The sequence below is a fragment of the Rhododendron vialii genome, chromosome 8a (genome assembly GCF_030253575.1).
Source record: "Rhododendron vialii isolate Sample 1 chromosome 8a, ASM3025357v1".
NCBI classification, from domain to species: domain Eukaryota; kingdom Viridiplantae; phylum Streptophyta; class Magnoliopsida; order Ericales; family Ericaceae; genus Rhododendron; species Rhododendron vialii.
This window is the reverse complement of record NC_080564.1, coordinates 32,833,180-32,892,060: the sequence shown is the minus strand read 5'-3', so window position 1 is coordinate 32,892,060 and position 58,881 is coordinate 32,833,180. Positions and strand designations below refer to the sequence as shown.

The 58,881-nt window shown below is 39.0% G+C and overlaps 7 protein-coding genes, 1 long non-coding RNA gene and 1 other non-coding gene across 13 annotated transcripts in view; 8 read left to right on the top strand and 1 right to left on the bottom strand.

The window, feature by feature from the left end:
• Positions 1–4,482, top strand: part of LOC131335487 (coatomer subunit beta'-2) — a 12,572-nt gene extending 8,090 nt beyond the window's left edge. Inside the window, exons 20-26 of one of the 2 annotated variants that reach the window (XM_058370865.1) lie at positions 142–338; positions 437–530; positions 1,667–1,773; positions 2,198–2,327; positions 2,709–2,939; positions 3,364–3,431; positions 4,202–4,482. In XM_058370865.1, coding sequence (XP_058226848.1) covers positions 142–338; positions 437–530; positions 1,667–1,773; positions 2,198–2,327; positions 2,709–2,897 — 717 coding nt within the window. In that variant the 3' untranslated portion in view covers positions 2,898–2,939; positions 3,364–3,431; positions 4,202–4,482. Of the gene's footprint in view, positions 1–141; positions 339–436; positions 531–1,666; positions 1,774–2,197; positions 2,328–2,708; positions 2,940–3,363; positions 3,434–4,201 lie in introns of both variants that reach the window. The other variant, XM_058370866.1, reaches the window with a different exon arrangement.
• Positions 984–1,091, top strand: LOC131299344 (small nucleolar RNA snoR100). The gene has a single exon (XR_009190729.1). It is a non-coding gene; the product is annotated as a small nucleolar RNA snoR100 (small nucleolar RNA).
• A 1,330-nt stretch (positions 4,483–5,812) lies between the features above and the next one.
• LOC131335489 (nuclear pore complex protein NUP50A-like) lies at positions 5,813–9,253 on the top strand. The gene is made up of 2 exons (XM_058370868.1): positions 5,813–6,142; positions 7,681–9,253. Exon 2 carries the CDS (start codon positions 7,750–7,752, stop codon positions 8,953–8,955), a length of 1,206 nt encoding a protein of 401 aa, XP_058226851.1. The 5' UTR covers positions 5,813–6,142; positions 7,681–7,749; the 3' UTR covers positions 8,956–9,253.
• LOC131335492 (uncharacterized) lies at positions 7,178–7,674 on the bottom strand. The gene is made up of 2 exons (XR_009202533.1): positions 7,346–7,674; positions 7,178–7,311 (listed from the first exon to the last, which is right to left on the bottom strand). It is a non-coding gene; the product is annotated as an uncharacterized LOC131335492 (long non-coding RNA).
• A 7,784-nt stretch (positions 9,254–17,037) lies between the features above and the next one.
• LOC131335486 (protein MLN51 homolog) lies at positions 17,038–23,256 on the top strand. 2 transcript variants are annotated; one of them, XM_058370861.1, is made up of 12 exons: positions 17,038–17,770; positions 17,801–17,987; positions 18,610–18,715; positions 18,818–19,029; positions 19,125–19,918; positions 20,164–20,278; positions 20,487–20,609; positions 20,803–20,858; positions 20,973–21,018; positions 21,125–21,339; positions 22,556–22,640; positions 22,729–23,256. In XM_058370861.1, the coding sequence occupies exons 1-10, from the start codon at positions 17,446–17,448 to the stop codon at positions 21,150–21,152; spliced, it is 1,992 nt and encodes a 663-aa protein (XP_058226844.1). In that variant the 5' UTR covers positions 17,038–17,445; the 3' UTR covers positions 21,153–21,339; positions 22,556–22,640; positions 22,729–23,256. The 2 variants fall into 2 exon arrangements, with proteins under 2 accessions (XP_058226844.1, XP_058226845.1); XM_058370862.1 differs by having other exon boundaries at positions 22,726–23,256.
• Positions 23,257–24,873: 1,617 nt separating this feature from the next.
• On the top strand, positions 24,874–32,519 carry LOC131335485 (uncharacterized). Of its 2 annotated transcripts, none has more exons than XM_058370860.1 (6): positions 24,874–25,139; positions 26,667–27,672; positions 28,366–28,810; positions 28,948–29,179; positions 31,484–31,540; positions 32,052–32,519. In XM_058370860.1, exons 2-6 carry the CDS (start codon positions 26,670–26,672, stop codon positions 32,295–32,297), a joined length of 1,983 nt encoding a protein of 660 aa, XP_058226843.1. In that variant the 5' UTR covers positions 24,874–25,139; positions 26,667–26,669; the 3' UTR covers positions 32,298–32,519. The 2 variants fall into 2 exon arrangements, with proteins under 2 accessions (XP_058226843.1, XP_058226842.1); XM_058370859.1 differs by having other exon boundaries at positions 24,877–25,139; positions 31,986–32,519.
• Positions 32,520–35,689: 3,170 nt separating this feature from the next.
• On the top strand, positions 35,690–40,563 carry LOC131335483 (uncharacterized). 2 transcript variants are annotated; one of them, XM_058370857.1, is made up of 5 exons: positions 35,690–36,571; positions 37,098–37,548; positions 38,001–38,238; positions 38,501–38,557; positions 39,930–40,563. In XM_058370857.1, exons 1-5 carry the CDS (start codon positions 35,971–35,973, stop codon positions 40,173–40,175), a joined length of 1,593 nt encoding a protein of 530 aa, XP_058226840.1. In that variant the 5' UTR covers positions 35,690–35,970; the 3' UTR covers positions 40,176–40,563. The 2 variants fall into 2 exon arrangements, with proteins under 2 accessions (XP_058226840.1, XP_058226841.1); XM_058370858.1 differs by lacking the exon at positions 38,501–38,557.
• Positions 40,564–42,025: 1,462 nt separating this feature from the next.
• Positions 42,026–44,587, top strand: LOC131298786 (uncharacterized). The gene has a single exon (XM_058324256.1). The coding sequence runs from the start codon at positions 42,026–42,028 to the stop codon at positions 44,585–44,587; it is 2,562 nt and encodes an 853-aa protein (XP_058180239.1).
• Positions 44,588–52,600: 8,013 nt separating this feature from the next.
• On the top strand, positions 52,601–55,162 carry LOC131298785 (uncharacterized). The gene has a single exon (XM_058324255.1). The coding sequence runs from the start codon at positions 52,601–52,603 to the stop codon at positions 55,160–55,162; it is 2,562 nt and encodes an 853-aa protein (XP_058180238.1).
• The last annotated feature ends 3,719 nt before the right edge of the window (positions 55,163–58,881 follow it).

The following is a 58,881-nucleotide window of genomic DNA, read 5'->3' as shown; positions in this document are numbered from 1 at the left end:
TGTCAGTGTAAGGAGATGGATAGCTGAACTTGTTATGATTATTAGAGTGTAGCTCGTATTAACCATTGATATGCTTCAGCTGGCAGTTGTTCTCCCTGTTTCTTGTGTACATTTTTAACAGTGCAGTTGAATGTGTTGCAGTTAGAGCTGGCAGAGGCATGTCTAAAGAATGCAATGGACCTGAGTGGTTTGCTGCTGCTCTACTCTTCTTTAGGAGATGCAGAGGGGCTATTAGAGCTTGCATCTCTTGCTACAGAGAATGGGAAAAACAATGTTGCCTTCCTTTGTCTATTTATGTTGGGTAAATTGGAAGAGTGCATACAGTTGTTGATTGACAGGTGGTATTTTTCTTTTGTTCCTTTGTTTCATCACTCAATGAGTCCTGCAGTCATGGTTAGTTCTAATTTGGATGATTATGAATGCGATCTCCATGCAGCAATCGGATACCTGAGGCTGCTTTGATGGCACGATCTTATCTTCCAAGCAAGGTTTCAGAGATCGTTGCAATATGGAGAAAAGACCTGAATAAGGTTACTTTTATTATTCACCCATCTCTCTGGTGTTTATGGATTATTCAATCCCAAAGTTGGGTTACAGAATCATTGGGAAATGTAACAAAGTGGCCTTATTTGCCGAGCAAAAAAAAACAAAGTGGCCTTATTTATGCTAGAGATTTGTAGGATATTTTCTTTCAGTTTGGCCTTGGTTTGATGTTGCGAAGTATTGAAGAGCAAAGTCAGCTATTGGGCCATGGTCCATGAAAAATAGTTTACACGATGATGGAGTCTTAGGAGCAGTGCCATTTTACTCGTCGTTGAGTTCTTCCTCTGTGATACAAGTGGTTGTCCATATTGTATTCACCAGTCAACCTCGCACTCACTAGCGTCATATGTAATGTAATCAGCAAACTATTCCACTCTGATAATGAAGCCTAAGTGCCTAACCTTCATGGAAGGATTGTGCATACCGATGCTCTGGACTATCAATGAAGAAAGCATGGTAATGTGCACAGAAATTGAATTGGGTCTCTAGGCCTGCCCTCTCTCATGCTATTTGGCTTTGATTTGGGGGCATGGTTCCGCAACAAAACAGGTATAAGGGGGCCATTGTTTCAGTGGTATTCTAAGAGCAGTCACTTTATGCATATTGCCAAAGGTTAGGTCTGTCTCCAATCTTTTCCCGCCCATACCCCCAATGATTGGGGACTACATGGGTTCTGTTGTTGTTGTGTGTATGGTAATCAAGGAAGCATGGAAACCAATTAAGAAATATGTCCAGAAGGGCAAACCTTGGCAATTCCAAAGCTCGAGGAGCTAAAGAAAAACAAAAACTCTCCGAGGGAGATTTGAGTCATCAGGATATGAGAAATTAAGGGCAGTAAGGCTTGACATGCTTGACTTGCAAAACTTTTGATTCAGGAAAATTCCCACTTCCACCAATGAAACTGATAAAAAGATGAGGAAACTATTTTCGCTATAATTCATGCCATGGGCTTAATCCAGGAATGTGAATTTCCAAATGTTGATTAACGATATCCTTGGCTCTTCCCTACGTATTGGTTACTGTATTGCCTAAAGAATAACAGCAGTTTTATGTGTATTGTAAACTGCAGAGAAGGAGGTTTATGTCAGTGGTGGTTCTATGCTAATCCTTACACAATCTGCAGGTTAATCCGAAAGCTGCAGAGTCTTTGGCTGATCCCGAGGAGTATCCTAACTTGTTTGAGGACTGGCAAGTTGCTCTTGCTGTTGAATCAAAAGCTGCAGAGACAAGGTTCTGTAGCGTTGCTTTTTACTGCATTCACTTTTCCTTATTTAAAGTCAACTTAAAATTGGGATGTTTATCCTTGGAGTATTTGTATGTAACCCCTGCTTACCAAAGAAAGGAAAAGAAGTGCATGTTACTGCTCCAATCTTATTATAAGTTTTTTTTGGATCATCTTATTATAAGTTGCTAATACTTCTTTTAGATATCTCTCAATCTTCTAAACGTAAAGTTTTTTGTTGCCTGTGACTGGCCAACACAGCTAATGCTTGTGTATCTCTCAGGATTATTTGAAGCATTGTCACTCTGTGGACCAATATTTTTTCGAGTGCCTAAATATTTCAGTTGTGCATATAAGTAGAAAAAGTAATCTGCAAAATTGTATTACAGTGCATGGTGCTTATGTATCTGCCCTCTTATTATTCCTTTCCAGGGGTTTTTATCCTTCGGCAGCGGAGTATGTAAACTCTGTCGACCGATCACATATTACCCTCTTGGAGGCGTTTCAAAATTTGCAAACAGATGAAGATGCACCACTTGAGAATGGGGACCTGAATCATGAGGTAAATCCCCTTCCTCTTATTGTACAACTTTTGAGGTCCTTTAGGAGTTTTGCTGTCTTAAGTTGTTAATATTGTAGATTGGGATGCCTCCAAATATTTACTTGCCTTCGCTGGTCAAAAAGGAAACAAAAAAAAAAATGTTGCCTTTATTTGTATCTGTTTGCTTCCTAGTAAATCTCAACATTGAAGAGGGGAGAATGAGCAGACATCGGACGATTAATTAATATTTCTTGTTATCGTGGAATTTGTCATCAAGATGGATTGCCATATTTCACTTTTTAGATTATTTAAATATTGGTTTATTGATCATGTCGACTTTAGTTAACTTATGTCAACCAATATTGTAGTGTTTCTTTAGTAATATCCTTTTCCTTCTATCAGGCCGAGGAAGAAAATGGAGAAGAGGAGCAAGAAGAGGTGCACGAAGAAGGTCAAGAAGAGGAACAAGATGAAGGTCAAGAAGAGGCTGTTGAGGTGGATGCTGACTCGACCAATGGGGCAGTACTTGTTAACGGAAACGAGGCTGACGAACAGTGGGGTACGAATAATGAGGGACATCCATCAGCCTAGAGCAATTGGTTGGGGCAGTGTAGAAATCCTGATTTGTTACGGGTGATTAATTGATATTCTCTAAATTGTCATCTTTAACTCATATTTCACAATAGATATTCTTGCCCTTTTGCATTAGCTAATTTAGTATCTGCTTTTAGTTTTAGTACGTGTTGCCATGTTTTCACAAGCTCATAAATGGCAACACTATAAGAATTATTGTTCTAAGGTGAAGTAGTATAATAGGTCTGTTGTTAGAATATGCTGCTTGTTTTGTCTTTTTGGTTTCTGACTTCCTATTGTTGTAGCTTGAAATTGAATGCAACAACTTTTTCATCTGCTTTTTGTAAACTCTTTTTCTTCTTTATTTTTCAATTTATCCTTTCTGGTATTACTTTTCTTCATTTCGGACACTACGTAGTTTTATAACATTCTGAAGTTGATTTGTCTTGCATTTTTCTCAATATTTTTTTCTTCCTGAATGCAGTGCTTACACCACATCGCGAGGGCCAGTGAAAATAGTTGGTCCCAGCTGTATCAATCCCTTTTCTTACGGTAAGAACACTATTCTTGCATGAAAGGGATTCTGCTCTTTTAATACTTATTTCCTAGCTCCATCATTTACATGCATCCTTGAGACTTTCATCAGAGTTTCGGATCATTTACGATTCTTAATGTCTTTACTGTGATAAATAGTTTGCATGAACTGGTAGTCAACGGATCCTTCAGATCACGGTGTTTTGTGGGGTAAACCTTATTGTAGAACCTCACTAGTGGAAATTAATTTATGGATGTCAGTTTAGTTAATGAGATTATTTGGTTGCTGCCCAGAAAATAAGCAGCAAACTTGCAATGGTATAAAGCATCTTTTCGCACTTGGGAGTTAGAAGAGCAGGTCTCTATGGTTTTCCAAGTGTGCAATTTTAGCAAAGGTCTGTTTGTTTGACAAGACTAACTGGACTAGTAGTGCAAGGATACTATTAAGACATTATCGTATCGGATTAAAAATACCACAGCACCCCTAAATTGTAAATCACCCACTTTTGTGCTGCCAGCAATAATTAACCAAATGCTGGTTTGTGGTCACTTTGGATATATAGTCCAATTCAATGCTCATATCAAATCAAATAAACAGGCCTGAAGGATTTAGTGGACTATGCATTTTAGTTAGGTAAGTGAAAGCTGGAACGCTTAGCGTGAGAGTACTCATTTATATCTGAGTGCAATGAGATTTTCGAACTTGCCTATTGGATCTCTCTCTCTCTCTCTCTCTCTCAGAGATGGTGATGGTGATAATGAATACATTTATCTCTATTTTTGGCCAGGTTTTCTTTAGGTTTGCTTGAGAGAGATGAATGTGGGACCAATTGAGTCTGTGATGCAGTGGTGTGATTTTTGTAGCCATGGAATTTTGTGATGGGCACATATTGTAGACAGCTTTCTGTGTTTTAGTTAAATTCATTTAGGTGCTCCTAGTTATTTAGAGTACTCTTGATGTCAATTTTCTTCCAAGTATTTTACTTTCCATTTCGAATGTAGAATGTGTTATACGAGAGGTGTCGATGACATGACTACTTCATCTAAGAAGTTGATTGGCTTGCGCAAAGGTTATATTATCTTATTCTACTTTTCTTCCTTTACCACCGATGAAGTTCTTGCAATTTTCTTTAAAAGAAATAGACTTGTGAATGTCGACAAAATTTCTAAATTTAGGCTCTGTTTGTTTGGACGTAAAAAAATTTCCAATAAAATATTTTACCTATTCTCCAGTGTTTGGTTGTGTAAAAAATGAGGAAAACATTTTACATGTAAAACATTTTCTATCAATCGGATGGAAATGACTTACTCTTAAATCTTCAGTAAGTTATTTTTTGAAGTGAATTCACTGCCTTTAACTGCAATTTTTACCGTTCAGTTTTCTCGATGTTCAATCTTGACTCACGTTCAGTTTCAATAATCTTAGATTTCTCCACTGTTTAAGCTCCTCCCCCTCTCTCTGTACTATTTTGTTAATTTCTAATTCTAAAAATATTTTTTAAATGTCAACCAAATATAAAAAAAAAAAAGTTTAAAATTTGTTTTTTAAAAAAATATTTCACATGGAAAATATTTTACATCGAAACAAACGGAACCTAAGACTGATAGTCCTCCTTTCAAACATTGTTTTGTTTGGACTAGTTCTCAGAATGCCCGAATGCATGTTTTCACAAGTGCAAAACATTTTATTTCTGATTTGTAACTTGTCTCAACCAGCTCCACTAATTCTACGAAAAAGATGTTGATAATGATGATAATTATCATTCGATTATTGTGTGGAGACTGTTACATGGTCTGTATCTTTCGAAAAATACTCTGGTGTTAACACTTTCAGACTTGGCCAAGAGGCCCTTGCACAACGGCATCAGGGATGCACTTATGAGCTATGAGTAAAGAAATACTATAGAACAGTTCAACTCTTTTTTTTTTTTGTGTGTGGTAACCAATGAACAATCTTGCAGCCGAATCACTATTTGATTCGGCTGCGCAATTCAAACTTCGAGGGAGACTAGCATAGTAACCCACCGCTATGGTCCTTCACTTAAATTATGGTTTGTCTCCAGAGTTCAACTCTTCTGGGTGCTAATCTAACTATTGTAACAATGCTAACTTTCGCCAACTTTCGCCGGGGAAGGGAAGAAAGGGGCGGGAACCCAATCCGAGAGAAAGAAGTCACTCGGACGAAGAAGTGGTAAACGAAATGGGGGGCCGAGAAACGAATGGGAACTTATTCAAAACATAGAAAGGAAAAGGAGCATGGAGGGGCGGAGTTTTTTGTTTATAACTTTTTATTAAAAGTAACTTTTGGCTCATTCCACCAAGTATTCCGACAAATAATTGTCGGACGTCGGTGAAACGCAAATAAAATTTTTTGTTTGTACTTTTAATCCTTGCTCTCGGCAAATTCTTGTCCGTAGAATGTTTTCGAAACATACTCTCACGCGCCCTTCTTTTCTCGCACACACGCACAACAGAAAAGGGTTAAAGACCAATCTATCCCAGAAAGTCGTAGTATCAAATTCTGGTCCGATGGGTACCGAACCGAGCACCCTATATTCGCTTACATCATAAGCTTACGTACAATATTCGTACACAGATACATTATCTAAAGGTGTACTGGCGTACTAGGGTTGCAAAACACAGTTCAATCGCCACTGAAATTGTAAGCGAACCAGTTCTGATTGAGATTACTGTTCAATTCCTCGACGATCAATTTCCCCCTTTTCCAGGTTTTTTTATTTACTCATTGAAATACGTATTTCCCGATGTCATCTGTATTTATTCTCCTGCAATTTTGACATTTTTTTTTTTGTTGCGAAATCTTGATAGCTGTCACGAATCTTCTGTTTCCATTGTTATGTTCTTGATGAAATCCTTTTCTTTTATCAATTTGGGATATCGGAATTCCGGGTCTTTTTTTCTGATTAGTAGGGACAGCTTCTAAAGTTGGGGAAACTGAAGAAGAAAGTAGCAATTGAGGCTTTTTGTTTTTACTATTAATTGTTGGACTTAAGGGCTTAAGGAAAACGCAATCGATGTGGGTATTTAGTTTCTTCTTGTTGGTTTTGTTGTTTCTTTGTATCATTGTTTTGGGTTAGTGTGTCGTTGACAATGAGGATCTGATGGTTCAATTCTGTTTGATCCCATAGTTGCCCAATGATCTTTATCTTGATTTTTTTTCCAGAGATTTTGATTACTACGTGTACTTGGTTACACTAGATAAGTCACATACTCTGATTACAGTAGCTAAGTCACATACTCTGAGTAGCTAATGAATATCAGTGTTCTAAAAGTCGCTAGGCGCTAGTCGGGTGGAAAAGGGGTGCCTAGCGCCTAGGTTGAGACTAGTCGGCTGCCTAGTCAGGTACCTAGTCTAGGCGTTGGACCACCGCCTAGCGCCTAGGCGGGGACTAGTTGGCCTAGGCGGCCGACTTTTAGGACATTGATAACAATATCTCACAGTCAATCTGTTCAATCAAAGGGAAAAATTGTCAGTTCTTGACCAAATTAAACATTTCGGAGTCGGTGATATGAGATGCATTTAAGTTTGTAGGTTTTGTGGTGTTGTGGTATCATAACTGGTTCTTGTTTGATTGAATTTGTTCTGTAGCAATACGTTGTTGAGGATTTACATTCTTTGATATTTACTTCAGATATTTTCCTTTTTACTTTCTTATGAATTTTTTTAGAGCCACTGAATGTTTGATAAGTTGTTTGAACTATGCAGTGATCTTCCTTGACATATGATAATTAAATATAGAAAATTGAGGTCGCTGTAGTTTTACCAAGTCTTTTCTGGAACATGGATGTGGACTTTGGGGAATTTTTTTTGCAACTATTGGATGCTGGCTGAGGCAAGCCTACTGTTGGATAATTATCTAACTAATTTTGGGAGCACCTAATCTTCTTCTTTTTTTTGATCCGCTGAACACCTAATCTTCTGAAAAAGAGTTTTTGGTTCATATTGACTGCTGGGAATTTTATGAGGCCCCTATGGAGTTCAAATAATAAGTCCTCCATGTTTGATAAAGTGAGAGCGCTCATTTCTATTTTATACTAGGCTTTATCATTGTTTCAACTCATAGTTTTGGGCTGTTAGATTGCATGAAGTTCTCTATTTTCCATTGTACGTTTGTTGGAAATAGTTTTACGATAAAAGGTATTTTAGTAGCCGTGGAGGGCATAATAGTCATGTCTCCTGTGCTTCTTATTAGATAATGTTGGATATTTGTTGTTTCTGTGGTAATATTGATCTGATTTCCTGCAGAAATTTACCTTCGTCCCATCTCTTGGGAGGACGCTTCCAAGTGACATTGTTTCATTTTCCCTTTACCCAATGGGGGATGCAGAAGATATCCCCCCTCCTTCAAGGAAGAGGGCTGCTGGAAGGGAACTATCCAGAGAAAACCCAGGTCTTGATGATGAGGATGAGGCTTGTGACCTAGAGACTGGCACTTTCAAGAGTGCAAGTGCTGATGTGCTGGCAACTAGAAAAATTGTCAAAGTTCGTCGTCATCAAACATCATCAGCCCCTTCTTCAAATCCTTTTGCAGGAATCCGCTTGGTTCCTTCAGTGGGCTCCAGCTCTGCTGCATCCAAAGCTACTAATGAAGCAGACACAGAGATAATAGTTTCAGAAGATGTGAATAAGGAAACTGACAAGGCAGAAGATGATAATGGTGAGGAGAAATCTAATACAGTTAATGAGGGAAGCAAACCTGAATTATCAGATGACAAGGCAACAGAAGAGGATAAAACTGAGAATGAAGACAGCAAAGAAACCAATGGTGCCACTGCTGAGGATGACGCCAAGAAAGATAACGATAATGGAGACATAGAAAAAGGTGCAGAAGGTGGGTCCTTGAGCTCTTTCCATCAACTTTCAAGCAGTAAAAATGCCTTCACAGGACTTTCTGGAACTGGGTTTTCCAGTTCTACCTTCTCATTTGGGTTGATTCCGAAAGAAGGATCTCCGCTAGGTCCCGGTACCGGTTGTAGTTCTAGTTCCTTTTTTGGGCTTAAAACTGACCAACCTTCTAGTTTCAATCTTTCCAATAATGGAAATGCTTCCCTCTTTGGTACACCGGGGGCTTCTGTTAGTACTAAGAGCGAGGGAGGTGGACCTCTATCCATGCAGAAGGTTCATGTCGAGACAGGTGAAGAGAATGAGAAGTCTGTTTTTACAGCTGATTCTGTGCTGTTTGAATTTGCTGAAGGAGGTTGGAAGGAGAGAGGGAAGGGTGAACTCAAGGTCAACGTTTCCATAAATCGGACTGGGAAAGCAAGGCTTTTGATGAGAACTAGAGGAAACTACAGGTTGATTTTGAACGCGAGTCTTTACTCGGACATGAAGCTTGCCAATATGGATAAGAGAGGCATCACATTTGCGTGCATGAACAGTGCCAGTGAAGGGAAGGATACCCTTTCAACATTTGCGTTGAAGTTTAAAGATGCTTCCATAGTTGAAGACTTCCGTGAAGCGGTCACTGAATATAAAGGCAAAACTGCTGCTGTTTTGAAGACACCAGAAAATTCTCCTTAGGCATCAGATGATCGAAAGTAATAAGTAGTTTTGTGGTCAGAGACTCAGAGATCTATATTCCCTTTGTAATGTTACTTGTCTAGCTGTTTTCCTCCCAAGGAGAAGTGGGGGAAATGTACTGGAGAAGCTTGTTTGGAGGTTTGGAAATTTGTAAGGTCTGTTAAGCAGAGGTAATAGAATCCTGGGTTGGACAGCCTATTTTATAGCTCAAAAGACATGGAATGCTAAGATGTCAATTTTGAGTTTGAAAGTCAAATTGCAACGATGTTGATTGAATGTATGATTTGGCTTGCCTTCATCTGCAGAGTACCCTATTATCGTCGCTAAGATTTCGTGCTACATCGTCTTCTCTTTGAAATAATTAGGTTTCAGATTATGTGCAATTTGTGCTGGTTAGTTTTTACCTGTGGAGACTGGGTTTTTTTTTTTTTTTTTTTTTTAAATTTTGGTTGTCCATTTCCTTCTGAAGTTGTGCTGCTTCTGGGAAGTGGAAACTACAATTAGGCATTTTGTTTATAAAACTGAAGGATCACAAGTTTAAACACCAGATTGGTAGTACTATTCCCATTGACTTGGAACTGCTAGACAATTGATTTGTGGTTTTACAGGCATGGCACAATGAAGGTTTTGCAAGATTTTGATGTGGTCTCTCTCTCTCTTACTGTGCTCTGTAATTATGCCTTTGGAGGCGAGTTGTGCTACGTGCACAGCAAGTTGTGCACAGCGGCCTTTTTCTTCCGCCTTGGGTCGTGCAAAGATGATCGGAGCCACTCATTTTGTTCAAAATATGTCGTTTAAGGTCTCTGTAAAAAATGAGTTTCGTTCGATATCGTTAGAGGCATTAACAAAACATCCAAAATCACTTCAGAATTTAGCCTGCTCCGATCATCTTTGCGCGACCCGAGGCGGGAGAAAAAGGCCGCTGTGCACAGCTGCTGTGCACGAATCATTTCTGTTTGGAGGCCTTGACTTCCTCACATGATATCATTTTGTCTTGTACTAGGCTTCACATTCACGGGCTATGCTAAGACAATAATGCCATGTTAGTTTGCACTACCATTATGACTCGAAAAGGTACACAATGCCCTTGACAAAGCTTTAATGAGAGAGCAAGCTGATTGATTCACGTAGCTGACTCCAATTGATTGATGCTCAAGGCTCCATTTTGTTTGGTTTGGCTGAGAAAATGGGGAGAACTTTTTTCTTTCTTTCCTGATCTGTTGCTTTGTTACTTAGATCTATCAACATTGATCATTTCTATTACCCTGGCCAATTGTCCAAAATACCATCTCGTCAGGCCAATACAAGAACACATAGAATGTTTGAACCCATGTATAAACAAATAAAGACAACCCAAGTGAGATGGTATTCATAATGTATATTAAGAAATCCATAATCTCACTTAAAATTTTACGTTAAACAAGAACATTACACTGAAAACACTGAACTCCAACGTTGGCTAGAACAAGAAGAAATGATATCATGGAGATAAATAGGTCTTGGTGCACTGTCCTGAGCAGGAACCCACACAGCTTTCCACTTTCTCTCCACCTGCCAAACACAAACGCAGAAAATGTGTGAGAGAGAGAGAGAGAGAGAGAGAGAGAGAGAGAGAGAGAGAGAGAGAGAGAGAGAGAGAGAGAGAGAGACCAGGGTTTTGCTCTGTGCTGATATTGGAGCAGAGGGAAGCAGAACAACCAAGTTTGCAGAAGTTGAAGTTTTTATCAACATGGGTACCAGCAGCAGTAGGTTGAGGGATTTTAGGGATGAGGCAATCCTTTAGGCACTGAAAAGAACAATCAAAAGGAGAGTAGGGAGGCACTATCATGCACAAAACAAAACATCCCACATAGCATTCTTTGAAAGTGGTGGTGGGTTGTCCTTTCACTGTATAATATTCTGTACTAATCCCAATCCCACAAATTAGAACTAGCACTAGCGCTACTGCCCTTAGTATTCCTCTCTCCATCTCCTCTCTCTCTCTCTCTCTCTCTCTCTCTCTCTCTAGTAGAAAATAGAACAGCCACAACTCAGTTGCACCCTCCTTTACATGATTTATGTAAGGATAAGTCTCACTCATAATGAACTCTTCAAAAGGAGATAATGCCAATGCCCACATGTGGTCCAGCTGTCGGTCGATTTGACCACGTTTATATACCTCGCTTGTTGGGGTCGAGTTAACGATTCGCTTTGGTTTTGATTATCAAAAATAGTTTTGCCAAATGGTTATCCAAAAACTCGTTTTGTTACAGTTTTTTGAAAAAAAATTTGAGTAAGAACTTCAATAAGCGTGTCCCGCAACATACAAAAGTCGCGAACTCGTATCCTCTTTATTTCCCACCAAATCACATGAGAGTAAGCTCCTAATCAGCAGACCACCAGATTAAAATCTTTGTTTAGGCTGACATGTTGGGGATTAGAGAGCATCATGGGTGTTTTCCTGATTGTCGAGACAAAACACAGCAGCAAACCTCTAAATATCTTCGTGAACGGAATGTTATTAATTGCTCCTTGGAGCACCGTCACGTGGTGGTGCTCCACCAACAGGGGTGTGGCTCCCGACACAAATGTGCGATGGAGAAGGCTCGTGAAACACCACGTGATAGCACTCTTAATCACTCGATCTCCATAAACTCATTACAAAAGCTCCCTTGCAATTTGGTCTATTATTATTATCTGTGAATTTCTGTCAGATGTCCGAATCCAAAGACTTTTATTTGAGAGTTTTCTGTTGGAAGTGTTTTTTTGGGATCTAGCATGTACAGTGACAAGTGCGATGTTCACGGGTGGCCAATGACCCTAAAGAAAAAGAGGAAAAAGCCACTGGTGCTGCACAAGGCTAGCTACCCCACCTACACTAGTTTGATTTGAGAGACTACAGTTTTTTTGGCTTTGGGTCCGATTGATTAGGAAAATAAATTACGCTGAAAAGTTAAACTTAGTGAAGCGATAGAAAGGTTGATTAGAAAGAAAATTATGCTGAAAGTTAAACTGAGAGAGAGCGAAGCGATAGAAGGAGAGTGAAAGAGAATTTATTCTCTTTTGTGCATTTGATTAAAGAGAAAAGTTTTGTAAGAATTTTTGCAAGAAAATATGTACTGTTACTATGGTCATCTATGATCGATGATTACACAATTAATATAGCCATCTATGATCGATGATCATAGAAAATGAATGGATATTTTAATTCACGAAGTATACATGTGTCCAGATAGTCCAAAGTATCGATAATAAGCTCATTGAAATTAACAATCAATGTGTCTTTATTCCAACCACCGTGGAAGCGCCATACAAAGGATATGCTAGTTCACTTAAAGAAAATCTTTTCTCTATGATTGGATCCGAAGTATGAATCATGATGAGGAAAGATGACAACATTAAAGTTTAGTATTGGATTCACTTCAGAAGGTCGACAACTTTAGCAAATAACATTCGATAACACTCAAACCTTTTATTCACCCCTTATTATTATTGTTATTATTGATAGAAGAACACAACATTGTGTCTTCTTCTGGTACATCAACTGGACCATTACTTCCCAATTCATATTGGTTTATTTGGAACATATCTCAAAACACTCAGAACAACTTGGATTAGTAATATAATCACAATTCTTCAGGCACTCAACGCATTGATCCCTCCGGCTCCCAGCCAAAGTTGTTGCCGCCATGATCATTAACATGATCACCACCATCACAAGTCTCAAACTTGTTGTAGCCATGGCTGCCACTCTCTCTCTCTCTCTCTCTCTCTCTCTCTCTCTCTCTCTCTCTCTCTCTCTCTCTCTCTCTCTTTCTCTCAATTTTCTATTGTCATTAGACTTCTTCATTCATGGTAATTTATAGGCAAGAACCTTTTAGCCATGGAGAGCTTTCTCTCAACCATGAGTCAAAGTCAAGTAAATGTCATTTTAATGACCTACCAAAACAAGAGGATTCGATGGATTCCGAAAAAGATAAGAGCATAAGTGCCGTAAGTGGGACTAAAGGAAGGAACACGAGGAACAAATGTCATTGATTTTCAGCTTTCCAAATCTTCATTTACCAGCCAGGCAGAGCTGCAAATGAGCCGAGCCGAACCGAGCTTTGCTGTGTTCAAGTTTGTTTATTACAGTAAGTTTTTAACAAATCCAAGCTCGAGCTTAGTGAAAACTTGACGAACCGAGCAGAGTAGGCCTTGGCTTGACTCGAGCTTGAGCTTGTTCACGAGCCTTAACAGGCCAACAAAATATATATATATATATATATATACACACACACACACACACACACACAGAGTCCGGATCTCCTAAGGGATCCCACACGGGCTTACCGTGCGGGACTCCCCTTTTCCGATCGAATTGCGACGATCCGATCCGCTCAAAGTGATCAGAACGTGATTTTAAGGGTATTCGCGATAAATCAACAAAAAAAATGATTGGGAAGGGCTTGATCCGAACAGTTTTTTGTTGAACCGTTCAATAAAAAACTGTTTGGATCAAACCCTTCCCAATCATTTTTTTTGCCGATTTCTTGAGGGTACCCTTAAAATCACGTTCTGAACACATTGAGCGGCTCGGATCATTGCAATTCGATCGGAAAACGGGAGTCTCGCACAGTAAGCCCGTGTGGAATCGCTCATTAGATATATACTGTATATATACATATATATCCCCGCATAGGCCAACTACAACAAAAAATATTTTGATTATGAAGTATATATATTTCATTTTCCTATACTCTACAAGAATTTTAGAATAATAATAACATGTAATATGTTTTTGTAAGGATTCTGCATTAAGGTATCAAAATGCTAATGCTATTAATTGTGATATTAACGTAAAAAGTTTACTAAGTTTTGGCTTGCGAGCCAACTCGAGTCGAGCCTCTAATGGCTTGTGCTTGGCTTGATAATGAAACGAGCCTAAAATTTGAGCTTGAACTTGTTTATTTATGTCTCGAGTCGAGCGCGAATGAGCTTTTACCGAGCCGAGTCTTGAGCGACTTTGTTCGTTTGCAGCCCTAGGTCCAGTCCATTTGGAAAAATATACATGATTGATTTTACTTACTAGATTACATTATTAAGCATAAGTAAGCTCAACTAACCCAATTTAATTTGACCTACATGGGAAGGCAAATAAGTGTTTGTCCTCCATGAGACTGCATGTTCGAATCCTATAGAAGTCAAACATTTCAAATTTTGGGGCTAATGGATGGTTTGCCCGGTTGTAACTTTAATGCCCAGAATAGATTGCTCAAGGAACATAACGTCTAAAAAAAAAAAGTAAGTTCCACTCCATTAATAACCAATCATAATTGCACAGACAGAGATGGAAATTTCAGTGGTTACTTTTGCATAAAAATTTTGGTTATTTTCCTATGCATGGAGCTATGATATCAACAATTAATTTGGAGACCCAGTTTTTAGTAGGCCTACAACTTAAGGAAGCCATGGATGTTGATTCTCAGACTCCGAGATAGCTGTTACCATGATCAATGGGAGATTTTCTATCGTACCCTGATACCTTCCACATAAGACTTTGATTCAAGAGTGCAAAGCCCTTTTGGCTTGTATGGGGTGCACCCTGAAGCACACATTCTGGAAGAGAAACAAAGTGGCCGATCGACAACCTCACAAACATGGAAGTAGAGCAAGAAGACAAGATGATGTCGCACATTATCCCGTTGGATGTCATCATTCCGTTGCTTGAGACAGACATGAGAGGTTTGAGAAATTTGTTTATGTGTCTGGTGAATAAAGTGAGTGATTAATCCGTACATTGACTAAACTATTGGGGTAAATACTTACCAAAAAACAAAAAAAAAAACTATGGGGGTAAAAGTGAAGCTTGTCCTATTTTTCATTTTGGGGATGCTATCAGAACAGAATCACTTGGGAGTAGAAATTGTGTGAGGTATTGTGTCGTGCAGTATCGATTCGTGTTTTTTCGAGTTCGTGCCAAGATTCTCTTAATCATTATTCGGTTCATCCATTTTCGTGTTTACATTGTCATGTCATTTTCGGTCCGTGTCGTATTAACGTGTCATGACAAAAGATTTATATTCATGATAATCAAAAAATCAAATGAAGAGATTAAAGTTTCTCTCCCTCAAAGTTAAATTTCATGAAACAAAGGCTTTTTGTAGTTTTTTATTTTATCTATTTTGCTTATTTTTGTACCTTATTTTCCACGACATTGGTTTGATGGAATGAATGCTGTTATGGAATAGCGATTCCAATGGAATACCGGTGCACTAATAAATGAAGGAATGCTCATTCCAGAACATCAAAATAAGCTCAACTACAAAACTCACTATGCGTCTGAAACCAGACAACAACGAAAGCCACGTGTGTTTGGTAACCTTTTCAATTTTTTGTTTTTTGTTTTTAAAAAACTAGAAGTAGAAACAAGTTTATGTTTTTCATAAAAACAAAAAGAAGAAACATGTTTGAAAATATTTGTGTTTTTCAAAAAAAAAAAAAAAAAAACTAGGGAAAAACATTATTTTGTAGTTTCCATAGTTTACAAAAAATTTTAAAAATTTATGAAAAAAAAAGTAAAAATTTGTTACCAAACAAGTTTTCTTCATTAATTTTCAAAAAAGTAAAACCAAAAACTGAAAATAAAAAAGTTACCAAACGCCCCCAATCAACGAGCATCAGAGAGCAGCTTTTAAGTGTTCCATGAAGTCTTCTAAGGTAGGCTCCAAGGTTTTAACTAGAGGTAGCGGGAGTATAATAATTCGTAGTGGTTATCGGATATAGCGATCATGAATTTTTAAGTATAATTTTCCGCATTAGAGCACCTGAAATTAATGGCGGGCAAAAATTTTGGATAGTATAGAAACAACGGGGTGTAGCTAGCGGTATCGGAGTATTGATCATTAACTACGATGCAGCAGCCGATATGCTAAGTAGCGACCGATATTTAAACCCACGGTGGACTCCTTCAGGCCGTAGAATGATTTTGACCCAAATAATGATCATGTATGTGGTCGTCTCCCTCAACTTGCTGAAACTCCACTGAACGGAAAATTAAATCTTGTCATGATCCATTATAATCCGATTCAGTGCGTTTTTTTTAATCCAAATTTTGTTTTTCTTTCAACTTTTACATGCGTTGATTATGTATCTAATAAAGTCCGATGAATATAATTTTTGGCAAGATTATTGTTCTCACCGAGCTCTACAAAATGAACAGAGTCGATTATCAAAATATATCTCTCGTCTCTCACTCATTCTAAGAGGATTCGAAAAGTGGTTTTGTCCATACATTTTCTACGGAAGTCAAACATTTATTTCAAACTTTGGGACCACCAGATAATTTGTCCAGTTGTAAATTTCAAGTCTCGAAATTAGACGAGAAAGAGAGAAAGAAAACTCCATTCTCTTAATAACCAATCATAAATGTCACGAAAACAGAGATGGAAATTTCACAGTGACTTTTGCAATTTTTTGTGTGTGGTTATTTTCCTATGTGTAGAGCTATGATATCAACAATTTGGAGCCCATCAAAAAAAAATTCAACAATTTGGAGACCCAGTATTCAAGTAGGCCCAAAATTTAAGCACACTTCTACAATATCAATTAAAGAGATTTATGTGTCTCTGATAAATAAAGAGATGTGATTTTAGCATTCCACTGTTTGTTTTGTTTTCTCTTATGATCAAGGAACAAAATAGAGTGTCAATGGCTAAAACTAAAGTGTCAAAATCAATTTGATTCTTCTTGAAACAATATGATAAAATGTGTTAACTTTTTAATATTTTTTGTTAATAAAACGGGGCCTATTAGGTTTTAAAGAGTTCTACTATCGATTTGTGTAATTAAATTTTTCGTTGAAAATAATGGATTATGTTTGAATTGTCTTTTTTGCCGACTGTACAGACAATTTGAGACTGATGGAATATACTTTGGTTTTTGTTTTGCGAACGAGATAAATATTTCCGGACAAAGTCGGTCGTACTAAGGGAGGAGAAATTTTTGAGTGCAGAAGCGTATAGTCCACATGGTGCTTTAAAGGTCATCTTAGCTATCTAAACGTGTTTGGAGCGGTCAGGATTAAGAGGCCGAAAAAGAGGGGAGAGAGTGGTCGACTGAGTAGAAGAGGGAGTGCTCGAATCTAAACAATTCAAAATACGTTTTGACGGCTCGGATGCGCGCAGAGTACCGACCGCCAGAGAAATCCGAGGTCGAGTCGATTGCCGTTGCCCCCCATAACCTCCGTCACAACTCTTCCATGTATACATAAGGAAATCTGATTGGTGAGTCAATGGTGAAAACACACGCCTCTCTGATAAAAGCAAAAATATCTCACCCGCTCGCCCTCTTCGCTCTCTCCCTCACCAACCACCAAAAAATCTAGGGTTTCCCGCACCCACCCACGAGATCCCATCCCAATCCCCCCATTCAAATTTTTAGGGTTTTCGATTCCTGTAAAAAAAAAAAAGAAAAAAAAGAATTCAGCTTTCGTTAGTTTAGCTCTGAATTTAGTGGTAGAAGTGAGAGGATATGGCGTCTGAAGAGGTGGAGTACGAGAGTGATCCCGAGGAGGCGAAGCGGGCGTTGACAATGCGGAGGAGAGAGGCGAGCGACGACGAAGGAGAAGAAGAATCGGGTGGCGAGTCGGGCCCGCCGCCGAGGAGGGTCGAATCTAGGGAATCTAGGGTTGGGATTGTGTCAGACGGCGGGGAATCCGACGGAGGAGGCGCACCGGCCGAGTACGATGATGATGACGAAGAGTTTGGGGTTGAGGAGGAAGAGGAATTGGAGGAGTATGAAGAGGAGGTTGTGGAAGGGGAAGAGTATGAGAGGAGTAGTGGAAAGGAAGGTGGAGGTGGAGGTGGAGGTGGAGTGGCGGAGAGAGAAGGGGAGGGGGAGGGGGAGGGGGAGGGGGAGGAGAGAGATAGGGATGTTGGGGAGTCAACGGAGGAGGTGAATAATGAGGGTGGAGAGGAGGGGAAGAAAGAGAATGAGCCGTTCGCCGTGCCGACTGCTGGGGCTTTTTACATGCACGATGATAGGTTTCGCGACAGTGCTGGTGGTCGAAATAGGTATTATTGCCATTGCCATTGATTTTGTGTGTAATGCGTGTGAAGGATTTTTGAGAAGGATAAGAAATTTTTGATTTTGTTCGTTTCATAAGTTGGTCGTGTTTGTGGGTTTCTTTTGCGTAAGTTATTTAGTATGTTGTAGTTGTTAGGCCTTTACCTTGTTATATTGTACAGTTAGGTGGCTAAGTGAATGGCAAGTTAGTGGATATTTCTCATCCGTATGCTTACGCGTTAAGGTTATTAGCTGGTCTGCGGAGAAGATAAAATAAATTACATTTTGTTTAATGTTAACGTGATCATCATTTATTGATCCTAATTTTAGCTCAGTCAGCCCCTCAAACAAGTGGTAGCACCAGTGGATGAACCCATTATTGTCTGTTAGATTGGTGATAGATTGATAGTAAGATGACAGGCCTAATGCTTGTTAAGAAGCCATAGTAGCAGCTCTAAATATCTATTCAAGTTTCCCCTCTACCTCTTGATAAGTTCTCCATTGCTGCTATTGCCATACCCAACGCATCCCCATCCCACGCCAATAAGTTTACGGGTAGATGATAGCTGAACAATGTTGGTTTGCACAATTTGGTTGTCGTTTTCCTTTTCATGAATTGTTTTTGTTTAGGCGGACACTTGGTGGTGGAAGGAAGTTGTGGGAGTCCAGAGATTACAAGAAATGGGGTCATGACAAGTTTGAGGAGATGACACTCCACGATAGACCTCATGAAGAGGTGAGGTTTTGATAAGCCATTTGATGCAGGAATGTGGCTCTTAAGTGACACCATATTTCTCCATGACATCCTGTCCTAATTTGTTCAATTTGAATTCTCCAGGGTATGAGGAACTCTAGAGGTCGTTACCGAGCTCGTGGCAAAAATCGAGGTGCAGATCATGGATATCCTGGAGGAAACAAGTCCAAAGCGTACAACAATAGCAATCAGAACAATGGACATAAAGCTGTGAGAGGAAGAGGCCCTAGAAGGTACGAGCCTTCTAAAATGAACAACATTGTGGCACCTCCAACACAAGTTACACAACACCGACGGTGAGTAGAAAGATCGAGATCTATATCTACTTTAGTCTGTTTAGCTGGGTTCATCTTTGTTCGTAGTATAATGTCCTTGATGTTGCTGTATTTAGTGGATATGGGAAGTCAACTGAGAAAACTCCTCATACTTCTTCTGGAAGAACGCCTGTGTCCACACCAAATACAGAATCTGATTCAGTTCCTGCTAGGAAACAAGTGGTTGCATCAAGCTTGAGTTCTGCTTCCCCTCCATTTTATCCTTCTGCCTCTTCCAATAAAGAAATTGCTTCGACACAAAAAAGGGAAATACAAGCTGGGACTATCTCACAATCCAATACGATGATAAGAGGAAAAAATGTCGTTAATGCCGGTGGCATGGAGAAGGTTTATATCAATAATTCTGTTTCTCCTAACCCTGGAAAGCCTTCAACCAGCTTGCAGTTGTCACCTTCTGGATCATCTTTAGTCAACAACACCCAAGCTCTCCACCCAAGGGCTCACGGGGGAGGTGTAGCGCTCTCTGGGCAAGGGACTTTTCAGCGAGGAGCACCTCATAACCTAGTTAGCAGAGCTTCTCCGCCAGTCCAACCCCATAATATCCAGAGAATTCCTGCTCCAACCAGAGTTCAACCTTCTGTTCAGCAGTTGGGCCAGCGACCTGGTAGTGGATCTCAAACTTCATCTCCACCAAAAGCAGGTAGTTCTATGAATTCTTTTGGTTCTGGAGAATTGGAGTCTCCTCCAGAATCAAGTAAATCCAAGACTGCATTAGTTGGAAACGGCAGTGTACAAGTTAGTGGAAGGAGCTCCTTTCTTTATGGTGGAGCTCAACTTATGGGTGCCTCCGGGAATATGGGAAGTGGCCGTGGTGATCAGAACTTTGCTGCAGCTCCAGCCTTCTTGCCAGGTAAATGAAAAAAGATTAATCAGGCTACGGAAATATTATCACACTGAACTCCCATCTCCAGGATACTCATTTTTGGGCAGACTTATTGCTTTTATTTTGTCAAACTATCAAGTGCATAATTAACCCACTTTAGTTTTAAACTTTTTCTTCTTTTGATTGGCAGGTGATAAATAAGTTTTTCAGCATTGATTTCTTCCTTTTCGTTTACCTTTTTCTCATCATTCTGATTTTGTGATGACGTGTAGTTGTGCCATTTGGGGGCAAGCATCAAGGTGGTATGGGAGTGCCTGCTGTTGGCATGGCCTTCCCAGGTTATGTCGCTCAACCACAACTTGGGATGGGGAATTCTGAGATGACATGGTATTATTATGTTTCATTAATTCAAGTGATGTATTATTTAGTTTTGGTTTTTCCTTATTTTAATTCGTAGAACTTGGTTGCCTAGTTTGTGATGTTTGTTTGGGGAGCTACTTATTTGGGGCAAGTATGCAACCCAAAACTGTTCCCATCTGCCTGCAAGTACACAACCACATCTATGGATTAACTGTTGTACGTTTCTTATGCCCAGGCTACCGGTTTTGGCTGGTGCAGCGGGAGCTTTGGGGGCAACATATTGTTCACCCTATATTTCTGTTGATGGTGCTTACCAATCCCGTCAATCAGGCCAGACATCTTCATCAGGAGCTTCCAGGTTAGTTGCAAATCTGTTTCCAGACTTTTGGTAATTGGCTGATCATATGTGAATATCTAATTTGTTGTGCCGGCAGCATCAATTTGATTGTAAATTGATTGCCTGGTTCTTCAAAACATAGTACGTATTATTGTTCTTGGAGTTAGAGTCAAGGGAAGTTTATGTTTAACTCTCCTGGTTTTTTTTTTTACAGCAAAGAGAATGATATAAATAAACCAAATAGTGATTGGAAGCCTTCACAGAGACCCGGTAAGACATATAGCACTTTTGGAATCTTTTCGATTAAGTTTACTGGCTCTATAACCTTGCATGACTTAATCATTTGACATTATGTCATAGTTGACTTATCTTTCCTCTCTGCAGAGGTTGCGAGGGATGAGTTCAGTCAACGGCAAAAAAATACTCGTAGGCAAGTTGAACATCGCCATCATCTCCATTTACTGTACATCTTTCGCCTGATGTTTTACTTTATGTTGATTTTTTTTTTTTTTTTTTGTTTCGTTTTCTCTGTGCAGATATACAGAGATGAACTTTGGCCAGTGAAGTACTTAGACAAGTCAAGGCTATTTGAATAAGCAGATAAAGGTTGACTTTTCTTTATCAAAGTTTGGAAGTTCCAAAATTCTGAGTTGTGCTTTCTTGGCGCTGAAGGCCTCCTTCGAGGCCCTTTGTGGTCTCTGGAATTTGTTCTGGAGCACTTTGGGCCGGAGTATACCCGCTGATATTTTAGGTAATGACTTTATCCTGGAGATAGATTGTTAATACTCATATACTGGTTTACTTGCCTAGTATCGGGCTGTTAAAATAAAAGGTCTTCAAGATAGATTGACAATACTCGTATAGCTATTCCAATTGGTCTTTTACTAACAGACCCAGTTTGTGACTGAAGTGTGCCTCAGGAACCGTCAATAATAGCAATCATTGTGGTGAATCTCTTCATATTTTGATTGGTTGATCTCTTGCACTGTCCATTGGTCCTTGCCTTCTTGGAGAATTTTTGGGTTTTGTCGAGGCTTTTGAGTCAATATTGTTGTTTTTGGAGATATAGATCTTTTAATCTTTTGTTTACTCTCTCTCTCTCCATAGATATATACATCCAAGCCTGAAGCACTTTGGGCCGGAGTATACCCGTAACCCGTTGTTGTTTTGGTGAAGCACTATCTTGCTTTTTTATTTTTATTTTTATGGTTGGATCATTTGTTAATTACTCTAAGTCTTCATTTGACTTTTGAGAAATCAAAAGCAAATGTGCTTCAGGCTTCTTCATCTTAGTTTTGAGATGTCTAAATAAAAAGCCTTTCTGAGGGCCAATGAATATGGCATTTTATGGGGATGACACTGCATAAATTTCCTGATGGTTGTTTCTCTTTTCTCTGATAAATCTCTTTGGCTGCATAGAACTTGAGAAGATAAAATGAATTTTGAAATTTGTCCCGCATTGGTTAATTATCACCTAAAAAACTAGTATATGAGCCTTGGCGGCCTCTACCTTCATTGCCAATTGGTTTTTGAGTTGGATGCTTTAACAATAAACATTGGGTTTGTGCGGAACGTCTTGTAATCCCAGATGATCTTGTTTTCTTCAATTTTTCTCGCTTTTTGGAATTCAGTCATAGCAGAACTTATTAGATGTTGTCAAGTCAACCATCATTAAGTTGTGATCTTGTTTTTCTATGCAACAAATGGTTAGTGAAAGGGAACTACCGCCTACAAGCAGGAAGAAAAAGTTGGGTGAAATGTTCCCTAATGTGAATGATGCATTAGTCCATTTTCTGGTCTTACTGTAAACTTAACACTGTGGACTCGGTTTAGTTTGAATGCTTAGGAAAGTATAGCATTTTCCACCATTTTAGATGCCATGTATGCCATATTCTCCATTTCAGATCATCTCGTATAAATCTCTCTCTCTCTCTCTCTCTCTCTCTCTCTCTCTCTCTCTCTCAAAGGTACATTTGACAAACGCCTGCTCATGCTGTGGTCATCGGAAAACAAAGCAGCTTGACGGGTGGCATTTGTGTGTGTAAACGTGCGGTATGAAAGAACTGATGAATCTGGCAGTTTATCTATAGAGATTATGAAATTGGACATATTTCTCATATTTCCCCTTCTTCAATAGCAGGTTTTCAAGTTGCTTTGTTTTTTTTTTTCTCGGTGAAGCTTGTGAGAATTGTTGGTGGGCTTCTTCCAGAGTTCGATAAAAGTACAATATTACAAAGCAGCATCTGTTCCCGCGGTGAAGTTTTAAGTTCTCTATTCTTAAGGAATGGTGTGTCTTAGATTTTAATCCATCTGTGACGCCCTGAGGTTTTAATCCATCTGTGACGCCCTTAGGTTTCTTGGTCATTGCCTTAGTTTGAGGGTGGGTTATAATATTTTCCATTTATCTTCTTTATTTAAGTTAAAAGGACTTGGTAAGTGTTATGATTGTTTGGAATAGCACAGGGATTTTATAAAATTTTCTTGGGAACTTGCTATGCAATGGAATAAGTGATTGCGAGTATTGTAACTTTTGCCTCGTTTTTGCATTTATTTTCTAGTATTTTTGACGATGGAACAGATTCTCCCCTGTTGTAATAAGGTATTGGACACATTGTGTTGGCATATTTGTGGGCTTTTTTAGATTCACATCGAGGATTGGAATTATTTATCTTTCAGATCTCGTCGAGACTATTTAATGAGGCAAATTTTTTTTTTTTTTGTTTAGCTGTATACCGATTAATACAGTTTCAGATTTTGCATATCTTGGAAAAATTTATCGTCACCCTGGATTACATTTAGTTACATCAGCATAAATGTGTAGCTATTATATGTTCGATTCTTGACAAGTTTTTTGGAAATAAATAATTTTATGATACTGTAATTAAGATGAACCTGAAAAAAAAAACCCCACAAATAAACCTTTGTGGTGTAAATGTCTGTGAGATGTCACTTCTTGCGTTTTTAATCATGAGGCGGTTAGAACAGTCCATTGTTTGGATAAAAATCTGAGCCGTCCAATTCGAAATAAACCTTTGTGGTGTAAATGTTTGGAGAAGGATTTGGGATTCATGGTCATGTCATTGACAACCATTTTAAACCATTATATTCAGCGTTTGCATCAGCCTTTTAATTGTGTCACAAATCGGTAAAGCATTCTCAATAACCACGAGATAAGGGAAAGGAAGTGGATTCTTTCTTTCAGCGGTGTCATCTTAGAGCATCTCCATTGTCTCTTTTAGAGCCAATTTTAGGGTTAATTTTTAACATGCAGACAAATAATTACGCTATCTTGATTCTTCATGTGTACTTTTATCATCTACAAATACACTCTCTTGGTTTTAGAGACGTCTTTTAATTGTCCATGAGTCCTTGTAGAGAGAAACTGAGAAAGAGTTGGGCCCCATTTTGTTAAGGTTCTTATTTTTTAAGTATTTATTTTTCGTTTTATAAAATAAGTCATTCTATCATAATACATCATTTTTAATACAAAAAATAAATGAAGAACTTATTTTCCTTAACGGAACGTGGTTAGCGGCTAGGGCCAGGCTCCTATTTTCTGCATAAAAAACAAGAGAAGAGAGAGAAAGGGAGGGAGGGAGGGAGCGGGGAAGTTAGTGGCTAGAGTGAGGCTCCTATGTACATACGTTAATTTGTTCTCTCCCTTTTTATATTTATTTTTATTTTTTTACCTTAATTACTAATCAGAAAACACCTTAAAGTGTCAATTGGAGCATTTTGTAAGTGTCAAATGGAGATGCTCTTATTGAAAGCCATGGAGTAACTAACTACGTAGTACTGTAGTAATTAATTGCCAAATTATCAAAAATTTATGAGATGCGCAATATTTTTTTTTTTATCAAAAATAAACTCGATTTATATATAAAAACAAAATTCAAAGGATTGGAACTTCATCGATCCGAAAAAACAGAAAAACAACAAACAAATAGAACAAAATACAACAAATAAGCTAAACAAAACAAAAAAAGAAAACAAAAGTCGCACGAAGTCAAAACGCCGGAGTCATGACGAGGGTGTGAGGGTGTATTTTTGTGTGTGATAGTAAAAGAATTATTTTATAAAGCCGGATTATCCAAATGTTCAATCGAGATGAAATTTGAGCCGTTCAATACAGAACATGAATAATCCGGACGGAGAGGGGGATGGGGACCATCCCCGGGTTCCGTCCGTTTATCAACGTCCCCAGTTACTCCCTCCGTCCGTTAATCAACGTCCCCAGTTACCTCCTACCTCTATATCCACTCCAAATTTCCAACTGTTTTAACGTTGATGATTCAGTCAGTCAGTCAGACCTGTGTTCACACTTCACAGGACGGGAGTCACTTTCCTTTCAATCGTTTCTTCCCAATTTCCGATTTCAGAAACCTCTCTCTCTCTCTCTCTCTCTCTCTCTCTCTCTCTCCAAGTTCGGATCTTGAACCATCAGCTTCAGGCAATTTCTCGTGAGATCAGCATTTTTAGTTTGGCAATTTCAGCTCAGTTGGTTCCGATGCAGCTGAACTGCTTCTTCACTCCAACCTTTACATCAATCGCGTAAGTTTAGGTCTTTAATTTCAATTTCTTTCTATTCTTTCAATTTTTGCTTAGTAATTGGGAATTTAATTTATGAATGAATCACGGAGCTTTAGTTTTCTAGATATGAATGCTCAGTCGCTGGAAAACTGTATTTGCTCAATACCTAATGTTGAACTTTAGCTTGTTTGATCGATGAGAGTACACGAGGAAAAATCAAAAAAAGAAAAAAGAAAAACAAGTTTTCCTCCAAGAGGCGGCGTGTTCAAATCCCATTAAGACCAAACATTCCAAACCTTTGGGCCTGGTTGTTAACTTTAGACCCAAAATTAGTCGAACTGCGCGCAAGCTAGGCCCGACATCCGGTTAAGTGAGTTTTTTTTTTTGTTTCTTTCCCTCGGCTATCTTGGCAGCCAAGCAGATCAGAAAGTGGAAAAAAGAAACGATGATTTCTTGCCGTGGCGGAACTATGGGGCCGGGCCCATCCAAGTTTGAAATATGTGACTAATGTTATGCATCATAATTAGTACTCTCTCTGTCCCATTTTGTTTTGCTTGGTATTTTATTTGGGTGTCCCAAATTGTTTGCACTCCTTGAAAGGTAAAGAACAAAGTGTGTAATTTTCCACAAACTAGCTCTCATAAACGATTAAATGGAACTTTAAAGGTAGAGAATAAAATGTAATGTTGGAAATTTCATTAAACTTTAGAGGGAAGGATTTATTAATTGCATGTCGCCTTACAAAGTTGAGTACACCACACATAGCAAAAAATTATGGGACAAAGGGAGTATATTAGCTTCTTATAATTTGAATAATTTTGGTTTGATCTAGTTCAAAATTCAAGTTATTTTACACTGTCATTTAAAATATTCTCAATGTCTTTCATAGATAAAAGCAAGTACACAAGTGTTTTAGTTTTCTAAAGAACCAAATAATGTTATACTTGTTGCTACATTAAGGTGTTTTACTTTTCTAAGGAACCAAATAATTTTATATTTGTTTCTATTTTGAGACAGAGTAATTTCAAGTGTACAATATATTATATTGAAATGTTAAATCTCTATAGTATGACGAGTATATTTTCGGATGAAAATATGACTTTTTAAGTCGGGGCCACTCAGACCAAAATCCTAGCTCCTCCGGTGCTTTGTTGTTTATTTTAAGAGCCTAACTGTAAAAGCGAGCCATAGAGGTATGTCATTGGGGATAAACGTTGTAGTTCAATGGCTGATTTTGGCCAGTGCATTCTTGGTCAATCCCGAATGTTACATTTCGTGTTTGGTTGATGAGAAAGCAAGAAGAAATAGGGAGAAAATAAGTGTTTAGCTATTATCAAGAAATACAAATTTTCATGTTTCTTCCCGAGCTTTCTTGGGAACCAAACAGAACAAGTGGATAAAACGATGCTTTCTTCTTTGCTGTAGAAACAGAACTTTGGGAAACAACTAAATGTATAAGATTTATAATTCAGTATGTTGTTCGATGGCTGGTTTTGGCCAAAGCATTAATGTACAGAGAGTAAAGAATGACCTTTTTTTGTTCTATAGTTGATGTTAATAATGGAGGAAGGCAGTAACAGAGGGGATTTGCTAGGCAATATAGCAAGGCTACCGGCATTACGGACAAATAGCAGCTTCAAGTCCACTTTGTCTGGAAGATCGACTCCTAGGGGATCTCCTTCGGCTTCTTTTAGGAGATTGAACTCTAGCCGGACTCCTCGAAGAGAGGGAAGAAGTAGTGGGACTCATCAGTGGTTCCGGGGTAACCGGTTACTGTTTTGGTTGTTGTTAATCACTCTTTGGGCATATGCTGTATTTTATGTGCAGTCCCAGTGGGCTCATGGGCTTAAAAAGGAAACTTTTCTTGGCTATGGAAGCAAAACAAATGATGGAAAATCTGATTATAAAGAGAATGATAGACGGGACTTGACTTCACATAAAAATTCTTCAGCAGTCATTAGTAGAAATGATACAATTGATACAAGCAAGTCCACTTTGAAGGACATAGATGTGGTTTTCCCACAAAAGGGAAATGTGGTTCCATCTCGTCAAACTCTCAAGAGAAAGAGGAAGAGATCGGAACGTGGTTCACGTAATAAGATAAGTGATAAAAAGAAAGCAGCAGTGGAGGTTGAAGCCACTGAGATTGGGCAGGAACCTGATATCCCTAAGCGCAATACTTCGTACGGATTAATTGTTGGTCCATTTGGTTTGACAGAGGATAGGATTTTGGAGTGGAGTCCTGAGATGAGATCAGGAACCTGTGACAGGAAGGGGGAGTTTGCACGACTTGTTTGGTCCAGGAAATTTGTGTTGATATTCCATGAGCTTTCAATGACTGGAGCTCCACTTTCAATGATGGAGTTGGCAACAGAGCTTTTGAGCTGTGGAGCCACGGTCTCTGTTGTTGTTCTCAGCAAAAAAGGTGGATTGATGTCAGAGCTTGTGAGGAGAAAGATCAAAGTGGTTGAGGACAAAGCGAGTGTTAGCTTCAAAACTGCCATGAAGTCAGATCTTGTCATTGCAGGATCAGCAGTCTGTGCATCATGGATTGGTGAGAGTATTTTCCATCAATTTAATAATAGATTTCATTATGGTTAAGGGCAGTTTGTCGTGCTTCAGTGTCAACTAATTTATGACTGATAAGCTACATTCGCTCAAGAAAACGCATGATAAAGACATTATGGAATGTGAATACATTTTATAGGTCACAGACTCACATGTGATCTCAATCTGGGTATATTTTAACAAAGTATTCATATGACAATGAAGCATTTTGTGGGTAATTAATTCATCTCGGGTACAAAAACTATCCACTATACAAGGCGCTTAAATGTAACTAGAAACTACGTGCCTCTTGCATTTTGCTGCCTTAAGGCAGAACAAGAAAAATGCTTGAGTAATATCCCCTGGTATGTGGAAGCTGTAAGCAAGAAAGAAAATTTGAATGATACATCCATGCTTATCAAATGTGTGTGCGTGTGGTACGCAGAATGAAGGTTCAGTTTTAATTGTTCAGTTTTAATTGTTCTTTATTGGAGGGACAGTCTGCTGCTTTTTCACTTAACTTAGATGAATTTTTTGTTTCTTTTCATTGATTTTTACAACCCAAACCGAGCCTTAAGTCCCAATCAATCAGAGCCGGCTATCTTTTGTCTGATTTTTGTTCAAAGAAAATGGATTTTGTTATTTCATTTTCTTGATTTGTGTTATGATCTGTACGTTATGATCATTTTCATGGTACCAGAGCAATACATGGCACATTTCCCAGCTGGTTCAAGTCATATTGCTTGGTGGATCATGGAGAACAGACGGGAATACTTTGATCGGTCAAAACTTGTTCTCAACCGAGTGAAAATGTTGATATTTCTATCGGAATCACAGTCTATACAGTGGCTAGCCTGGTGCGCAGAAGAAAATATCAAGCTGAATTCTCAGCATTCTTGGGTTCCCCTTTCCGTCAATGATGAGCTGGCTTTTGTAGCAGGCATTGCGTGTTCGCTAAATACACCATCGGCAGGCCCGGAAAAGATGCTGGAGAAAAGAAAGTTGTTGAGAAATGCAGTCAGAGAAGAGATGGGATTGAAAGATAATGATATGCTTGTGATGTCTCTGAGTAGCATAAATGCTGGAAAAGGCCAGCTCTTGCTTCTTGAATCAGCACAAATGGTGGTTGAAAAAGAACTTTCTCAGTATGGTTCTTGCTCACGTTTTTGCAGTAGAAAAAGAACACCAAACCTGCTGTTTTTAGAATTGATTCAATGGATAAATTTTTGGTACCTCATAATCGCAATCTGAGTTGAGACCCGGGTGTTGTGATCTTTGACAGGGAAGCCAACATAAAAACAGTGGTATCCGAGAGTGAAGGAATGCAGGATCAGATTCTCAAAGTTCTTATTGGTTCGGTTGGGTCTAAGAGCAATAAGATACCTTATGTCAAAACAATGCTTAACTTTGTATCTCAGCATTCAAACCTATCGAAGTCGGTGCTGTGGACTCCGGCAACTACACGCGTTGCCTCACTTTACTCTGCGGCAGATGTGTATGTCATAAATTCCCAGGTAATGCTCCTTTTTAGGTTTGACATGTTAAAATGCTATTCAAATTCACAAAAGGGTATGAACAAATGAAAGACAAGATTCTAGTTTATGCTTACACCTAGTTTTCCATTAATATCTGCTGTTTTTAGAGTCTTTGGGATTTATAAAATTTGGTTATTATGCAAATAATCACTGACATCTCTCTTAAATCCTCATACATGTAATAGTCAGCTCAAATCTTATTGGAATAGTAGCAATTTGATAACATCTTGCAGTAGTTTTTTTTTTTTTTTTTTCCTTTTCGTTTTTTCCGTTTCGTTCATGTTATCCTCCATGTTTCACCAATTCAAGGTTTTTGAAGAAACTGATGTGTAATTAAAACTCACATTCATCACTACGTAAGATACACTCCATATGTTCGTCATTAGGTTCATTTCTACCTTCTCTTGGTAAAGACCCTAAAGAAAGAAACAGAAAAAAAGAGAAGGCAATGGGGATATTTGCCATCATGGCTACAGGTGGTGATAGTTTTTATCCACCTAAGGTTTCTGGTGAATCTTTTTCCATGTTAGTGCCTGGGAATAATTCAATATCCCAAGGTGTTAACATACCGCTGCATCATTTTCTTTTTGTGTGAGGTCACTTTGCACCCATACACTTTAGACTGAGTGTTACTTTGCTCCGTACACTTTCAATTCACTTGTCAAGCCCGCATACTTACTTTCAGTCATGTATCAATCCACCCTTGTTGTTAGATTCTGTTAGTCTCCGTTAGGGGAAAATATCTATTTAATGGTACTAGGTTCAAATAATTTTCTATCATGGAAACTTGAAAATTAATATCGAACTCATTCAATCTTGAGATTTGAAGACAAACTTGTCCTCCCTCTTCTTCCAGGCTGTTCACCTCATTTTGTCAAGTGTAATATTTTTCTCTCTACAAGTTTGGAAATAAGTTTTAAAGTGACCATGTGCCTTTTACTTTTTTGCTACAAAAGGTGTTTGTATCTTTTTGGTCAGAGAAACGGTTACATTTGTATTTTTTGTAAAAGAAGACCATAAAACTCAGCGTACCAATAGGTTATGGCTTTGAGTTTGTGGACAGAGTCGCTTTATACATTTAATGCCACATGTTAGGTCTGGGCGCTCATTAATAAGAACTAACTGGACGTACTTTTTTGCCGGTATTGTGCAAAAAATGTCGATACTTATTTGTATGATAAGAATGTTACTTCTTAAATATGACTATTTTCCGATGGGAGGCATTTGCACGAGGAACTAAAGCCAAACAGCCTAGGAAAACTATGATCGTATAACTTTTCTGTGCAAAAAAATGTGTCCATACTCTTTTATTTCCATGGATATATTGAAAGATCCTTTTAAGATAGTAACATTATTTTAACCTAGTATCACTGAATTGATAGATTGACCTAATTGAATCTAACGGCAAGGGGGACATTGATACTTGATTGAAAGTGTGAGGAATTGATGGCGTAGGGGACAAAGTAATATGCTAAGTGTAAACTGCCGGGGTGCAAAGTGTACTTTACCCTTTCCTTCTTGCTCGATGTCTGGTTTGTCTACATTTATATCTATCCTTTTCCTACTTTTATGTTTCACAATGTCCAGTCTTCTACCACAATTTGCCATCTTTTTCTTTGTAAATTTATTTCTTCTTGTAAAGATCACTATTTGACCAGATTAACAGTTAAATTCTGTGACATATGTAATACTCACAAGTCACAACAAAACGAGTGCTTAGCACAATATGCCTATTCTGACTTTTGATAGTATAACTTACCTGCTCTTAGGATGCTTTGTCACATTTTGCCTTTATTAATTGGGTACTGCTTAACTCAAGCAGTGATGCTCCTATAAGTTTTTACGGTCTACTTCCCAAGTTCGATTGGATCAAAAGAGGAAAACCCATAGTTTTCAAATGAGGTTATTTGACTGTGCTTTTGAAATTTCCAATGGAATTCAGAGGGTCAAATTTATTTGCTAGAGACTAGTCATTCAGGAAATGAATTCGTCAGAATCATGCTAGAATAAGACACATCAAGCTTTGTAAATTTCAGTATGAACTCACTGTAAATATTGTATCAAGCACAGTTGAGGAGACCGTTTTATGATTGTTTCCATCTCTGTTGCTACGAAAGTTATGTGGTGCGTCTTTGAACAAGTAAATGTGGTTGATACATGAAAACATTTGTTTATTTTCTCCTAGCAAATGAGCATTATTTTCTTCTGTTTCACTCCTACTTCCGTCCAAGTAGTGCTCCATACATATTCATTGAACAACTCTACTAATAGTAGACTGAACAGGGGCTTGGAGAAACATTTGGGAGAGTGACGATTGAAGCAATGGCATTTGGCTTACCGGTATAGCAACCAACTCAATTTGCCCTATTTATCTCACCTCTTTGCTAGTTCAATGTTCCCTATTTATCTCTGATCATCTTCTGTCTTCAAAATCACTTGAGTTCATGGAACTGAAAGTATACATCCCATTTCAGTTATGAAGGTTCAACAATTACTGTGGATATCTTTCATGTACTTAAAACGCTTCATACCATGATACCAATAGACCAAAGCACTTTGCTTTGTATTCATCATCAACCAATTATGATCCTCTGTTGATTATTCCGGCATTGAGGAATTGCTGTGATTCTTCCTGAATAGCCTAACAAATGCATTTGCCCCAAGTCATACTAGATTCAAAAGCATATTGGGTATTGCTGCATGCCTAAGGCATTATGGACGTGAGCTGAACAACTAGGAGTAGGAATAGTGATACTAACTGATAAGCCATTCCTTTTGGCTCTAGATGTTGCACAGATTTCAAAGAAAAGGGCAAGAGGAAGTTCAGTTTCTTTTCAAATTTGTGGTGCAGGTCTTAGGAACAGATGCTGGCGGCACAAAAGATATTGTTGAGCATAACAAAACTGGTCTCCTCCACCCTATGGGGCGCCCAGGAGCTCTAGTTCTTTCCGAGAATCTTCAATTTTTGCTTAAAAACCCTTTAGCACGGCAGGAGATGGGGACAAGGGGAAGAGAAAAGGTGGAGATGATGTACCTGAAGCGGCACATGTATAAGAGATTTGCAGAGGTTCTATTCAGATGCATGAGAATCACGTAACACTGACTACCATAGAAAATTTTCGTTCTTTTTTTGTTGGATGGGAGTTTTTGAGGCTGCCGCAAGTATTTAGAATTGTGGCCCTCTGTCCCAATCGATTGATTGAATGCCGATCGAGTTATATTTTACGGTTTTTACCTCCTGAAGTTGGTTTGGTTTGTGTTTAATCTGTACTTCTTTCCTCTGAATTAGAAGCTTAGAACCAAAAACAATTCACGGTCATGCTTTTCACTTCCTTCGGTCCCAGTTGCATACTCCACGTGAAAGAAACATGAAAACAATGCATGAAAGTGTCCATGAAACGAAAATAAACGGATCATTATGTTTCTTGGACACTTTAATGTAAAGTTTTCATGGACTATACCATTTTCGAAAAATAAAAGTTTATTTGTAAGCGTGGGAGGACCCCAACAGGCCTCCACGCTTGTCAACTGTTTAAAGAATCAGCTTACGAAATCACTTACCTACCGTTAACTAATTTACTAACTCATAGTTAAGGCATAGTTTAGTTGCGAAGACTAGATCATACTTGGATGGGTAACAGAAAATATTAGTAAGAGATTAAATCCTTCCCGTAGGCGGTAGAAACGGAACGGTGGGATTTTCACTGCCGCCCATTGTGGATCTTGCCATGCGTTATATTGTTATAATCCGAACTATTTATCTTGTAGGGCTTGAAGTGTAGTATATTTATACAAAAAATCAGCTTGATTAGATATCAATAGAACTATCGAAAGTCGAATTTTAGTTTATAAAATGGACAGTCTGATCCTGTCAAGTTAAACTATCCATGACCATCCATTTTATAAATCAAAATTTAAATTTTGATACACCTATCAATGTCCGGTGAAACTAATTTTTTGAATGAGAATAGTACTCAGCGGGCCAGACAAGATAATCATATTTAAATTAGCAATTAATGCACTATGGGGCTCAAAATAATGGTGATGAGAAATCCATAGTTTCCATTTCGCCGCCCAGCGAAAGGGATTTAATCAAGATATGCATTCTTTGCTTAACTTTAATCTTCGTATTTTATTCAAGAAAATTTCATCTAAAGATTTAAATATGTTCTTTTGACTATTGAGATCAAGTAAACACAAAAACAAGATATATCTCCTAAAATATACCCGACGTGATTAATTATGCAAGTTCTGCGAATTATGTTTTAAGTCAAACAATATTTTCCAGCCAATGTGAGATGATCCAAGTGGGTACTCCACATATACTACTAGTTTCTAGGTTGAAGATCAACGGGCCGGCCCATTAATTTTTCTCTCCCCCCCCCAAAACAAAAATTAATAGGGACTCATACGTAATTGATGCGATTATATATTTGCTTCTTTAACAACCATAATTGCTCTTGAACAATTCATTCGCAGGCCCTGAAAGGATGGTGATAAAACAAATGATCTGTAGTATCCGGCCTTTTTAATTTTTTGTGTTCCCCCTACCAGTCAAGGAAGCAAGTATGTCTCAAGGAATATTAAGACTGTAGTGTAACATTATTTTAGAGTGAAGGGATAGTCAATATCAACATAGTTGATTGAAGAGGCAAACAAAATGAATGGTTCTGACTTTGTGATTCAAAACGAACCCTATTGGAAGACCACAATAGTCTGATGCGCTTGAGGCCAACTCTGGATCGATATGAATCATGAATCACCAAGGATGGAGCCAAGAGGGAGATAAGTGGTGACTGTCAACACGCCAACGATTTTATCGAATTCTATTACTGTATTAGTATTTTTCATCATCCCTCTTTGTCCCATGGCATCACCTAGCCAAGTTGATCCCATGTATTTAATTGTCGCCAGCTAGGCCTCGTTCCACATTTCAAAATAAATACTTAAAAAATAAGGACTTATTTTCAAGCTTAAAAATAATGCATTTACAAAAATAAATTTTCAAATTTTTTTTTTTGCAGAGTTTGATAGATCTCATCGAGTATAAAACCAGATCTATATTGCATATTTTTTGAGGAAAATTTCACGTAGGCACCTGACATTTTAAACAAATTACACATAAACACCTGACCTTTCTTAAATTTCATATAAACACCTGAGCTTTCTAAAAACTCATCAATTCAACACCTACCGTCACCCCTTCGTCTAAAACCAAACGGAAAAAAAGTTAAGTGCTCCAATTTTTTATTTGTTTGAACCAGTGCGAAAATCTTATTTTTCTGATCATTTTATCCTAAAGAATCATAAGTAATTTTTGACTCTAAAGCTCTCGTTAGTTAGCCCTAAGAAAGTCGTAGACTCAAATATCTCTCAGGGCTAACTAACGAGAGCCTTAGAGTCAAAAATTAATTATGATTCTTTAGGATAAAATGATCAGAGAAATAAGATCTTCGCACTAGTTTAAACGGATTGAAAATTTGACCACTTAATTTTTTAACCATATTTTTTAATATATAAACGGTTTACACATGGTTGAAAAATTAATTACTCCAATTTTCAATTCGTTTGAACCGGTGTGAAGATTTTATTTCTCTAATCATTTTATTCTAAAGGGTCATAATTAATCTTTAACTCTAAGGCTCTCGTTAGTTAGTTCGAAGAGGTATTTGATTCTACGACTTTTTTAGGGCTGACTAACGAGAGCTTTAGATTCAAAAATGAATTATGATTCTTTAGGATAAAATGATTAGAGAAATAAGTTCTTTGCACTGGTTTAAACGGATAGAAAATTTGAGCACTTAATTTTTTAATCATATTTTTTAATATATAAACGGTCTATACATGGTTGAAAAATTAATTGCTCCAATTTTCAATCCGTTTAAACTAGTGCGAAGATCTTATTTTTCTAATTATTTTATCCTAAAGAATCATAATTAATTTTTGACTCTAAGGCTTTCGTTAGTTAGCCCTAAGAGATATTTGATTATACGACTTTCGTAGGGCTTACTAACGAGAGCTTTAGACTCAAAAAAATTAATTATGATTCTTTAGGATAAAATAATCAAAAAAATAAGATCTTCGTACTGGTTCAAACAAATAAAAAATTGGAGCACTTAATTTTATTTCCATTTGGTTTTAGACGGAGGGGTGAAGGCGGTGTTGAATTGATGAGTATTTAGAAAGCTCAGGTGTTTAAATGAAATTTAAAAAAAGTAAGGTGTTGAATTGATGAGTTTTTAGAAAGCTCAGGTATTTATATGAAATTTAAGAAATGTCAGGTGTTTATGTGTAATTTGTGTGAAAGGTCAGGTGCCTACGTGAAATTTTCTCTAATTTTTTTTAAATTTTGGTAAACCTCTTATTTTTAAGCATGAAAATTGCAAATAAATACTAATGTTTTAAGAGGGTAAACCGGAACAACACCTTAGCCGCTTTTCGGCCGACTAATACCATATTGGCCGATTCTCAACACGTATCACTCTCTATTCAATTTTTTGCCTGTCTTAAGGAACTACGGCCAATACTAGACCGCTACGTCCTCTTCAAATGCTCTGGCACCAAAAACGATCTGAAAGAATTCTCGACGGATACACCCAATTTCTGTTATGCATCATTTGATACTCCCGTTACCCTTACCGATACGTGGTCCACTACCGCTATTTAAAACTTTGGTTGACCCCCTCTCTTTTATCTTCCATATATAAGGGACAATTTTTTTGAGCTATATATGGAGGATGTGGGTTTGAGAGGGATTAGTGTCCCATGGAATGGAGGGAAGAAGTTGTAGTAACCGATTCGTCCTTTGGTTGTTGTTACTCACTCTCTGGACTTACGCTGCATTCTATGTCCAGTACTTATACCCCCGGTCCGTTCGCAAGGATGACAACGAAGCTTTTCTTGACCATGCAAGAATTGGCAAACCAGATGATCATGGAAACAACTTTGAATCCGAAGAGAACAATGAAAATTTTCTTCGGATTGCTAGAAGGGGAAGAAATAGTACTACTTATGGATTGATTCTGGGTCCGTTTGGTTCCACAGAGGACAGGATTTTGGACAAGAGATCGACGGGAAGTTGCGACAAGAGGGGGTGGTTTGCGAGAATTGTTTGGTCGCGGAAGTTTGTGTTGGTATTCCATGAGCTTACCATGACCGGAGCTCCGCTTTCGATGATGGAGTTGGCGACCGAGCTTTTGAGCTGTGAGGCCATCGTTTCTGTAGTTGTCCTTAGCAAAAAGGGCGGGTTGATGCCGGAGCTTGTGAGGAGAAAGATCAAAATTGTCGAAGATAACGCGATTGTCAGCTTCAAAACTGCCGCGAAGGCCGATCTTGTCATTGCTGGATCAGCGGTCTGCTCTTCTTGGATTGGTGAGTGCATTTTTTGTGTTTCTCTCATTTTTAACATGTCAAGGACCGTTAGTCTGTAGGTTTGAATCGTGTTAACAATGCCCTTTCATCCTGTCCTCTAGTTCCCGTATGTTCGCCTTAGGACTGAGTCCTGCTAACGATGGTCATGTCCTCCAATTCCCATCTAGTGGCTGCTTGCCCTGGCTGAGGCGGTACTTTCTATGGTTCTTTGCTTCCATTCAGATCTACCAAGGGTCTGGAGTCTCTATGATCATTCCCAGGGAAGGGTTGGCACCACGTGTGGTCGCTTTTTCCTCCGCTCTTTCTAGTTAACGGAAAACATGATTGGAAATTAGTTTTCCTCTATAGCTATAGGAGTCTTCCGTCGTTGTAGGTTTATTTCATCTCCGTTTGAGGCTACTCCTTGAATAATTGTGCACTGAACTTCACCATAGCGTTCGCTACTGTATCACTTTGAATGTAATTCTCCTACATCCAAAAAGAACAAACTCGTATACTTGAATATTGACCATTGTCATGGTTTCAGAACAATATACCGCCTACTTCCCGGGTGCCTCGAGCCAAAATATTGCGTGGTGGATAATGGAGAGCCAAAGGGAATACTTTGAAACGGCCAAACATGTTCTAAACAGGGTGAGAATGCTGATATTTCTCACTCAATCACAGTCCCAACAGTGGCTAACTTGGTGCGCAGAAGAAAACGTCGACCTCAAACCTACTAATCTCTCAGTTGTTCCCCTTTCTGTGAACGACGACCTGGCTTTTGTAGCGGGGATTCCTTGTTCGTTAAACACTCCGTCTTCAGGCCCTGAAACTATGCTTGAGAAGAGGAAGGTGTTGAGAAATGCAGTTAGGGAAGAGATGGGTTTGAAAGATAGTGATGTGGTTGTAATGTCTTTGAGTAGCATCAACGGTGGAAAAGGCCAACTTTTGCTTCTTGAAGCTGCTCAAATGGTGGTTGAAAAAGAACTTTCTGGGTATGATTCTGGCTCATTGCTTTGTAAAATAGCGGCATTACTTCACCCGTTTGCTGCTATCTTGGCACAATTGTGGTTTTTCTTTTTCGTTTTTTCTTGAAAGATGATAAAAGAGAGGATGAAACAGTAACAGTTGGGTTGCATAATGCCAAACCTTGCTGTCAAATTTGGTGTGGTTCAAAATTGGCAGCAGGTTTGGCTACCCGGTACGGTGAAGAGCCTTTTGAAATATTTTTTGGGGAAATTTTGACTAGGACAAGGGTATTAACATGCCGTGTGATCTTGCTCTCACCCACAACCACAACTTGGCGTAATTCGGATATGACAAGTGTATCACAAAAATTTAGTAAATAAACTCGATCTTCACACACATACCCGTTAGGCTACGCGATATCTAGTCCATGTAACATAAATTGCAACAAGTGTTTATGATCCTTTCTGATCTTCGACAGCAAAGCCAACGTAAGAACAGAGGAACTTTCTCAGAGCGAACGAGTACTGCAAGAACAAACACTCAAAGTCCTTATCGGTTCGGTCGGGTCTAAGAGCAATGAGTTGCCTTACGTAAAAGCCATGCTCAGCTTTATATATCAGCATCCAAACCTATCAAATTCAGTGTTGTGGACTCCGGCAACTACCCGTGTTGCCTCGCTTTACTCTGCCGCGGATGTGTATGTCACCAATTCCCAGGTACTGTTTTCTTTCCAGCTCTAAATCTCAAACATGGTTTTGAATCAAGTAAAACATTCCTCTTCAGCCACATTCTAAGACTTGACGATCATGGTAAAAGTCGTTGCGGGCAATTCCCGAGCTGGATTCGATAATAAAAACATGTTTGATTTCTTAAAGTTTTCATTGAGAACAGTAATCGTATCGAAAATTATGTTGATAAGATATCGATACATATTTAGCTTACAAAACATTCACTCCATACTAATAGAAGACTGAACAGGGGATTGGAGAAACATTTGGGAGAGTGACGATTGAAGCAATGGCATTCGGTTTACCGGTATGGTTACGGCTGACTCAAAAAAAATTTTCTCCTCTTTTTTTTTTTAATCGGTTTTTCTTCTCTTGGTTCATCTTAATTGCTACTACATTTCTTTTATTATTAATTGCTACTGCAGGTTATTTTTATTTATCATTTATGTTTTAAATAAATGATAAATAATTTGTAAAACCAACCTTTTTTTTATAGGCATTTGTAAAACCAACCTGAGAGCAAGTCCGATGGGGGGATTATGAAAAAGTGATTAAAAGTTAGTTGAATGGATAATAGGACTCCTCCGTCCCCAATGGTGGAATGAAAAATGAAGGAATGAATAGTTATTTTAGTATGAAAAAGTGATTAAAAGTTAATTCTCCAAATTAATTCAATTACTACTACGTTAAAAAGTTATTTTGTTGAAGAGAAAAATTAATTATTTTGTTAAAGAGAAAAACAAATAAATAATTACAACTACAAAAAAAATAGTAATTAAAGAGACATGCAAATTTACTTTGGGTGCGTAGATTCAACCCAACACCTCTCTCTCTGCTCTCTGGACTGATCGACCGAACACACACTCACCCGCTGAAACCCCCTCTCTCCCCTCTTGATCTCACCCCCAAACATGAAACCCCCTCTTTCCGCCAACTCTCCGACGAGTCTGTTGTCGACATGTTCAAGCTGCAAGCTTCAAGTTTCAAGCCGGCAGATTTGAGATTTCTAGATTCAGGCGAAGTTCAAGCTTTTTCGACCATTTTTCGGTGACTCAGGTATACTCTGGCTGTCCATTTTTCTGGTAAATTAGTTGCTTTGCTGAGTTGTTTAGGGATGAAAAGATGCATCTAGGGACGGATATCCACATATACATCAAAGCTATTTTCCATCACCTTTTCCATCCCCTATTGGAGACCAGATTTAACATTTGGGGCTGAAAAATATCTATAACAACCCCCCATTGGACTTGCTGTTAAACAGGGAGTCATAGCTTTTATTTATCAACATTAAGGTTAGAACCCTCCGAGAAATTTAAAAGGGTTGGTCGTGTATGGTATGTGGCAATGCCTAAAACCTTCTAAAAAATAAGCAACTTATTTTATATTTTCAAACTCAAAAATAATGCAAATGAAAAATAAATTTTCAAATTTTTTTGCATCGTATAAAAGATCTCGATGAGATCTTTCAAATAAAATCCATATTGCATATTTTTAAATTTCAAAAAGTCCATAATTTTTGAGCTCGAAATTGCCTTCTTAAAAAATAAGGACTTTTTTCCCGTTGCAGAACGGGGCTAAGATGTGTAGGAAATTATTGGATAAATGTCGTGGGCACGGATAATATGCGAGTATCATAATGTTAGAAGTCATAGTTTTTTTTCCTCAAATTTGTGGTGCAGGTCTTAGGAACGGCTGCTGGGGGCACAAAGAATATTGTTGAACATAACAAAACAGGTCTACTCCACCCTTTGGGGCACCTAGGAGCTCAAGTTCTCTCTGCAAATCTTCAATTTATTTTTAAAAACCCTTTAGCACGGCAGGAGATGGGGATGAGGGGAAGAGAAAAGGTAGAGAAGATGTACCTGAAACGGCATATGTACAAAGAATTCGCAGGGGTTCTATCCAGATGCATGGACAAAATCTAAGTAGTTATATTAACTCCTCTGAAGAATGGATACCATACAGGATACGATACAATATTACAGATACAGCGATACGAGAAAATCTAAAAGGTATGCAAATACGGTTAGAATACATTAGACAAACAAGTAGTTTTGTAATTTTTTCATACAGCAATACACACAATTAGAAGAAAGATAAAGACTCACCTGGCCACTAGAAAGGACTAGTTGTGAAAAGAGAGATGAGATGGATAAATGTAAAACCATTCATGGGTTGATCGAGTTTTTAGAGCTTCCATTTTCTCTTGTTTGTGCTGTTCAATGTGCACTTAGTATATGATATGATAATTTGCGTTTTAAGATGGAAGGACACAAACTAGAACATCAATATCAATCTGAAAATTGTGCTGTAGTGTAGTGTGTTGTGTAGTGCAGTATCGTAGTCGTCCAAAAAGTTATCAACGGTCCAGATTAAAAAAATATTCTTTCCGGATTTTTTCCTTGAAAAAATTTATTTTTAATCGATATGCAGCGTTGATTGAGGAGATCAACGGTCGCACAGCAAGCACCCCGGCGGGGCAGAGGTGGCTCTACAGCCATGGATGCATGGTCACTTGAACACCCTTAGAAATTTTTTTTGTTAGAATACATGTAGTAACTTTGGTTTAGTTATTTTTGTTAATGTAATTGGCGATTTCCGGATGCGACAAACCGTTGGAGTCTGTATTTATTCTTTTTCCATTTGGGTTGGGAGGTGATTTTATTTTGTCTAGATTAGATACTCCGCCCGTTGGTTCAAGAGTTGATCACGAAGGCCGTGCCGTGCATTTTGCTTGGAAAGGTATATGCATCTCATGTGCATTTAGCTTAATATTTTTTCATGCATCATTAAAGCTATTCGGTGTCTTAATCTTTTATGAAATATCATTTATGCACTAACCTTATATTATTGGCCTTGTTTTATTTGAAGGGAAATTTTGTCTAAGGCCTTTTTAAGTGCTTGCGCCTTAATAGCGCCTTAACAGCGCCTTACCAGACTAAGGCCCTTGCACGCGTGTTAAGAGAGCCTTAGTAGTGCCTTAGCCGAGTAAGGCCCTTGTACGCGTGCTAAGAGCGCCTTTAGAGGGCTCTCCAGGATTTTTCTTGCTTGGCCATATATAAGCTTGATTTTCATTTTTCTAGGCAAAGAAGAGATAGAATAGCCCACTTTAGAGAGAGAAAGCATTATCTTCTTTGCTCTTGTGCCTTCATTTGCATTTGGATGAGTTGAATCTAGAATTCACTCATCTTTGTTCAATCTAGAGAAATACTTTAATGATCCGTGTATTCTCTCTAGATTGATTCTTTTGCATAAAAACCTTCACTTTACAAAATCCATACTTTCATGCCTATGATACTACTTGGCCGGATGATACCGGAGCCGTGGTGAACGGAGATCGAGGTGTTGGACTCGTGGTGGCTATGGGATCAAGAAGGAGTTCGGGGAGCCACATCAAAGTGGTGGAGTTAGGATAAGCTTTTGGGGTAAAGTTGTTAATCCTCTCTCAGCACTTTGTAAACCTTTTGATCTATAGCAATTTTGGTAGTTAGGCCGTGGTTTTATGCTTAGGGTGCGATTGACCCTAAGTAGTTTCCTCGTATATCTCGGTGTTTGTGTTCTTTAGATTAATTGCCCTTAACTTATATTATTAATTTGGATAGCATTGGCATGGAGTTTGGATAGTAGCTTGAATTGTTGGTTGCTTTAAATTTAAATTGGTCGTCCTATTCACCCCCCTCTAGGACATTGTAGCGCATTAGATTATTTCAATTGGTATCAGAGCAGGTTGCTCTTTGTTGGTGTAATTGCCTGAGTTTGATTCTGTGTGTGCGCTATGGAACGTGATAATCATATGGAGGGTGCTTCTAATTCTCGACCTCCTTATTTTGACGGTAGTGACTACCCTCTTTGGAAAACGAAAATGAAAAATTATTTAATATCTCTTGGCATTAAGGTTTGGAGATCCATTTTGTATGGCTACGAAGAACCTACTATTGAAGATGCTATTACTAAGGAGATTAGAGTGAAAAAGGAGGCCGAATGGGATTCCGGTGACATTACAAATTGTGAGACTAATGCACGCGCTTTAGGAGCCATCTTTGGTGCTATGTCTAGAAATGAAGTCACACGTATATCCTCTTGTGTTACAGCTAAAGAGGCTTGGGACATTCTTCGTACTTCTCATGAGGGAATAGAGACGGTTAGGGTGTCTAAGCTTCAAATGTGCACAACACGATTTGAACAACTTAAAATGCATGACGAGGAAAACTTTGATGGCTTTATCTCTAGGTTAACCGATATTGTCAACACTTTCCATAGTTTAGGTGAGCCACTCTCTGACCTTAAAGTGTGTCGCAAAATCCTTAGGTCTCTTCCCGAGAGGTTTAGAGTTAAGGTCACCGCTATAGAAGAACGTACGGATGTTGATAAGTTGACCTTTGCCGAACTTGTAGGAAAACTTCAAATCTTTGAGATCAACCACCTCTCTGATTTCAAACCCTCAAAGACTACCTCAAAATCTAATAACGGTATAGCCTTTAAGTCAGCTCGTGAGGAAACCTTTGAAACTTGTGAGGATGAAGATGATATAAATGACGAAGAGATTGCCATGTTTGCTAAGAAATTTCGGAAATTCTTTAGGAAAGGAAACAATCTAGGTAAACCTTCTAAGCCATCTTCTAGCTTTAAGAAAAATGTCTTTGGAAACAATGATAAACAATTGTCGGTTGAAAAATCTAGAAAGCCACAAGGAATTCAATGTCACGAGTGTCATGGGTTCGGACACATTCAATCCGAGTGTGCTAATACTCTTAAGAAGAAAATGAAGAAAGGTCTTAAAGTCACTTGGGATGATGATAGTGATGAGGATGGTAGTGAGAGTGGTGGTCCTGAAAATGGTGAAGGAAATTCTCGTGTATCTGTGCTTGTTGCCTCTCTTGAATCCACAGAGGCATCTAAACTTCCTATATTGTCTAATACTTCTAGTGTTAAGACTTCAACTACTAGTGAGGATGAAAAAGAAGGTGATGAGGATATAGGTTCAATTCATGAAGCATATGATGAGATGTATCGTGAGTGTCTCACCCTTAAGAAGAAGAAGAAAGAGTTAGAAAGTGAGCTCAAGAGGATAGAAAAAGAAAGGGTGTCACTTAGGATTGAGTTAGATGATCTTAAGAAACACAATGCAAATCTAGTCGAAAAATTTGACACCGCGGAGAAGGAAAGAGTAGAAGGTTTGAGAGAGGTTGAGAAGGCGAGATCTAGGATTTGTGAGTTAGAGAAAGACCTAAGTGAGGCTAGTGAAGCTATTAGAAGAAATGATTGTGGAGCCACTAGGATTGCCGAGATGACACGCACGTTTAGAGATAAGAGTGGTCTAGGTTTCATAGATCCACCTTCCCTACAAATGGAATCTAGTGACCCTAAGAAGAAAATCACGTTTGTAAGTGCTGAAACCATAGTGAATCCATTCTCCTCTAGCAATGCTAAATCTAGTGAGAACGAGACACTTGTGAGTGCTAAGCCCGTAGCAAATTTACCTTCTTCTAGCATCTCAAAACCTATAGTGCATGAGTTTCTTGAGAAGAGAGTCCTCACTTGTCATCATTGCGGAAATGAGGGTCACATTCGACCTAAATGCTATCGTTTGAGGAGAGAGCTTCGAAAGAAAGGTCAAACTCAAAGACCTCAAAAGCGATTCGTTCCCCGGGGCGTTGTCCTTGGTCAATCCACTTTGGAGAGACCTCGTAACACTTCTCTCAAGCCTTTCAAAAATCAAGACAATGACTTTTTTGCTCAATTGAATGATCTTGCGACTCAAACTTCTCATATTGTGAAAGAAATTAACAAATTGAGTGTATTTGCTAAGATTTTTGATGTAAATGCTCTTGCTCGTGATAGAAACTTAAATGGTAATTCGCATACTCATGCTCATTCTAACAAAACATGGAAAAAGGTTGAAAATATTTGTCATGTTGCACACATCGCATATAGAGCTCATAATGCTTGCATTTGGTATCTTGATAGTGGTTGTTCTAGGCACATGACCGGGGATAGGAGTATGTTTGCCATGCTTGAAAACTATGATGGTGGTCTTGTGACGTTTGGTGATGGTAAAAAAGGAAAAGTGGTAGGTAGAGGCACCATTTCAACCCCCGGTCTCCCTACTTTGCATGATGTTCTATTTGTTGATGGTTTGAAAGCTAATCTCTTGAGCATAGGCCAATTTTGTGATAATGAGCATAATGTGCAATTTTCAAAAGATACGTGTTCCGTTCTTAATTCTAAGGGAGAATGTGTTGTTAAAGGAATTAGGTCTTCGGATAATTGCTATTGTGTTGAACCTCATCCTTCTAACATGTGTCATCGTGTTCTCCTTGATGATGTTGAATTGTAGCATCAACGCTTAGGTCATGTTAATTTTCTAGAATTGTACAAAATTACCAATCGTGAGGTTGTGAGAGGTGCGCCCAAGCTTGCTAATGGGAAGGGTCTTGTGTGTGGTGGTTGTATGGAAGGAAAACAAATTAAGTCTCAACATAAGAAAACAAACATAATTGGTACCACTCGGCCTCTTGAGTTGGTACATATAGATCTCATGGGTCCTTCTAGAACCGAGAGCTTGGGAGGTAAAAAATACATTCTTGTTATGGTCGATGATTACTCTCGCTATTCCTGGGTTGGTTATCTTAGGGAAAAATCCGATGCTTGTGCTTCTTTTAAAATTTTGTGTAATCGTCTTCAAAATGAAAAAGGGTATTCATTAGTTCGTGTGAGGAGCGATCACGGCAAAGAATTTGAAAATCTTGGGCTTGACACATATTGTGATGAAAATGGTATCAAACATGAGTTTTCAGCTCCTCGCACCCCCCAACAAAATGGGGTTGTTGAGAGAAAAAATCGAACTCTTCAAGAAATGGCACGCGTTATGTTGCATGCCAAGCGTGTTCCTCGTAATCTTTGGGCCGAAGCTATTAATACCGCATGCTACACTATTAATCGTGTTTATGTGAGGCCGGGAACTTCCCAAACCCCTTATGAAATTTGGAATGGGCGAAAACCTTCGGTTAAATACTTTAGGGTTTTCGGTAGTAAGTGCTACATTTTAAGGGAAGGAGATTCCTTGGGTAAGTTTGATTCTAGGAGCGATGAGGGAATTTTTCTTGGGTATTCCATTAATAGTCGTGCTTTTAGGGTTTATAACCTTAGAACTTCTACTCTTGTGGAGTCGGCAAATGTTATTGTGGATGATACCGCTTTAGGAGATTCAACCCCTAGAAGTGACAATGATTTAGATCCTATTTGGGATATATTTGAGGGGGAGGTTGACCTGGGAAACATTATAGAAGGAGACTCTCATGTGGAAAGTGATGATGATCAAACGGAAGTTGTAGGAAATAGAGATGATGGAGTAGAAGATGATAGTGAGCCGGAGGGTAGTGAAATTGTAGACGATGATGAACTTGGTCAACATAATCTTGTTCCTTTGTCTACCAAAGAACCTTCTGCTAGAGTCAAACTTCATCACCCTATAACCCAAGTCATAGGCGATCCAAGTGATAAGATGAAAACTAGGAGGGAAATTAGGAATGAGGTCACCTTTGTGTGCTACACATCCACCTTAGAGCCCAAGAAAGTGGAAGAAGCCTTAGGTGATGAGAGTTGGGTAGAGGCCATGCAAGAAGAACTCCAACAATTTACTCGGAACAATGTGTGGTACTTAGTCCCTAGACCATCTCATACAAATGTCATAGGCACCAAGTGGATCTTTAAGAATAAAAAAGATGAGAGTGGTATTGTGGTAAGGAATAAGGCTAGGTTGGTGGCTCAAGGGTACACACAAATGGAGGGAATAGACTTTGAAGAAACTTTTGCTCCGGTAGCTAGGTTGGAATCAATTAGGTTGTTATTTGCTATCGCTAGTCATCTTGGTTTTAAACTTTTTCAAATGGATGTGAAGAGTGCTTTTTTAAATGGTGACCTTAAGGAAGAAGTTTATGTTGAACAACCTAAAGGCTTTGTTGACCCATCGAATCCTTCTTACGTGTATCGTCTTCGAAAGGCTCTATATGGCCTTAAACAAGCTCCTCGTGCTTGGTATGAGCGCTTAACCGACCATCTTTTGAATACAGGTTTCGTTCGAGGGGGAGTGGACCGAACTTTGTTTATACGAAAGATTGATAGTGACATTGTCATGGCTCAAATTTACGTCGATGATATAGTGTTTGGATCCACTCGCGTTAAACATGCTCATCATTTTGGTGCACAAATGTCTCACGAGTTTCAAATGAGCCTTATGGGAGAATTGACATATTTCCTTGGTTTTCAAATCAAACAATTAAACGATGGAATTTTTATAAGTCAATCTACATATGCTAAAGACTTGGTTAAGAAATTTGGATTAAAAGATGGTAAATGCACACGAACACCCATGAGCACAAGTGTAAAGATTGCTAAAGACTTTAAAGGAGTGAATGTGGATCCTACGCTCTATAGAAGCATGATCGGAAGTTTGTTGTATCTCACCGCTAGTCGTCCGGATATTGCTTTTAGTGTTGGTGTGTGCGCTAGATATCAATCCGAACCAAAGGAATCACACTTAACTGCCGTCAAACGCATTATTCGTTATGTGAAAGGGACTTTGTCCTTAGGTTTGTGGTTTCCTAGAGGTACCAATATTGATTTAGCCGCTTTTTCGGATGCCGATTGGGCCGGAAGTGCCGATGATCGCAAAAGCACCTCAGGTGGGTGTTTCTATTTAGGAAATTGTCTAGTGGCTTGGCATAGTAAAAAGCAAAATTGTGTGTCATTATCCACGGCTGAGGCCGAATACATAGCGGCCGGCAGTTGTTGCACACAACTCTTGTGGATGAAACAAATGTTGCAAGATTATGGTTTACCTCAAGGCACCATGACCGTATTTTGTGACAACACTAGCGCGATCAATATCTCCAAAAATCCGGTTCAACACTCTCGGACTAAGCATATCGATATTCGTCATCATTTCATCCGTGACCTTGTGGAGGATAAGGTCATCTCTCTTGAGTTCATCCCTACACTTGATCAAAAGGCCGATCTTTTCACAAAACCTTTAGACTCCGCTAGATTTGAGTTTCTTAGGAAGTCTATTGGCTTGATTTCTATCGATTAAGGTTGGATAGTTTGCATGTCACTCCTATGTGTTTCATCTCTTGTTCTGTCTAGAGTGCACATGTGTGTCTTTCATTTTCACTTTCGTGTTTATTTTTTTTAATTTTTTTTGGGTTACTTTTTTATTTTATTTTATTTTATTTGGGATAGCATCATTTTCATTTTTGGTTCATGAGTGTGCTTGCTTGTCCGCATGATTGCTTGCCTATGTTAACTATACTCCTTGTATCATGTTTTAAGGATAAGTTTGGCTTTTCATGCAAATTGAGTTGTGAGCTTCGATGACACTTCATGAGCCCATAAAACTATGCATAATTGCCTATATTGTGAAGAGTTTCATTATGTCATTTGAATCTCATGCTCTCTACTATTTGTACACTCTCTCTTGGGGCTTGCTCCTTTTGGTGTCTAAGGGTTCTCAATTTGATTCTTAGTTGAATTCTACTTGTCTTGATCTTAGATTGACCAAATGTTTGAGGTTTACCTTTAGATGCTTTCCCCCATTGATTCTACTCGAGTGACCGCCTAGGGATTAGTGTGAAAGCTTCCCTTGGTGCATAAAAGAGTGAGATCCTTGTTTATTGTCTTAAAAAAGGGGATATACGAAAAAAAAAAAAAAAAAAGGAGAAATCGAAAAACAAAAAAAAAAAAAAAAAATTCTAGTCTTGGGGTTGTTGCTCTAGTGCACCTCCTTTTCTTTATGAGTTCTAGTCTTGGGGTTGTTGCTCTAGTGCACCTCCTTTTCTTTATGTGATCTCGCACCTTGGGCGAATGGCTACCTAATCATTGCACCATCCTAGGTGTGTGAGTCATTGGGTCCATAAGAATGCGATATGGGGTTTGTGCGTGAAGTCTTTAGGTCCAAACGACTTATGGTTTGACTTCTATCATCAAACTTGTGGAAATTCTTCTTGGGAATTGAATTGGGTATCCCTTGGCATTTTAAAGGGTCTCGCACCACTCTCACGGAGTTCACTTGCTCACTTTGATAGCATAGAGCATGAAATTCTATTGAAAAACATGATTCTCTTTAAAATATATTCATGTTATGTTTAAGCTTTATGCTATCATTTTGGTGTCATTCTTACTTCTCTTTCAATTTCAATGAAATTCCATGTTATACTTGAGCATAATACTTTGAAAATTTCTCTATTCTGTGTGCTTGATTTTTAGAATGCTTTTGGATGCTTGCATGATCATATTTTATTTGGGCATTTTAGTAAGGGGGAGTCTTGTTGCGAGGGGGAGTAATTAATTGTTGTGTCCCTTTATTTTCTTTTCTTTTAGTCTTTATGCCTTAGTTTAATTTTGGTGTAGGCATTCATTTTATTTACTCCTGTTGTGTTTATAATTCTGAGAGTAAAGGGCCTCCTTAGGGCCTTAGGAGAGCAGGCGCCCTCTCTAGCAGGTTTTAACTTCATTTCCATTTTCGAAAGATTCTGAGAGTGGGGCATTAAGAGGGCATTAAGAGAGCAGTTGCGCTTTTCAGCAGGATTTGGGACTCTCAAACTTCTGAACGTAAGGGCCTTTGTAGGGCCTTAGTAGAGCACTTGCTCACTCTAACAGGTGAATTTTTCATTATTCAGAGAGTTGGGGCAAGAGCCGTTCGATCAGCAACACGTGTTGGTCCCCGTACACACGCGTTTGTTGCTCTTAAAGTTAGTGTGTTTGCAGTGCTCTAGTGGCGCGCCTTCCCCAGCTAATCACAGCCGTCGATTGCGTGACACCTGTCTTGCGTGTACCCCTTTCGTCAGCCGCTCTCCATTATCTTGCGTCACCTGTCCCGTTCCTCCTTCTCGTAGCAGCAGCGAATCCCAGCTCATTAGCTCCCTTCCTCGCGTGTTAACGGCGCCTCTATGGTGCGCTGATATGCCTCCCACATATATACTTCCGGCCAAATTTTTTTTTTATTCATTTGACCCTTATCCACTTTTCACTCTTTTTCCTTGAGATGGCTTTTCCTACCTGAGACAGCAGCTGCCGTTCTTCCTTTGGGTTCCTCATCTAGGGCCTCCCTTCGGCTTTGAGTGATTTATTCACTCTCCGGTACGTAATTTCTTCCCATTCTCGTAGAAAATCTCAGCTTATTTACGGTCATGGCTGGTGGTTCCTCGTCTCGTGCAGCTCCTAACGGACCTAAACCATGGCGACGCCCATCCGAGTCCCGAGTCGGCTACAAGTTCTTTGTTAATGATGCAGCTCGTGCTTCGTATACGGAAACCTATTCTCAAAAAGCTGCAAATCTGTGTGAACGAAATGTTAATCTCTCGGATCTTGACTCCATGGGTTTTGATGCTCAGTTTAAGGCTCGTGGTTGGACTGGTTTGTGTTCTGGTCATGTTTATGCTAATCCTGAAATGGTGCGTGAATTCTTTAGTAATATTGGTGATGTTAACTCTGAGAAGGGGTATTTCTTTACCACGGTGCGCAACGTTAAGCTGCGTTTCTCTATTGAGTCGATTTGTGCGTTGCTCAAAATGCCTCGTGTTTTCGATGCTCAATGGCCTTTTGATACCTCTCTTACTCCTCCTCGCTCCGAAGTCATTCGTGAGCTCACCGATGGCTTGATAACACACATAGATGACATTCCTTCCGGTATCATGTCTCCCCACTATCACATGCTTAACAAAATTGTGTGCTCTCTCATAGAACCAAATGACCATAGTCACGGTGTGAATTTCTCTCGGGCTTGTCTTCTTTATGCTATCGGTCAGGGTTACTCTATTGACTTGGCTTCTAAGATTTGGTGGCAAATCTATGTGTATGCAACTCGTGCTCCGGGCACCGCTGGTCTTCCCTTCCAATCTTTGCTCACTCGGTTCCTGCTTGACAAAGATGTCCCCGAGCTTGATAATGAAATCTCCTTTACTCCTAAGGGTGCTATTTCTTCTAAAACCGCACGTCTCTTAAAAGCTCAAGTAACCTTTTTGGCCAATGCCAAAGCTCCAAAGTTCATTCCCACACCTGAGTATCCTCCTCTTGAAGCTGTTTTTGCTCCTCTCCACCCTCCTCCGGGGTATAATCCACCTTGGAATGTCAATGTTCATGCTCCTGCATGTGACACTCCTTTTTGGCTTGCTCCGACGGCTGTGGAAGCTCCTGCCCCACCAATGGTGGCCTTGGCTCCTCCTCCTCCTCCACCTGAGTGGATGGAGTCTCTCCAAGGTCACTTTGATAAGGTGCATCTGAAGTTGGATGAGTTTGCGACCCATTTTGAGGCTTTTGACACACAGCTTTTAAAGATTGATGACTATAATGCTCAGTTTTCGGGGAGTTTTTCGGGGTTGCGCAATGACATGACTTACTTGGCTACTCAGATCAATGGGATGGCAGCTCAAATCAAGAGGTTGGAAACTCGTTTGGAACTTGATTACTCATCTCCGGCCGATGACATGGAGGCCGATGATGAGGAAGGGTCTGATTCTTGAAGTGCTACCTTGGCTTTCCTCCAAATTTTGGGATACTTCTTTGATTCCCGGGACAAAAAGGGGGAGAAAGATCGGTTGCTTGTGTGGAGAGCCTTTGTGAGGTAGTTTGGTAGTTCGGCGAGGTTCATATTAGTAGCTACTTTATCTATCTTTTTGTTTAGCTCTTGCACGGGCTAGTTCGGCGAGGTTTATATTAGCATCTAGTTTACATATCTTTTTATTTAGCCCTTGCGTGGGCTTGGTACTTAAGTTGGTACGTTTGCTCTGTTGCATGATAGTGCCCATGGTAGGGCATATGGTTTATGTTAATATGCGCGACCGTGGCTAAGGTCGTTTTATCTCTACCTTAAATGCCTATATTGCTCTTTCTCTTCCATTAGCATTGCTTTAAATATGATAGCTTCTCTTGGTAATTTGATTTCCGTTGCGCTAAATCCTTACTGTTGTCATATATCTATGCATGCTTGTTGCTTTGGTTGAGTTATCTTTTGCAGGATCATTTTGATTTATATGGAAGCGTTTGGTTTCTAGGTTGTTAGAGTTTTTAGAAGGTTCTCTAGCATTCTAGAATTTGTTTCCTTGTAATGAGTTTTTGTTGGAACGGTTTTGTCCCGGAAATGCCAAAGGGGGAGATTGTTAATGTAATTGGCGATTTCCGGATGCGACAAACCGTTGGAGTCTGTATTTATTCTTTTTCCATTTGGGTTGGGAGGTGATTTTATTTTGTCTAGATTAGATACTCCGCCCGTTGGTTCAAGAGTTGATCACGAAGGCCGTGCCGTGCATTTTGCTTGGAAAGGTATATGCATCTCATGTGCATTTAGCTTAATATTTTTTCATGCATCATTAAAGCTATTCGGTGTCTTAATCTTTTATGAAATATCATTTATGCACTAACCTTATATTATTGGCCTTGTTTTATTTGAAGGGAAATTTTGTCTAAGGCCTTTTTAAGTGCTTGCGCCTTAATAGCGCCTTAACAGCGCCTTACCAGACTAAGGCCCTTGCACGCGTGTTAAGAGAGCCTTAGTAGTGCCTTAGCCGAGTAAGGCCCTTGTACGCGTGCTAAGAGCGCCTTTAGAGGGCTCTCCAGGATTTTTCTTGCTTGGCCATATATAAGCTTGATTTTCATTTTTCTAGGCAAAGAAGAGATAGAATAGCCCACTTTAGAGAGAGAAAGCATTATCTTCTTTGCTCTTGTGCCTTCATTTGCATTTGGATGAGTTGAATCTAGAATTCACTCATCTTTGTTCAATCTAGAGAAATACTTTAATGATCCGTGTATTCTCTCTAGATTGATTCTTTTGCATAAAAACCTTCACTTTACAAAATCCATACTTTCATGCCTATGATACTACTTGGCCGGATGATACCAGAGCCGTGGTGAACGGAGATCGAGGTGTTGGACTCGTGGTGGCTATGGGATCAAGAAGGAGTTCGGGGAGCTACATCAAAGTGGTGGAGTTAGGATAAGCTTTTGGGGTAAAGTTGTTAATCCTCTCTCAGCACTTTGTAAACCTTTTGATCTATAGCAATTTTGGTAGTTAGGCCGTGGTTTTATGCTTAGGGTGCGATTGACCCTAAGTAGTTTCCTCGTATATCTCGGTGTTTGTGTTCTTTAGATTAATTGCCCTTAACTTATATTATTAATTTGGATAGCATTGGCATGGAGTTTGGATAGTAGCTTGAATTGTTGGTTGCTTTAAATTTAAATTGGTCGTCCTATTCACCCCCCTCTAGGACATTGTAGCGCATTAGATTATTTCAATTGGTATCAGAGCAGGTTGCTCTTTGTTGGTGTAATTGCCTGAGTTTGATTCTGTGTGTGCGCTATGGAACGTGATAATCATATGGAGGGTGCTTCTAATTCTCGACCTCCTTATTTTGACGGTAGTGACTACCCTCTTTGGAAAACGAAAATGAAAAATTATTTAATATCTCTTGGCATTAAGGTTTGGAGATCCATTTTGTATGGCTACGAAGAACCTACTATTGAAGATGCTATTACTAAGGAGATTAGAGTGAAAAAGGAGGCCGAATGGGATTCCGGTGACATTACAAATTGTGAGACTAATGCACGCGCTTTAGGAGCCATCTTTGGTGCTATGTCTAGAAATGAAGTCACACGTATATCCTCTTGTGTTACAGCTAAAGAGGCTTGGGACATTCTTCGTACTTCTCATGAGGGAATAGAGACGGTTAGGGTGTCTAAGCTTCAAATGTGCACAACACGATTTGAACAACTTAAAATGCATGACGAGGAAAACTTTGATGGCTTTATCTCTAGGTTAACCGATATTGTCAACACTTTCCATAGTTTAGGTGAGCCACTCTCTGACCTTAAAGTGTGTCGCAAAATCCTTAGGTCTCTTCCCGAGAGGTTTAGAGTTAAGGTCACCGCTATAGAAGAACGTACGGATGTTGATAAGTTGACCTTTGCCGAACTTGTAGGAAAACTTCAAATCTTTGAGATCAACCACCTCTCTGATTTCAAACCCTCAAAGACTACCTCAAAATCTAATAACGGTATAGCCTTTAAGTCAGCTCGTGAGGAAACCTTTGAAACTTGTGAGGATGAAGATGATATAAATGACGAAGAGATTGCCATGTTTGCTAAGAAATTTCGGAAATTCTTTAGGAAAGGAAACAATCTAGGTAAACCTTCTAAGCCATCTTCTAGCTTTAAGAAAAATGTCTTTGGAAACAATGATAAACAATTGTCGGTTGAAAAATCTAGAAAGCCACAAGGAATTCAATGTCACGAGTGTCATGGGTTCGGACACATTCAATCCGAGTGTGCTAATACTCTTAAGAAGAAAATGAAGAAAGGTCTTAAAGTCACTTGGGATGATGATAGTGATGAGGATGGTAGTGAGAGTGGTGGTCCTGAAAATGGTGAAGGAAATTCTCGTGTATCTGTGCTTGTTGCCTCTCTTGAATCCACAGAGGCATCTAAACTTCCTATATTGTCTAATACTTCTAGTGTTAAGACTTCAACTACTAGTGAGGATGAAAAAGAAGGTGATGAGGATATAGGTTCAATTCATGAAGCATATGATGAGATGTATCGTGAGTGTCTCACCCTTAAGAAGAAGAAGAAAGAGTTAGAAAGTGAGCTCAAGAGGATAGAAAAAGAAAGGGTGTCACTTAGGATTGAGTTAGATGATCTTAAGAAACACAATGCAAATCTAGTCGAAAAATTTGACACCGCGGAGAAGGAAAGAGTAGAAGGTTTGAGAGAGGTTGAGAAGGCGAGATCTAGGATTTGTGAGTTAGAGAAAGACCTAAGTGAGGCTAGTGAAGCTATTAGAAGAAATGATTGTGGAGCCACTAGGATTGCCGAGATGACACGCACGTTTAGAGATAAGAGTGGTCTAGGTTTCATAGATCCACCTTCCCTACAAATGGAATCTAGTGACCCTAAGAAGAAAATCACGTTTGTAAGTGCTGAAACCATAGTGAATCCATTCTCCTCTAGCAATGCTAAATCTAGTGAGAACGAGACACTTGTGAGTGCTAAGCCCGTAGCAAATTTACCTTCTTCTAGCATCTCAAAACCTATAGTGCATGAGTTTCTTGAGAAGAGAGTCCTCACTTGTCATCATTGCGGAAATGAGGGTCACATTCGACCTAAATGCTATCGTTTGAGGAGAGAGCTTCGAAAGAAAGGTCAAACTCAAAGACCTCAAAAGCGATTCGTTCCCCGGGGCGTTGTCCTTGGTCAATCCACTTTGGAGAGACCTCGTAACACTTCTCTCAAGCCTTTCAAAAATCAAGACAATGACTTTTTTGCTCAATTGAATGATCTTGCGACTCAAACTTCTCATATTGTGAAAGAAATTAACAAATTGAGTGTATTTGCTAAGATTTTTGATGTAAATGCTCTTGCTCGTGATAGAAACTTAAATGGTAATTCGCATACTCATGCTCATTCTAACAAAACATGGAAAAAGGTTGAAAATATTTGTCATGTTGCACACATCGCATATAGAGCTCATAATGCTTGCATTTGGTATCTTGATAGTGGTTGTTCTAGGCACATGACCGGGGATAGGAGTATGTTTGCCATGCTTGAAAACTATGATGGTGGTCTTGTGACGTTTGGTGATGGTAAAAAAGGAAAAGTGGTAGGTAGAGGCACCATTTCAACCCCCGGTCTCCCTACTTTGCATGATGTTCTATTTGTTGATGGTTTGAAAGCTAATCTCTTGAGCATAGGCCAATTTTGTGATAATGAGCATAATGTGCAATTTTCAAAAGATACGTGTTCCGTTCTTAATTCTAAGGGAGAATGTGTTGTTAAAGGAATTAGGTCTTCGGATAATTGCTATTGTGTTGAACCTCATCCTTCTAACATGTGTCATCGTGTTCTCCTTGATGATGTTGAATTGTAGCATCAACGCTTAGGTCATGTTAATTTTCTAGAATTGTACAAAATTACCAATCGTGAGGTTGTGAGAGGTGCGCCCAAGCTTGCTAATGGGAAGGGTCTTGTGTGTGGTGGTTGTATGGAAGGAAAACAAATTAAGTCTCAACATAAGAAAACAAACATAATTGGTACCACTCGGCCTCTTGAGTTGGTACATATAGATCTCATGGGTCCTTCTAGAACCGAGAGCTTGGGAGGTAAAAAATACATTCTTGTTATGGTCGATGATTACTCTCGCTATTCCTGGGTTGGTTATCTTAGGGAAAAATCCGATGCTTGTGCTTCTTTTAAAATTTTGTGTAATCGTCTTCAAAATGAAAAAGGGTATTCATTAGTTCGTGTGAGGAGCGATCACGGCAAAGAATTTGAAAATCTTGGGCTTGACACATATTGTGATGAAAATGGTATCAAACATGAGTTTTCAGCTCCTCGCACCCCCCAACAAAATGGGGTTGTTGAGAGAAAAAATCGAACTCTTCAAGAAATGGCACGCGTTATGTTGCATGCCAAGCGTGTTCCTCGTAATCTTTGGGCCGAAGCTATTAATACCGCATGCTACACTATTAATCGTGTTTATGTGAGGCCGGGAACTTCCCAAACCCCTTATGAAATTTGGAATGGGCGAAAACCTTCGGTTAAATACTTTAGGGTTTTCGGTAGTAAGTGCTACATTTTAAGGGAAGGAGATTCCTTGGGTAAGTTTGATTCTAGGAGCGATGAGGGAATTTTTCTTGGGTATTCCATTAATAGTCGTGCTTTTAGGGTTTATAACCTTAGAACTTCTACTCTTGTGGAGTCGGCAAATGTTATTGTGGATGATACCGCTTTAGGAGATTCAACCCCTAGAAGTGACAATGATTTAGATCCTATTTGGGATATATTTGAGGGGGAGGTTGACCTGGGAAACATTATAGAAGGAGACTCTCATGTGGAAAGTGATGATGATCAAACGGAAGTTGTAGGAAATAGAGATGATGGAGTAGAAGATGATAGTGAGCCGGAGGGTAGTGAAATTGTAGACGATGATGAACTTGGTCAACATAATCTTGTTCCTTTGTCTACCAAAGAACCTTCTGCTAGAGTCAAACTTCATCACCCTATAACCCAAGTCATAGGCGATCCAAGTGATAAGATGAAAACTAGGAGGGAAATTAGGAATGAGGTCACCTTTGTGTGCTACACATCCACCTTAGAGCCCAAGAAAGTGGAAGAAGCCTTAGGTGATGAGAGTTGGGTAGAGGCCATGCAAGAAGAACTCCAACAATTTACTCGGAACAATGTGTGGTACTTAGTCCCTAGACCATCTCATACAAATGTCATAGGCACCAAGTGGATCTTTAAGAATAAAAAAGATGAGAGTGGTATTGTGGTAAGGAATAAGGCTAGGTTGGTGGCTCAAGGGTACACACAAATGGAGGGAATAGACTTTGAAGAAACTTTTGCTCCGGTAGCTAGGTTGGAATCAATTAGGTTGTTATTTGCTATCGCTAGTCATCTTGGTTTTAAACTTTTTCAAATGGATGTGAAGAGTGCTTTTTTAAATGGTGACCTTAAGGAAGAAGTTTATGTTGAACAACCTAAAGGCTTTGTTGACCCATCGAATCCTTCTTACGTGTATCGTCTTCGAAAGGCTCTATATGGCCTTAAACAAGCTCCTCGTGCTTGGTATGAGCGCTTAACCGACCATCTTTTGAATACAGGTTTCGTTCGAGGGGGAGTGGACCGAACTTTGTTTATACGAAAGATTGATAGTGACATTGTCATGGCTCAAATTTACGTCGATGATATAGTGTTTGGATCCACTCGCGTTAAACATGCTCATCATTTTGGTGCACAAATGTCTCACGAGTTTCAAATGAGCCTTATGGGAGAATTGACATATTTCCTTGGTTTTCAAATCAAACAATTAAACGATGGAATTTTTATAAGTCAATCTACATATGCTAAAGACTTGGTTAAGAAATTTGGATTAAAAGATGGTAAATGCACACGAACACCCATGAGCACAAGTGTAAAGATTGCTAAAGACTTTAAAGGAGTGAATGTGGATCCTACGCTCTATAGAAGCATGATCGGAAGTTTGTTGTATCTCACCGCTAGTCGTCCGGATATTGCTTTTAGTGTTGGTGTGTGCGCTAGATATCAATCCGAACCAAAGGAATCACACTTAACTGCCGTCAAACGCATTATTCGTTATGTGAAAGGGACTTTGTCCTTAGGTTTGTGGTTTCCTAGAGGTACCAATATTGATTTAGCCGCTTTTTCGGATGCCGATTGGGCCGGAAGTGCCGATGATCGCAAAAGCACCTCAGGTGGGTGTTTCTATTTAGGAAATTGTCTAGTGGCTTGGCATAGTAAAAAGCAAAATTGTGTGTCATTATCCACGGCTGAGGCCGAATACATAGCGGCCGGCAGTTGTTGCACACAACTCTTGTGGATGAAACAAATGTTGCAAGATTATGGTTTACCTCAAGGCACCATGACCGTATTTTGTGACAACACTAGCGCGATCAATATCTCCAAAAATCCGGTTCAACACTCTCGGACTAAGCATATCGATATTCGTCATCATTTCATCCGTGACCTTGTGGAGGATAAGGTCATCTCTCTTGAGTTCATCCCTACACTTGATCAAAAGGCCGATCTTTTCACAAAACCTTTAGACTCCGCTAGATTTGAGTTTCTTAGGAAGTCTATTGGCTTGATTTCTATCGATTAAGGTTGGATAGTTTGCATGTCACTCCTATGTGTTTCATCTCTTGTTCTGTCTAGAGTGCACATGTGTGTCTTTCATTTTCACTTTCGTGTTTATTTTTTTTAATTTTTTTTGGGTTACTTTTTTATTTTATTTTATTTTATTTGGGATAGCATCATTTTCATTTTTGGTTCATGAGTGTGCTTGCTTGTCCGCATGATTGCTTGCCTATGTTAACTATACTCCTTGTATCATGTTTTAAGGATAAGTTTGGCTTTTCATGCAAATTGAGTTGTGAGCTTCGATGACACTTCATGAGCCCATAAAACTATGCATAATTGCCTATATTGTGAAGAGTTTCATTATGTCATTTGAATCTCATGCTCTCTACTATTTGTACACTCTCTCTTGGGGCTTGCTCCTTTTGGTGTCTAAGGGTTCTCAATTTGATTCTTAGTTGAATTCTACTTGTCTTGATCTTAGATTGACCAAATGTTTGAGGTTTACCTTTAGATGCTTTCCCCCATTGATTCTACTCGAGTGACCGCCTAGGGATTAGTGTGAAAGCTTCCCTTGGTGCATAAAAGAGTGAGATCCTTGTTTATTGTCTTAAAAAAGGGGATATACGAAAAAAAAAAAAAAAAAAGGAGAAATCGAAAAACAAAAAAAAAAAAAAAAAATTCTAGTCTTGGGGTTGTTGCTCTAGTGCACCTCCTTTTCTTTATGAGTTCTAGTCTTGGGGTTGTTGCTCTAGTGCACCTCCTTTTCTTTATGTGATCTCGCACCTTGGGCGAATGGCTACCTAATCATTGCACCATCCTAGGTGTGTGAGTCATTGGGTCCATAAGAATGCGATATGGGGTTTGTGCGTGAAGTCTTTAGGTCCAAACGACTTATGGTTTGACTTCTATCATCAAACTTGTGGAAATTCTTCTTGGGAATTGAATTGGGTATCCCTTGGCATTTTAAAGGGTCTCGCACCACTCTCA

What these genes read in the sequence shown, in the direction of transcription:
- LOC131335489 (XM_058370868.1), top strand. Translation starts at nt 7,750, where the DNA reads ATGGGGGATGCAGAAGATATCCCCCCTCCTTCAAGGAAGAGGGCTGCT.
- LOC131335486 (XM_058370861.1), top strand. Translation starts at nt 17,446, where the DNA reads ATGGCGTCTGAAGAGGTGGAGTACGAGAGTGATCCCGAGGAGGCGAAG. An exon ending in GGGAATTCTGAGATGACATG is followed by an intron (nt 20,279 to 20,486) that starts GTATTATTATGT and finishes TCTTATGCCCAG; the next exon opens with GCTACCGGTTTTGGCTGGTG. An exon ending in CGGCAAAAAAATACTCGTAG is followed by an intron (nt 21,019 to 21,124) that starts GCAAGTTGAACA and finishes TTCTCTGTGCAG; the next exon opens with ATATACAGAGATGAACTTTG.
- LOC131335485 (XM_058370859.1), top strand. Translation starts at nt 26,670, where the DNA reads ATGTTAATAATGGAGGAAGGCAGTAACAGAGGGGATTTGCTAGGCAAT. An exon ending in GTTGAAAAAGAACTTTCTCA is followed by an intron (nt 28,811 to 28,947) that starts GTATGGTTCTTG and finishes GATCTTTGACAG; the next exon opens with GGAAGCCAACATAAAAACAG. An exon ending in CAATGGCATTTGGCTTACCG is followed by an intron (nt 31,541 to 31,985) that starts GTATAGCAACCA and finishes TTTTGGCTCTAG; the next exon opens with ATGTTGCACAGATTTCAAAG.
- LOC131335483 (XM_058370857.1), top strand. Translation starts at nt 35,971, where the DNA reads ATGGAGGGAAGAAGTTGTAGTAACCGATTCGTCCTTTGGTTGTTGTTA. An exon ending in GGTCTGCTCTTCTTGGATTG is followed by an intron (nt 36,572 to 37,097) that starts GTGAGTGCATTT and finishes TCATGGTTTCAG; the next exon opens with AACAATATACCGCCTACTTC. An exon ending in TGTATGTCACCAATTCCCAG is followed by an intron (nt 38,239 to 38,500) that starts GTACTGTTTTCT and finishes AAGACTGAACAG; the next exon opens with GGGATTGGAGAAACATTTGG.
- LOC131298786 (XM_058324256.1), top strand. Translation starts at nt 42,026, where the DNA reads ATGGAACGTGATAATCATATGGAGGGTGCTTCTAATTCTCGACCTCCT.
- LOC131298785 (XM_058324255.1), top strand. Translation starts at nt 52,601, where the DNA reads ATGGAACGTGATAATCATATGGAGGGTGCTTCTAATTCTCGACCTCCT.